Raw genomic sequence first — 72,089 nt, 5'->3', positions numbered from 1 at the left:
AAAGAAGGAATGAGGGTGTTTGTGGGAAATGTGACCAAAGGCAAGGTAGGGTGGGAACTATTACTAAGCTCCTCGATATGCATTGTGGTACATGTGAAATTTTCTACTTTATACTAATAAAAATAATAAAGATAAAATAAATTTTCGTTACACACACACACACACACACGCACATTCAAAGTAAAGCAATCTGATTCTCTCCTCCAATAGGTGTTGGTGTTGATTGTGACAAATATTGATAATAGGAATAGATGGATGTGGCTTATTGCTGTGAATTGCACAGCATCACCAGGGCTGAAGAGGGAGTGGTGTGCAATTAAGGAAACATAAAAACCTGAGAGATTTAAAGGCGGGAGAGGGGGCAGAGAAGGAGAGAATTCTCCCAGGCTGAGGTTCTTGGCTCTGCCCAGGAGTTGGTAATCTCAGGGAAAGCATCGTCAACACTAACGCTCAAGTGTCTTCGGTCCAACATCGAGCAGGAGAGAAACAGGATGTGTCCCTTACTAGGAAAGCTCTTTGAACCTGTGTGCCTCCTGATGGCCTGACTTTGTCAGCTATGAACTTTAGCTAACTTAATCATGTGGCCTGGCCTTGGACTTGGCTTTGCTAATGGCAGACTTTGTCAGGCAGCATCACCCTGGGAAGTTTCCATTCCAAGATTCCCAGGTCAGCCCTTCTCATTGCACTAAGTTTTTTTCTTTTCTGATGGCCTCCAGCAGATTACACAGGAATTCCTTTTGCTATTATTTCATAATGATTTATATCTTACAACTATTATGAAATAAAAAGCTTAGGAAACATGTGATAAAATGGCCAATGTAAATGGAAAAAGATATTCAATATTACCAATAACCAAGAAACTACACAATGAAGCCACAATGATGTATCTTCTCACATGGTTTAAAATGGTCATTAGCAAAAGAGTCCAGATGACAAGTCCTGGGAAGATGTGGTGAGAAGGAATCCCCGTGCATGTTGGCGGGCACTGAAGTTGGTGGTTGATACAACCAGTATGGCAAACAATATGGAAGTTTTTCAAAAGAAAGAAAATAAGGAGCTAGCATGTCAATAAGCAATGGTTATTCTAGATAATTATCCAAAGAAAGTAAAACTGGGATCTCAAATCTGCCTTCCAATATTCAACTTGTAAGTATTCACAATATCTAATAAAGGGGAACTGAGGGATACCTGTTGAATGCATGGTAAAGAAAATGAAGTGTTATTTAGCCCCCAAAAGAAAAGAAAATCGGTCATTTGTGATCATATGTGCACCTGGCTGACATCATGTTAAGTGAGATAAGCCAAAGAAGTTATGCTTTATCTTACTTATATGAGAGATTTTCACAAAGTTCAGGAAGACCTATGCTATGAAAAAAAATCACGCATGAATGTCAAGATTCTTTAGCACCAATATAATTTATTTTTCTAAGCTCATTTTCAATGGGCTTTTTTTGCTCCTGCATGTGGGCTTTAGTAGCAACACTCAGAGAAACAACAGCAGAATAAAAGCTGTCATGGAATAAAGGGTAAATAAAAACAGATGTTGGCAAAGGGACAAGGCTTCAATGATGCAATTCAGGGAGTTTCTAGAGTCCAATGTATAGCATGGTGGTTACAGTGAGCAGTGTGGTAGAAAGGACTGAGTAGAAGTATGCTCACCACATGATCAAAGGCAGAAAGATGTTATAACTGCGTGACATGATGGATGTGGTAATTAAGTTAATTGTGGTAATCATCTCACAATCTATATAAAGTTGTATACTTTTAAGTATTTGGGATGTCACAGACCCAGCAAGATGGTCTGGTGGCTAAATTCTCGCCTTGCAAATGTCAGTATTCCATCTGGTGGCTAGTTCATGTTCCAGCTACTTCATTTCCTATCCAGTTCCCTGCCTGTGGCCTGGGAAAGCAGTCTAGGACGGCCCAAAGCCTTGGGACCCTGCTTCCATGTGGGAGACCTGGAAGAGGCTCCTAGCTCCTGGCTTCAGATCGGCGCAGCTCCAGCTGTTGTGGCCACTTGTGGAGTGAATCAGCAGACACACCTTTCTCTTTGTCTCTCCTCCTCTCTGTAAATCTGACTTTTTACAGAGTACAAATAAATAAATCTTTTAAAAAGAATTACACATATGGGATTCTTAATTATCAATTATGCATCAATTAAGCCAAGATAAAAAATGATACTAGTGGCTCCACAAAACATGCTTACCCGGTGCATTTCAGTATTTCTTTCCTGTAATTGTTACCCCCCCCCCCATTAAAATATATTCCAGTAGATCATTATGCCACAGAGTTACTTGGTTTCTTACATTGTTATTCATCAAGAAATAATAAGTTTTATCTGTTTGTTTTTGAGTTCGATTAGTTTCAGATATTCATTCTGTAGTATTGAACTATTCAGAAAGGTATAGCAATGTGGCCCGTATAGTGTTAAACTACTGTTCTGTGATCATGGGCAGACATACACAGCAGCTCCATGTTTATGCTACCAATTTGCCTGTTTGAAACTGATTTTCTGAGTGTGAGTTCAGATGCTGTCTGGAAAGGCATAGATTAAGCTCTCATATTCATTACGTGTGCCTGTTTTACAAGTCATGATGTTAATAAGCACATATTTCATTTCTGCCCAGGCTAGCGTCTTCTTTTCAGTTATTTGACCTCAAGTTGCTCTTCTATGCTTTAAGCCCCAGAGGACATGGTTCTATAAATCTTATTCTATACAGTTTGTGTCCTGCGGCATCTATGGAGGTGCAGTGTCTATCCTCAGATCTATTTCCAGGATAATTATTAAGGCCCCAGTGAATTCAATTAGTGAAGATTCACCCTCAGGGGTGTGCCAGTTGAATGACTCACCAATAGATGCTGTAATTCAAATGTAGGCGAAGTGACCACAGGCACCTCAGAGAACACGGACCTCTATCAGTATTCACAGCTCATCTTTTGTAGGGATGAGAATGATGGAGCTGCAACATGATGAATTAGGGAGTAAAATTATTCTCCACTCTTCAGGGGATGTGAAGATCGGCTAGGTGGGATGAAGAGAGGCTGATGGAGCTGAGACCTAAAATTTTGTAGAGGCTGTTTCATTATTTCACCTCAGTGGTATGTAGCACAAATTGCAAATGTTTGAGCTGATATTTTGTTGAAAGTAAAACCAACATCTTTACAATGACTACAAAATTTGATGATTTAAAAAAATCTTAAGATGTCAATTTCACTCCTATATATTACTTTTTTGTACACTATATATTAGCTGCAAATCAAAGAAAATATGACATTTGTCATTTTTGAATCTGCCTAATTTCAGAATTCTGCGTTTCACAAAGTTCACTTCTTTAAGCCTCAAAAACGTTTAACCCTTTATTTGTTACTCAGGCAAATTTTTACGAACAATCAAGTTTTGCGTACTTCTATTCAATGTCATGATTGAGACTTCTTTTAGGTAAAGGACACTTTTGATATGAATTTTTTTAATTCCAGAAATTTAAATTTAAAAAATTATTTTTTTTTCTGAAAGATTGAGACAAATCTGACTCCTTGCAAGCTCACATCGAGTTAGTCAGAAGGAAATATGTCAAGCTCTAATGTCACTGTGTGTGCTATTTAGTGCACAGACATAGTATCAGTGGAAAAGGCTGTTACGTTCTGGGCAATACAGAAGTCAAATTCAGAACCTGAACTGAATGACTGCCTCCTTGGGCAGGCAAACCAGGAAACATATTTATCTGTAAGATTCTGCCCTAGGTTTTCCATTATGCCACAGTACTTGGCGATATGACAACTTAGATATTCTAAAGTTTTTATGTGATTCTAATGATAAATTATACTGAGGATTCTTTGTGATTGCTGAAATATATGTGAATTTACCCCATTATGTAATATTTTCTGGATAGCTTCATGCTGTAAAAAGCTAACAATAGATTTGCCTCCCTAACCTCACTGCTTAGTAACTTAGTAAATCCAAGGTAAATTATTTTTGGAAAATTTTCAAAGAAAGTTATTTGAAAATCCAATGATTCGTTTCATGTTAGAAATTATAAGATGATATAATATCTGTAGCAGTTAGGTGAGTAACTCTCAGGAACCAAAGGCATCATTAGAACACGCAAGATATTTTCACCCACAGCAATGAGAGGTCATGTGAATAAAGGACTCTGTACTGGAGTCAGAAAAAGAACTGAGTTCACGTATTTGCTTGAAGATACGGTGAAGCAATGAGGTAGATTTGCATTGGAGCATACATATTAAAACTACATTTAACTATAAGCATATATGTTGACATAAATATACTGATGATGGAGACGTCTAGGCAGAAAAATTGGTAAGATAGTGAATGAAGACAAAATTTCAGGTTCATTGTTCTTTCGAGGGATAAAATTTTATTTTTTAATCTAGTGCCTGAGGGGAAGGTGGGGGGGTCCATAGTTAAGAACACAAGCAATAGATGTAACAGGAAGCGCAGCATATTTAAGGTTGGAGTGCACTGAATATTGTGAGATAAAGAGTAAAAGGATGTCCTTACTGGGATTACCTTAAAAAGCAGACCATTGGATGAGTGCTGATGTTATGCTATGGGGTGTGTGTGTGTGTGTGTGTGTGTCTTCCTTCCTTTCTGTCTTCTTTCCATTTTCTGTCATGGCTTGAATTCTTCTCTCCCTTTCACTTGCTTTTCCCCCAAATCACAATCACAAATGTTTGCCAAAACAAAACAAGTATCTATCGGTGTTAGTCTTCCATGTTGTGTTGTGCTTATAGTTCTAAGTGAGAACATGTGTTCTATGCTAATATCACTGTGCTTATTTCACTATTATGCAATTAGACTTGCAGAAATTTCTCTAAGAGTACTGGTAAAACTTAGAATGAATTGTTTTAAAATTTCCATGTCATATTTACTTACATTTAATATATTTTTATTTTATTCTTTATTTATTGAGTAGCATTCACTTTAACATTTTAATTGTTTATTCCTTTTTTATTCCTTTATAGATAATGGCACAAATGATGTCATAAGTATAGCCTTATGAACTAAGGCTTTTTAATTCTGTAGGAGAAATTCTAAAATGTACTTTGTGGCTTAAAAATGTATAACCATATATAGATGTCTGACAAAGATTACTGAATTGCTTTCCAAAAAATTATTAACATTCACAATTTTAATAACACTTCAAGAAAGTAGCCTCCTTTATTTTTCATGGTCGTGAATATTGTTACTTTTGAAACTTGTCATTCTGTTTGATCTAGAGTAGTACCACTTTTCTCGTTTTGTGATTTCTGAAGAGAGATGAATTTCAGCAGTCTGCCGTTTGTCTGTTGCCAGCTCAGTGTACTGCTGCTTTAATTGCCTTTCTACAAAATGTTTCCACTTTTATATTTTTATTAATTTTTAAACATTTAGTTATTAACGTGAGAGACAGAAAGAGAGAGACAGGGCTAGGCGGGTAGAGAGAAGAGAGATGATAGAAAACTACATGTACAGCTTTATCACTCTCTAAATATCTGCAACAACTAGCAATCTGAAGTTCAGAGCCACACCGGAATGCAGGCCTCCCAAGGGGCGGCAGCAAGTCAGCCGCTTGCACCGTCATTGCTGTCTTCGAGAATCTGCATTAGCAGAAGTCAGAATCAAGAGCTGGGGCTGTGAGTCCAACTCGAATATCTAAAGTGGGAATCCAGACTCTAACCATTGTCTTCAATGCAAGACCAAACGCTCACCTCTCTATTTTTAGATACCATCTGTGTGTACAGCCCCTACCACATAATTATTTTTACACTTTGGCTTTTTGATGTCCTTTCCTGAATTCTTAAGAAATTTCACGATTGTGAAATACATGTTTTTGTGATTTCGTTTAGAAAAGATTCTTCTAGCCTAGAATGCAGGCAGTGGTTTCTTTTGTTAATTTGAAGTTAAATATAAACTTTACATAATTTACAATAAACTGTTAATACGTTTTACCTTATTTCTGTTTACAGAAATAGTAATATGTGCAATTTGATTATCTTTCAGATGGAAATTGTTGCAGTCGATTCATTTAATTAATATTCCGTCCTTTCATCACATATTTCTTTAACTACTTCTCTGTACATTATTCTGATACATCACTAAAATAAGAGATCGTGCTTTTTAAAACCAAACTTTTCAATTTGAAGTGATTTTTAGATTCATCACAAGTTACAAGCATATTCTAGAGTTTCCATGCGTTCTCCAAGCTCTTTCCAAGGTACTTGGGTCATGTCAGATGTTGTCACTGGGTTGATGTTTTAATCAACCTTATCTTTTTATAATCTCTCAATAGTTATGGAACATAATACATTTCAGTAGCAATTTCTGGATGAATAATACATTCACCCCAAGATTTTTCAGTCACTAAAGCAACTATATTTGCAGGTAATTTGAAATAAGAATATGTAGATGGACACATGGAGCCAAGGAACAATGTCACTGAATTTGTCCTCTTGGGGCTCACCGAGAGCCCCCAGGGTCAGAAGATACTATTTGTGGTGTTCTTGCTCATCTACATAGTGACAATGGTAGGTAATCTACTCATTGTCGTAACTGTGGTCGTCAGCCCAACCTTGGATGCCCCCATGTACTTCTTTCTTGGCTACTTGTCATTTATGGATGCTGTCTATTCCACAACAGTCTCCCCAAACATGATTATAGACTTGTTGTATGAGAAAAAAACCATTTCCTTCCAAGCTTGCATGACCCAGCTTTTTATAGGGCACCTATTTGGTGGAGCTGAGATTTTGCTCCTGGTTGTCATGGCCTATGACCGCTATGTGGCCATCTGTAAACCCCTGCATTATTTGACGATCATGAGCCAACGGGTATGTGTTCTGCTGCTGCTGCTAGCCTGGGTGGGAGGCTTCGTGCATGCTGTTGTCCAGCTTCTCTTTGTTTACAACCTTCCCTTCTGTGGCCCCAATGTCATTGACCACTTCATCTGTGACATGTATCCCCTATTAAAACTGGCCTGCACCGATACCTACGTTATTGGCCTCACTGTGGTTGCCAATGATGGGGCCATCTGCGTGGTCATCTTTGTGCTCCTACTCATTTCCTACGTGGTCATTCTGCACTCCCTGAAGAACCTCAGTCAGGAAGGGAGACGCAAAGCCTTGTCCACCTGTGGCTCCCACATCACTGTGGTGGTACTCTACTTTGTTCCTTGCATTTTTATGTATGTGAGACCCCCTTCCACCTTGCCCATTGACAAATCCTTGACTGTGTTTTACACTGTGATCACCCCTATGCTGAATCCTTTAATTTATACTCTGAGAAATGCAGAGATGAAAAATGCCATGAAGAAGCTCTGGACCCGAAAAAGAAAGTGATGTGGCAGGGAAGTGTATCATCTATCTTCGATGGACTTTTGCTCCTTTGAGGAGAGACAAGTGTAATTTTGCCTTCAAGAAATGAGTCACCTTTATTTGTCTCTGCAGTAGAACCAATTGAGCCCCCAACTGTGAGGGCACTTTTATGGGCGATTCTTGATTTTTCAGTTGTAACATTTATTCCTTAGGTTTAGTTCTTTTGCACAATGTTAAAAAAAAGCCTGGTATCTGAATTCTAAAGTATTTTTTATGTAATATGTATTTTTAATATTTTTATAGCTTATTGGGAAAATATATTTTCTTATAATGTGATTTCTTTGAGATTAAAGATTTGTGTGCTGAAATTAATGCTGTAATTTGTCTCCCTTAATGGAAATTTTTCTTGTTTTGCCCTTAAAGTTAATGTAGTCTTAGAATTACTTGAATCTATTACATGTTTCTGAAAAATAAAATAGAAATAACATGCAAAAACTTGGTTCACACTTCTTGAAACATACATATATCATATTAATCTGATGTGTACATTTTATTTTAACATTTACAAGAAAATTGCATATTGCTCTGCATATTAAGGTTGAAGAGGGTTTTTTTTTAAAGATTTATTTATTCTTTTTTGCAAAGTCAGATATACAGAGAGGAGGAGAGACAGAGAGGGTTTTTTTTAAAGATTTATTTATTCTTTTTTGCAAAGTCAGATATACAGAGAGGAGGAGAGACAGAGAGGAAGATCTTCCATCTGATGATTCACTCTCCAAGTGACTGCAATGCCTGGAATTTCCTCTAGGTCTCCCACGTGGGTGCAGGGTCCCAAGGCTTTGGGCCATCCTTGACTGCTTTCCCAGGCCACAAGTAGGGAGCTGGATGGGAAGTGGAGCTGCCAGGATTAGAACCGGCGCCCATATGGGATCCGGGCGCGTTCAAGGCGAGGACTTTAGCCACTAGGCCACCGCGCTGGGCCCTGAAGAGGAATTTTAGTGTTTACCATAAAGGCATGCAGAAAGAACCCTAATGAATAAGTAGCATGGACAGAACAACTGAGCCTTATTTATTTTTCCAACTGAAAAGTCATAATCAGTTCCTCAAGTGGAGCAGTTATGTTTGGTGCCACAGTTTCATTAAAATGGCTCATTACCCTTCAAGAATAGCTTAGAATATCTGATCTTATCTTTGCTATTTTTTTTTTTAAAGATTTTATTATTATTGGAAAGCCGGATATACAGAGAGGAGAGACAGAGAGGAAGATCCTCCGTCCGGTGTTTCACTCCCCAAGTGAGCCGCAACGGGCCGGTGCGCGCCGATCCGATGCCGGGAACCAGGAACCTCTTCCGGGTCTCCCACGCGGCTGCAGGGTCCCAAAGCTTTGGGCCGTCCTGGACTGCTTTCCCAGGCCACAAGCAGGGAGCTGGATGGGAAGTGGAGCTGCCAGGATTAGAACCGGCACCCATATGGGATCCCGGGGCTTTCAAGGCGAGGACTTTAGCCGCTAGGCCATGCCGCCGGGCCCTATCTTTGCTATTTTTAAACATCCCAATCTCCTTATTATACTATGTGTGAACTTCTAAGTGTTCAGAAACCTGGAGCAGCAGGGGCTAAGCCAGGCGAAAGCCAGGAGCCCAGGGTTCAATCTGAGTCTTTCATGTGGATGGCAGGGACCCAGGAGTGCGCCATCACCTTTGGCCTCCCAGGGAGAGCATTATCAGGAAGCTGGAATCAGGAGCTCAGCTGGGACTTGAATATTAGCACCACAGTGGGATGCAGGCATCTTAGCTTCTTGACCGCTTTGCCAATTGCTTACTTCATGCTCTCTTCTCATGTTCAATATTTGCGAACATTGATAGCATTCTTTTTAGACATTTACTATAAATACTTATCTTATTATTTGTGTTATTATGTGTGTTTGTGTACAGATATTTTATTTTTATATCCTTTTTATTTTTAAATTTCTTCTATCAAATCACATTTGCAAAAGTATTCTCCTTCAGTGACTTAATACATTTTAGCATTTTTTAATAACTTCAAAGATTTTTTTCTTCTAACCCATTGCTGATTTATTTTGTTTGTGATAAAAATTTTTAGTATTTATTTGTATTTTGCAAAACAGTCTCTCTTGGGCCCAGCGTGATGGTTCAGTGGCTAAAGCCTTGCCTTGAATGCGCCGGCATTGTATACAGGTGCCAGTTCATGTTCTGGCTGCTCCACTTCCCATCCAGCTCCCTGCTGGTGGCCTGGGAAAGCAGTTGAAGAACTGGTACCCTGCATCCACGTGGGAGACATGGAAGAACCTCCTGGCTCCTGGCTTTGGTTTGGCTTAACCCCAGCCATTGTGGGGAGTGAACCAGCACATGGAAGATCTCTTTGTCTCTTCTTCTTTCTGTAAATCTGCCTTTCCAATAAGAAGTAAATAAATCTCTTTTAAAAACTCTCTTAATCTCTCTCTCTTTTTAAAGAAACTTGCAACTCTTAAATGTTATTCTTCCCAATTAAGCTTGGTGCTTAATTTTATAAAGCTTGAAAACTTTAGATAGTTATTTCATGACCTTATTAATTAATTTGAAGGGTATAGAATATTAATGCCTGAATTTCCTAATCTAGAAGGAGAACCTATTGCGAAGGCTTGATTGGTAAATTTAGATTAAGCTTATGGATTCTATACCTGTCTTATCTTGAGCTTTATTTTAAAAGGTGATTCTTTCTTATATTTAATTAACTTTTGTCAATAAACTAGCCATAAGGAGCTTAGGGTATTTTTTATTGTGAATTATATATTATAGTATACTTGTATAGTATATAAATATGTATATATATGATTTATACAGTATATGAATAGTATATAATTAATGGTGCACTATGCAAGATGAAGATACATATATACATATTTATATACTTATATATGCATTTATGTACACACATATATAGTATGATCTATACTATAAAGATACCATACTATATATATGTAGTGTAAACATTCATATTTATAGTATGGTATATAATATAAATATAGTATAAATTTATAGTATATGCTATAAACATGTATTTTAAGTATAGTATATAGATGTATATATTATGTAAGTCCTTATTAAAGGCTTTCATGACACTTATTATCTACTGTCTAATTTACTATGTGATGAAATAAAGATGCTCATTGCAGTCAATGACAACCCATGTCAGAATATCACTGGAAGCCTTTTGGCACTGTTCCATTGTTGGAAACACAACAATTGGTCTCTTGTATAAAAAAATTTTAGTTGGCATTGTATTGAAATTAAAGAATTGAATGAAAAGAATGAGGGATATTATGGTTATGTCTAATGCAGAGTCAAGCCTTGATCAAAGTCCTCCAGTCCAAATAGAATTTCACACATCTGATAAGCTCTCTTTTCACAATTAGAAGGTTAAGGCCACCAGCTTCTCCAGTTCCAGGCTCTCTGCTTCCGAGCCTCAGGGATTTCTGGACAGAGTAAAGGCCCTGTTTGTATGGAGATGGTTGAGTAAGGTAATCTTGCTCCTTTCTTCTGGCTGAAATCATATCTGGCTGCCCTAAGTATCTCATAATATGAAACTCATAATTTATTCTTTTACAGATTTTGCTTTTACAACATGAGGTTTTTGTGTTTCTTGGCACTCAGCAATTTTTTCTTGGTGTGACTCAAGTCTTCATCCTCTAGGGATCGTTCTAGGGAGGAAACTGCTCAGAAATTACTTCATTTGAATCCATTACAAACATTCTAGTAAACTCTTGTATAATGACCTTACACTGGGGATGCAAGGGGGCATAGGCAGTGTCTGCACATATAAAAGGAAGGATGATTTTCTGACAGAATGGCCCAGGAGATTTCTACAAGTTAAATTTACACCAAAGCTGAAGTATATTTCCAGTCGACACCTAGTATTCTAAGGAAGGTGTTCTGCTGCTATGTCTATTGTTGCTTTTAGACACTTTTAGGAAGTCTCAATTTCCTCTGAGATGGTTGGAAAGGTACAATGGCACGTTTTCCATGGGAAATGAGTGGTCATAGCAATACTCTACCTGAATGACTTGTGATATCTGCTGCTACATTTGCAAAAGCTCCATCTTTGGCTCTCCCATGGAGCTAAATACCACCCACGTCTGGTAAGGTGCAATTCTTAGCAGTTTGGCACACAAATGTCATCAGACATTTTCTAGGTCTTTTATGGTTACTTCATTATAACTCTTCTAGAGGAAAAAAATCCACATGGCTAATTTTAATGTTTTAATTTTTATTGATTTTTGCCATCAAGTATTGGACAAGGCTTGATTAATTTTTATTAATTGGGCCAAGCTTTTTTTTTCTGTGCAGCAAACTTCTCAGCAGGTAAGAGCATTCACCTGTTTCGATGGCATAATTTAATACTGACATTATATTTAAATGTCTTTGTATTCTATGGGCCCATTTTGGAGTTTCTACACTTATCAGAAAGACTGAGATAATGAGAAGTCTGTTTACAAAGAAACAATCTGTAGCAACTTTGTAATCTTTGTGGATGCTCTGGGTAGCCCTTACATCATGGTGTGCTCAATGATGACACATAGACATGAGAAGTATCCAAAGTCACTCTAGTTAAAGAAGGGCTAGAATAAAAATGTGAGTTCTTAAAATGGCTGACAAAGGACACTTTAAAATTCCTGTGATATTCTGAAACATAGGTGATATGTTACATGCCATTTAATTTAATTGGATACATGAGACTTGGAAAATTAAGCTGGCTATATGGAGAAACTAATTAGAACTCACAAAGCATGTGTTTTAAGATTTATTCATGCAAAGGCAAAGGCACAGAGGAGCTCTAACATGCGTTGGCTCACTTCTTGAGCAACCATGGCAGTCAACTGGACCAGGCTGAAGGAACTCTGTCTGTTCCAACATGTGACTGGTAGGGGAGCAAATACATGAATCATCTTTCAGGACTTCTCCATGTATGTTATTAGGAAGCTGGAGCAAAAGCAGAGTAGATGGGCCTGGCATCACAACCAATGGCTGGATCTGTTGTATTTGATGTAAGTATTATATATGAAAGGTATTTATTTTCCACTTGTCAAGAACCAAGTGAAATGTCAGATATTACATATGTGCTATATTACAGACATAATAGGTATATTACAGATAAAATAAACTGCTTTATATAATAAACTATAATATTAGTTTTGAGGATGCTGCATTTTACAAGACACAAAATGCTGAGGTATTATTACCCTTGGATCTATTTTGGGTAGGGAATTTAAACTAGTATATTATACCAAGGGCATGAGATTGTAAACAGACAAGCATCTATTATATTCTAGAAAACTGACATAGGTGCTTGTATGTGAATCTCAAAATTATCCCTAAAAACATGCTAGTTTATAAGAATAATGAGGCATATACTTAGGAAATTACCTTTTTCTGCTACTGTCCCTTAGGAAAATACATTAACATCATATTGTAAAGTAATACACAAGATATTTTGCTGTTATGTGGTTATTTATACAAAAAATTCAGTGTTCATTTTCATCATTTTATAAATCTTGGAAGATACTGTGATATTTCAAATTATTTTATGGTTTGTAACTATCAAGTCACAATAGTTAGCAATGCCAAGTCCTTATCGTTTCTTTAATAATGAATATTAATGAGCTCATCTTTCCTAGCTCATCAGAAAATTTGTAATACATAATTGTGAATCAATTGCCTTTCAAAACATCAGGCTTTAAAAAGGTGAATAAGTTATTTTTTAAAAACATGTGAATGGCCTATGTTTAAAACTAGTAATATGTTTGGTTTTCTTATGGTCAAGTTTCTCTGTATATGTAACTTACATAGCATACTATTAAGAATACTCAAAATGACCAAAGAATGGTTTATTCTGGTGAAATCCAACATTGATAATTAAGGAGACTGAAGGCAGAGCATCGTGGGAAGTGTGGTGTGAGCCTAAGAGACATCTGCTAATGCCTTTATGTTAATCAATAACTGTGTCTTTGTTGGTCCGAAGCTTCAGAGATGAGACTTCTGATTAAGCTGGAGGCAGTTCTGTGATTGTTACATGATGCAGTTCATCCAAGCTCGCTTCTAATAAGCAAAATCATTTCTGCACACATTCTTTGTACTTGCTTCCAGTCAAAATACACTCCAACACAAGTAACTATTACTAATAGTAGTATGTAAGATAGACCTTTCAACTTTATGTTAAAAAAATAACTCATGAATAGGGATATTCCTCTTTTTTTGGTCTGTGTCATATGTGTCTCACTTAGCTGATAAGAATCTAAAGATCTGTTCTGATCTAGTGTGTGAAACACTGAAGAGTAATAACACAAATATCACTTGTTATCATTTTACCTGGTGCCTAGAAGTGTTCCAGACACCTTGTATGCAATAAACAACAGCTCCAAGATGAACATATCATTGTGGTTCTTGTTTTAGAGATGATGGAACAGCAGGCATGGGGAGGTTTACTAGTTTGTACAAACTGCGTTGAAGCTTGGATCGCAGCACAGGTGGTGCTTCTCTGTTCTCATCCTTGTGTTGTGTTCTCTCCCAGAGTGTCCTCCCTTCTAATTAGATATGTATTTAAGGAGAACCATAGGAGTATGAGGTCACCAGAACTGCCGTATCTCAATCACTTTTAGTATAACAATGATGAACTTGCAAATTCCTATCTCTAATAAAACTAAGAAGAAAACAAAAGTGAACAGAACAGAATACAGCGGGGCTGCTATGATATTGCCATTGCTGGTTTGAAAGAATTCGGAAATCATCTAGTTCATTCCCTCACTTTCCAATGACTGAATTGAGACAGGCTTGTAAGTACATTCCAAAAGCTACTCAAATGCCTTGTTACACTGGTTTTACACTTTTCCCCCCACCATATTGCTTTTGTTTAACCCTGACACTGAAATTGTGTATTTGCGCTCTCTGTATTGCTAAGAAGAATTGTGGTTTATATAACCACGATACCTGTTTGCCTGTCTTTTTGTTTTGTTTTGTTTTTCATGATTTTTTTCTCTTACTACTTTCTTCAAAACTTTATTTGGTGATAAATATCATGTTTTCCTTGATTTTTGGAAGCTAAGTTACAGAACACACAAACATTGTAATGAATTTTAGCAAGATTGACATTTTGAAGTTTGATTAGTTTTTTTATAGCCCTTGTTTATACTTTTGAGGAACAATGGCTTTTCTACTTACGAATTCTGTGTTCAATGGAGGATTAAACCTGTGAGTAAAAATTGGGAAGCATGTCACTGTAAAAATTTAGTAAATAAGACAGAGAAAGGGAGAGGGCAGTGAGCGGGAGGGTCAGATAGGAGCTATTAGTTTTTAAAAACTTCATATGGTTTGGGGAGGGGTGGGGAGAACCCAAGTATCTATGTAACTGTGTCACATAATACAATGTAATTACTGAAGTGAAATAATAAATAATTTAAAAAAAAAACTTCATATATATGAAATACATGAGATTTGTTCCTTTTCTTTACATAAAAGTATAATTTTTGCTGAAAGTCATCATAATGTGTTTCAATGTGTTAAGAGTGATGTACAGGCAAGAATAAATAAACAGAATAATGGTTTCTAAATGAGCTGACAAAGTCATATGCGATTATTTCTTCAGGGAGCAATGTGCTAAACAATTTTGCAATCATGTGTTGTATTTCACAATTCAGTCTTCATTAAAGTTGTATGGAAGATTGATATACATATGCAGACAGCGCAGATTATATTATTGTGTCAATCTTATTAATATTCATTGTGATGTTTGTGTGTTCTGTAACTTAGCTGCCAAAAATCAAGGAAAATGTGAGATTTATCTTTGGGGTGGGGTGTTTTTATCTAAGCACAGTGGTTTTCAGTTACTTTTGTGTTCCAAAGATAGAATTTGAATCATTTTAGGGCTCTCCTCAAATACCACCAACATGAAGAATTGGTTCTACATTCATTTATTGATCATTTTTCTGCATATTTTAAAATTTACTTTAAGGTCAAGGTTTTTTTGGTCTACTATATAAAATTTTCAACAAATCAAAAAGAAAAATAGCGTAGTAGAACAGGAAAATAGACATAGTCACAAAAAACAGTCAGTTGGAAGGCCATGCAGCTTCACTAACGTAAGTTTTAACATAGTCACAAAACATTTAAACTATAGTCACATATAATTAACCATTTGCTTGACAACATTTGGAAGCAAAGTTTGCTGGAGGACATCAAGTACAATGAGATGCACACAGAAAGGCACATATCAGACGTTCTCCCTTTTATATGGGGACTAAAATTTTTGTTGCACATAGATTATTTTGTCTAAATATTTGTTAGAACTTATTACCATCATCTAAGATGTTGAAATCAACAAGTGTTTCTTTGCTGACATCTGTGCCGAGAAGTAACACATCCAAAGGAAGAAGTCTCTAAATAACTATCATGCTTTAGATTGCTCTTATAGCATATCAACCAGGACTCAGAGGTGGAACCATTTGATGTTGCCCTCTCTGGGAAACAGAATAGTCAAGTAAAAGCCTAATTCACACTCACACAGGAGCTGCACTGGGTTTTCCTGAATGCCCACGGTTTGTCAGCCAGTGTGGAAGATACAGAAAGCAATAGGTGCTCTGTAGTATAGTGGACTCACATTCGTATCCACAATTTTTTTACAGGTCCTGTTCTTCTGAGCTCCTACTTTGGAAACAAGCACTTAAGGAAGTGTCAATGGGACATGGGTAACAATGTCACGGAATTTGTCCTTCTGGGCTTCACTCAGAACCCTGAGGGACAAAAGGCACTATTTGTCATGTTTTTACTGGTCTATGTTGTGACCATGGTGGGCAACCTGCTCATTGTGATGACTGTTATTGCCAGCCCCTCTTTGGGCTCCCCAATGTACTTCTTCTTGGCTTATCTGTCACTCATGGATGCAGTTTATTCTACTGCTGTGTCTCCAAAGTTGATCTTAGACTTACTCCGTGATAAGAAGACTATTTCCTTCTCTGCTTGCATGGGCCAGCTCTTCATAGAACACTTATTTGGTGGTGCCGAGGTTTTCCTTCTGGTGGTGATGGCCTATGACCGTTACGTGGCCATCTGTAAGCCACTGCACTATTTGATCATCATGAATAGAAGGGTTTGCATCCTGCTGCTGGGGGTGGCCTGGTTTGGAGGTTTTATGCACTCTGTGGTTCAACTTGCGTTTGCGTACAGTCTGCCCTTCTGTGGTCCCAATGTCATTGACCACTTCATTTGTGACATGTACCCGCTATTGGAACTTGCGTGCACTGACACCTATTTTCTAGGCCTCACAGTGGTTGCCAACGGTGGAGCGATTTGCGTGGTCATCTTTACTCTTCTCCTAATATCTTACGGTGTCATCCTAAACTCTCTTAAAACTCACAGCCAGGAAGGAAGACGGAAGGCCTGGTCTACTTGCAGCTCCCACATCACAGTGGTTGTTCTGTTCTTTGTTCCATGTATTTTCATTTATGTAAGACCTGTTTCCAACTTTCCCATTGATAAGTCCATCAGTGTAGTTTTCACTATTGTGACTCCTATGTTGAATCCTTTGATATACACCTTGAGAAATTTGGAAATGAAAAATGCTATGGCTAATCTCTGGTGTAAAAAGTTAACTCTTGGTAGAATAAGAGCACGTCTCCTACCCTGAATTTGTTTGTTATTAATTCTAAAGCAACAAAGAGGTAGTAAATGAAAAAATGTGTAAAGTAATCAATTTAATGGGTACTGTATAAAAACTCTTGGTATAATCAATGAACTTTTGATAGGAGAATTAATGACCTGGGTAAATTCTAGAGACCAAATAAAAGACACAAGGTGCTTTTCCTGTTAGAAGCAGCTAACCATACATTATAACTCATTTTTTTTTTTTAATGTGTAGTGAAATGCAGTCTGGAAGTTTTGTTTTTTTCTGTAGTATCACCCAAATAAATTGAAAAAGGAATTTTACTGTTATAAAAAATTATTCTGGAGCCAAAATCATGATTTTAAAAGTATAGATTCATTAGTCTGTCATTGCAGTAACATTATGTAGATAATCTGTGCTTTTTGTTTAAGAATACTTCAATGCCTGGATATTCCAGTTCATGAATTTGGTAACAGATAAACCCATGGTTGGTAAGACACTCTTAGCGAATATTTGTATTTGATGGGATGTTGCTGATGATAGAGACAGGTTCAAGTTCCCGATCACAGAGTAAATTTATTTTATTATTCCATAGACTTCGGATTTTCCCTTCCTCCTTCCTAAAACCCTATTCCCCCACTGATTTTCCCCATATTATTACAATAGTATAATCCTTCCCACACAGTCAGAAGTAAATAATTTTGATACTTAAGTGTATAATGACGTTGTAGGCATGGACAATGGCAGAGTCCAGCATCCTATTGTCAAGATACAGTTAACAATTACCTTGGGATCCATCTTTGATTTGGAAGTAGAGACGTAAACTACATCGTATCTTCACAGCTGGATGTAATAGTCTCTATTACATAGTTACTAATAATCCGTTTAAATAAAAACCCATAAATAAAATCAACAATAGAGGAAAACCGAAACATTACAATACCATGAAGTTAGAGCACATGCTATTGATGTGTTGCTCAAAAAATGAAAAACAAAATCAAATGCCTTCCTGAAGTAAGTAATGCTATTGTGTGACCTATGAGTCAGTGAGGAAATAAGAAAAACAAAAACTTTTTTTGAATGAATGAAATTAAAGAACAAAAATATTAAGCAGCCTTAGAAGGAGCAAAATAGTATTGAAAGAATTGTTGATCGCATATTTTGCATGAAGTCTGCATTGTATCAGAGACAACATATACTGTTCGTCCTCTGGGGATTGCCTTGTTTCACTGACCAGAATAGTCTCTTTGGGACCATTTGTAGCATATGGTACAATGTCGCTCTTTTTAATGGCTGAGTTGTATTCCATGGAGCAGATGTACTGCTGTTTCTTTATCCAGTCCTCTTTTGATGTGCATCTGGCTTGTTTCCATGTCTTTGCTATTGTTGATTGTGCTGCTGTAAATATATGATTACAGATCACTTTCTAATATGCAGATTTCTTTTGATATATTCCCAGAAGTGTGGTGGTTACAACAGGTTTTTTTTGCACAGTATTTCCCAATATTATTAATTTCTTGAAATTGCATAGGAATCCTCTATGTAAACTCTTTATTGTTTGTGTGTATCACAAAGTCTTGTCCATTTGTGTCTTTTTCTCTATATTATAATTTAATGAGATTGATGGGAATTTTTATTAGCTTGCTTTTTAATGTGTTTTAAGCTTGCTTTTTAAAGTGACATAAATTTGTATATATTTACGAGGCTTTATTGCAACAGGTATATATATGATGTACTGCAAAAACTGAGTTAATTTACATGTGTTATTATTTCACATGATTATACTTTTCATTGATAACACTCATAAATCATACATTTTAACTACTAACTGAAATTCTACTTCCTTTGACTAACATCTCACCAGTACCTTTCTTCCAGCCCTTTGAGACTACCATCTTATTTTGTTTCTGTCTTCTGCATATCTTTGTTAAGGAAAAAGAAACCTCATACATAGTCTTCTACACTTGGCATGGCACAAAAGATTTAACAAATAGTAAAACAACATTTACCATTTTATTCACCATAAATGATAGGATTGCCAATAGTATTTATGTGACAGGAGAAATTGTCAGACTTTCTTGCAGTTTTTTTTCCAGAATCCACTTGACAAACTGACACTAAAGTAACAGAGATACATGAACAGCAAAACTGAGCCAGCTAAATTTGAACTCTTTACTGATCATTATTCAAACAGAACTTTCAAGTATGAAATATCTAAGAAATTCAAATCACAGGTTAATTAGCATATATCTTTTAAATTCTACTTTTGATTCTCTAGTGCTCCTTGCTATTAATTCTCCTAGGGAGACAATTCCTATCGCTTCTCCTGCTTTGGTGCAGTTCCCTTGGTCGTATTCACATAAGAAAGGGGCATTGCTCATCTGCCATATGTTCCCTTTTCCTCTCCCATGACAGATGGGAAAAGCACAGTCACCAGACACAACAGGAATTCAAAAGTCCAGAGAAGGGTGGACCAAGATGTTTTACCTCTCAACATTTCAAGGAGTCATCAGCATCTCTAGCAGATGGTGATGCAGCCACCTTAAAAGATCAAGTCATGTGATACAGAAACACCTGCAGCTGAGGGTCAGTTGATGCCCTGGTACCCACCAACCCTGAGTCCTGTTTGACTCTCTTCAGAGCAACTGGGATGAGTTGCCCAAAAGAAAGTTGTATTATACAGGAAATAGTTTCAATAACAAGTACCTATGAAATTGTGTTACATAATACAATGTAATTAATGAATTAAAAATAATAAATAAATAAATAAAAAGCCATGCTAATTTTTTTTCTGTTAATGTATCCTGCCTGCTACGTGCAGTTAGTATCACACAAAGTGCATGTCAAATAGCTTTGACCTATTTACTTTTAATGTTATTTTCTTAAATTAACTATTATTCCTACTCAGAACATGCCATGCATCTGTTCCATAATTTCCTCATGGCATTTATCACTTCCTTCAAAGTTGTCACTTGTAACATGCACTTGTAATAAGTTTATATCACTAATAATTTACTATCTTCATGTTCCTAAATATTCATCATGGCTTTATCTCCTTATAGGGATGCGAAAGTATGGCTACTTTACTCTCTTTCCACAGATGTTCTAAGGCTGTATTATTTGCACAATTGGGTACTTTATTAAATATAATTAATTCCATGAAGTTAAAAATCATCCAAGAACCATGGCAATGAACCACTTAGCCAGGCATTGTCAGGGACAGTACATACCTCCAGACATGAGAGCACCTACCAATCCCAGCATAAGGATATCATGTACAATCTTTTTCATTATTGTTTCTTTGCTTTGGCAAGGTTAACCAAACTGGAGAATTTGAAATCCTGTGGACAATCAGCATAGTGTTGAATCATCATCATCTCTCCTCTTTGCAATGTTAATTTCAATTACTTGCCAGCAGGAATTAAAGCAAATCAAGAAAATATCGAGAGCCCAAGCTTTTCCAATGTGACACTTCAATTTGTGTATTATGCAGATAAACAGAGGTTCAGTATAATGTAATATTGACTGTGTTTAAGTGACTCAATTTCTTTTTTATTTTAAGATTTATTTATCTTTATTGCAAAGTCAGACATACAGAGAGGAGGAGAGAGAAAGAGGAAGATCTTCTGTCTGATGATTCGTTTCCCAAGTGACAGCAACGTTTGGTGCTGTGCCAAACCAAAGCCAGAAGCCAGGAGCTCTTCCGGGTCTCCCACATGGGTGCAGGATCCCAAGGCTTTGGGCCATCCTTGACTGCTTTCCCAGGCCAAGCAGGGAGCTGGATGGGAAGCAGAACTGCCAGGATTAGAACCGGTGCCCATATGGGATACCAGCACGTTCAAGCAAGAACTTTAGCTGCTTGGCCATCGCGGAGGGCTCAGTGACTCAATGATTTCAACAACTTCAAAGTAACACCTCAAATAGGAGCATACATAATGCTTGAATAAAATTCTAAGGTCACTTCTAAAGCTTTGCCTGGTGTCATCTCTGTACCTCCAAGAACCGCATTACCTGTTGGTCAGAACAAGTGGAAGGTGGAGACTGTGTAAGTACATGTCGCAGATTCACATTTGTGAGGACAAAAATTTGCTCTCATTCATGATGCCCTCACATAAACTTTCTTCTTCAGAAGATTTGGAAATTATGATGTGTTAGTACTTCAAAATAAATCAGGATCTACACCAGACGCAAGTTATCCAGCCATTCAGTGGGGCATTGATTTGTCAGGACTAGAGTTCTTGTTAACTTGAAAGATTTAACACAGTGATTCTAAGTATCCAAAGACTTCACTAAGAAACAACCGCTGTGGCTGCAAGAAGAACTAAAATTTCATGTAAACAATGAAGTTGTCTCAAAAAAAGCATCCAACTAATTTCTTTAAAATGTCATTCGTTGTAAGCTTATAACATTCCCAAGTCCATATTTTGTAACAAATGTCATTGCCAGCATTCCTCTCCTTTGGGTAATGAGCTCAGGTGAAAAGAGGAGTAGCCCAGAATTTCACACTGTGCCGACTTGTATCATTCCAACTGCATCCCTGTGCAGCTGTGTCCCTACTGGCTGAGGTACCAATCACTGTACCAATGAACTCCGATCCACTCCCGTGGTGATCAAGTGTTTCCCAGGGGCAGAACTCCACTGGAGCCAGGCCAAGCAGAAGATCCAGGCAAGCAAAACCAGATCACTCACTCCATACTGGGTTCTGTCTGTTCATGGTCTTAGATTTTTTTAAGTTGATTTTTATCTCCTCCTGGGGATGCCAAGGGATGATGACTTTATTTTCTGTGTATAGTATTTCTGAAGCTATGCTGTGTACATGCCTAGCCACTGAATTAGATTTCAAAAACTCCGTGAAATCAAAATCATCCAAGAACTACTGCATTCAATCATGTGGATTCTAACTGTTAAAAACAACATAGCAACACAATGACCTATATTTCCGTTGAAACTGATGAAATTGTTAGGGCCCAAGTGTTCTGTCATTCACTCTGATCATCTCTTCATCTATCCATACTATTACTGAAACTGTGCCACACTGAGCTGCAACATACTTTTCATCACTAAGGATCTGAAAAATGCATCCTTCAACCATAAATAAATATTAAATTCTTCTTCATTCTGTAGTAATTTGTCTAGCAATAATAACACGCTTTCTACTTTAAAGGTGCTTAAAGCTATTATCTGGTTTCTTTTTCCACTGTTTGTATGTTATGATATTAGCATCCTTCATTAAGGTCCATCACACACTACACCTTGCTCATGAACATCATTGATTGCTTCCCTAGGAAGTGTCCCCGGGAGGAAGGGCCTCGGTTTTACCGAGTATGAACCTCACAGGTCATAGCTAACTGCATTTCCTGTGTCTGCACTAACACACCAAATTCATTCCAAGCCTTATCCAGTCACTTACACATGGGTTAGGGCAGTGGTCCGCAAATGATGTTTTGTCAATAATCATCTCTCTGTGGAGACTTTTCAGATGTTTTGGTTCCTAACAGACCTGTCTCTGAGTTTCTAATACCCCAAGTACAATCACTACCCACTTACACACTCATGCATATTTGAGCCTTAAAGAAAAGACAGTGACATAGACACAGGTTTGATTTTTCTTTTCATAATAGGGATTTCCCCGTCTGCCCTCCCCATGTTCCCTCCCCTCGCTGGTTTCTCTAATATTAAATAGTATAGTCCTTCAGCAACAGTCACAAATCCATCATTCATGGATTTGAGTGTATCATGACACAACTATAAATCATAGTAGAAAGTCCAGCATCCTATTGTCAAGATATACTTAATATTTCATTGGGAATCCATCTTTGATTTGGGAGTAGAGACACATAACACAATGTATCCTCACTTCTTGAAAGGAAATTTATTTCCTGATACAGCTCCTCTGGATGAACATGTGCTTAGACACGTTTACCTATACACTTATTGATCTTGTATTTTTTCCTGATAGTTGCCGTATATCAAAGAGCACATATGATATTTGTCCTTTTGAGATTAGCTTATTTCACTGAGTATAATGATCTCCAGTTGGGATTTTCTAATAAGCCATTTTTTAAAGGTTTATTTCTTTGGAAAGTAGAGTTACAGAATTAGGACCAGATGCTGGCTCACACCGTAAATGCACGCCATGGGCATGGCTGGGCCAAAGCCAGGAGATTCTTCCCATTCTCTTGCTTGGGACAGGAGCCCAAGCACTTGGATCTGTTCTTTGCAGCTCTTCCAGGCACCTTTTCAAGCAGTTGGAATAGAAGTAGGGCAGGCAGGACTGAAACTGCTCCCACTAGGTGATGTCAATCTTTCAGGTTGCAGCTTTGTTCACTACAACACATCACAGGTACCAATGAGGCTTTCTTACACACTTAGGAGGAAAGATATCACATCTACTATACTTGTATGAATTGAGTGGCACCTATTTTGAGAATAGGGAAAATAGAATGATCTTTTAGGCTGAGACCTAGGAGTGGAATTGTGGTGCAGCAATCTAAGCCACCATTTGCAATACTGCCATTCACACCACAGTCACACAAAAATCTTTGTAATGTGGTCCACAATCAGTCTGTGTTTGGTATTTGTTAATCATGGTAGCAAGGAATACTAGGAACTAGAGTAAAAGACGCAGACTCTAAAAGCAGCATTTTGCTTAACCGCATTGAGTCTAATCTCTACTTTAGTTGTGTAAAGCTGCGTACAGACCCTAGTGATATCGGTTATTGTATTGAGAGAGTAAAAGTCAGTAAAGAGCTTAATATACTGTGTCATCATTGGCCTTAAATGCAGTGTGCTCTCCTCTTATGGTCTCAATAAAACATGTTCCAAAATCATGCAGTCTAGATTCTCTGAGAATGTTTAATCTACACCAGCAACACAAAGCCTGATCATTGGTAATCAGTTTGTTTCTGATTTTAATCATCTTCATGGGACTAGGCTTTGGGGAATATTTTGTGTTTGTGAATTTGAGACATTCAGGAATAAACAGGGACACAGAGATACCCACCCACCCATCTCACCGAAAAAATTATAATCAGTCACAAATGGCCAATAAAGTTGAAGGAGACACTTCCAAGAAGTAAAATGAATTGGGGCATTATAGTCAAACAAGATTTAATCATCTCAGTGTTAAGTACTACTCTATGTCTAGGAGGTTTCCATGTGCTCAGAGAGTGCTGAAATACATGTGAGGAAGGGTGACAACAAACCCTACTCCCCTTTGGTGAAGAACAAAGTGGACTCACTGATACCAGCTGGACACTTCTCAGTGACAGGCGTATAGACACATCACCACAACGGCCTGTTAGAAGAAAGCAGAACTGAGGTTCAGAAGACCTGGGTTTGAATTTTGCACCTGGGACTTTTGGTTGTATTTCCTGAGACAAAGGGACTGATAATGCTCTCATAGGCTCAAGTTGATTCTTCATAAAATGTGAATTGTAACATTTAAATGATGAGTTAGGAACATAGATCCCATCACTTCAATGAATTGAATGGCTGATATATATGAACCGATTCAAAATGTCAACATGACACTTTCTGCAAACAATAGCTTTGGAAGGATATATTAGTTTTCATTTTTTCCTCCTGATAATTCTATTCCTTCAAGTGCCTCCCCAAAACTTAGGAAGAAAAAGAAAGAAAGCTGATATGTTTGTATTGAGAAAAATTGTGAGCCATGAGGCTATTTAAGCAAAGAAGAACAAACTAAGAAAGATCTTAACTTTTCTAGCTTATTTTGTGTGTCAAAAACATTTAGAAATAGGTAATAATTTGCCTCTTTCTTTATGAGCATCTCACAAAAAATAGAGTCTCAAAGGAAAAGAACACAGAACAGGTGTGGCAGGAGAGAAGAGGAGGAAGAAGAGAAGGGAGGGAGGAAGAATTAGGGAGAGGCAAGTCACAGCAGTGCGTTTCCATTTCAGCAGATCACTGTCCATGTGTGCATCTAAGAATTCTCTAACTTCTTATTGTAATACAAGCCTAGCAAAAATGCAAAAGAAATGTTTTTCAGAGATCAAGACTCTATGGAAAATCCAGATGTCTTCAAACTACAAAAGTGTAAAAAAATTAGTCCCATGTAGGCAACAGAATGGAGAAGAAATGCAGGAGTCATCAAACAGTGGATTCATAGCTGTTCTACTTCATATCCAGAATGTGTGCATAGGATCTTTAAAGCCACAGCTAAGTATATTAAAAGGCACCCAAAGCACATAGCCCACCTTCTACAAGTTTATTTGCAAGCTTGATTTTTGTCAGTCATCTGTAAAATGTAATCTCTTGCACATTTGACCACAGATATATTCCTCTCCGCTAATACCTGTCATCACTTTCTCGGCATTGTGAGTGGATTAAGTCCCTCTTCGCTTCACCAAATTCCTCATGGCATTCTTCACCTCTGTATTTCTTACTGTGTAAATGATAGGATTTAGCATCGGGGTGAGGATTGCGAAGAACACAGTGACCAACTTGTCCACAGGGTAGGTGGTCACGGGACGCATGTAGGTGAATATGCAAGGCACAAAAAAGAGCACGACGACGGTCACGTGCGAGCCACACGTGGAGAGGGCTTTGCGCAGTCCTTCGGACCCAAGGGACTTCAGAGAGTGCAGGATGACCACGTAAGAGAGGAGCAGCATGGACAGGATGAGCAGGCACATGGCTCCGCTATTGGTTGCCACCACCATCCCAAGCCTGTATGTGTCTCCACAGGCGAGCTTCAACAAAGGGAAGAGATCGCACATAAAGTGGTCGATGACATTGGGACCACAAAAGGGCAGGTTGACCATGAAAAAAATCTGCAGAGTGGCATGCAGGATGCCTCCAATCCAGGCTATGAGCACCAGGAGGCGGCAGAGCCCCTGCCGCATGATGGTCGTGTAGTGCAAGGGCTTGCAGATGGCCACATAGCGGTCATAGGCCATGACGATGAGAAGGATGATCTCGGAACCCCCTAGCAAGTGCTCCACAAACAGCTGAGTCAGGCAGCCCCCCAGAGAGATAGTTCTTCTCTGGTAGAGCAGGTCGATGATCATTTTGGGGGTGGTGACCGAGGTGTAGGAGGCATCGATGAAGGACAAGTAAGTGAGAAAAAAGTACATGGGAGCTGAAAGGGTGGGACTCAGGGCGATGGTGAGGACGATGAGCAGATTCGCCAGCAGGGTAAAGAGGAAAATGAACAGAAACACCAGGAAGAGGATCTTCTGCAAGCGTGGATTCTGTGTGAGCCCCAAGAGAATAAATTCGGTCACATTATGGGGAGCCGCCAGGTGATCCATTCACACAGTGACACCTCGCTAGGATCTAAATTACCTGCACAAAGAGAAAGACACCTAATTAATCATCCAGAAATGATGCTGTGCATTTCATACTACGGAGAGAGAGTAGTCCCTGTGTCTGTGGAGTATGTTCTTATCCCTATGTGCTTTACGTGAAGCAAACTTTTGAAACAATTATGCTTTCCAGTTTAATCATTGATTGTTTATTTCATTGAGTAGTATGAAAATAATACTCTCCTCTGTGGAACAGCATGTTATTAGACAAATTAACCTCAAGAAAAATGTAATGGCAGTTGTTTGTTGCTTATCCTTCAAATTTATGCTGCACATAACATGCACAAACTGTTTGTTTTCACCTAATACAATTAAAAATTCAATACACTGGAGTTAAAGAATTCTTGGGTAGTTTTTTTTTCAGTTTATGGAAACCTACCAAAACCTTTTACATGTACTTGCCTCCATGTGTTAAAATTTTGAAAATACATGTCTTGGTGAGCCGAGGTTGAGCTAAATCCATATCTCACCATAGATTGGATTCTCGGCTTTGGCTTTGGCTCCAGCTTTCATTAAGGCATCCTCTCACATGTAAGGGTTATGGCTTCAATAATGAGCTTTTGCCCCTGCATGTGGGAGACCTGAGTTGTGTTCTACGCTGTTGGCTGCAGTCCCCAGTCAATGGGCACATTCACAATATTTCAGGAGTGAACCAGTGGAAGGTTGTGATTTCCAGATAAGAAGCTTCTGGACAGCAAAGGAAACACTTAACAAAGCGCAAAGACATCCAGTAGAAGCGCAGAAAATATTTACAAATTCTGCAGATCATTACCCAGGATACATAAGAAGTTCAAGTTAGTCAACATCAAACAAACAATCCCGTTAGGAAACAGACAAAGGACATGAGCAGGTGTTTTTCAAAGGTTGAAATAGAAATGGACATGGACACATGGAAGAATGCTCAAGATCAAGAGCTTTGGGGAGATGCAAATTAAAACCCCAAGAAGATGTGACCTCACTCGTTAGAATGGTCATCATCAAACAATCAGAGCAGTACGAATTAAACAGAAATAAACAGCAAGCATGTAGGGGGAAGATACTCTGAAATGTTGTTGCTGGCAATGTAAACCAGCACAATCATATTAGAAGACAGTGTAGAATTTCCTCCAAAATTAGAAAATGAATATACCATAGGACCCAGTCACTGTATCTTCTTTAACTTTTATTTTCTCAAGAAGAAATGTTTACACACATGTGAAACAACAAGTGCAATTTACCTGTTCCTTATTCTGAGACTGTCTGTCAAAACGATCAGAGAAGAATGTGCTACCCATAGGTAAGACTGAGACCTGACTACAAAAGTAATTCAGATGTAGGAAGCAACAGCCATCACTAAATCTCCTTTCTCTCTGATGTCACACTAATCCTCCCTGAATAAACTGAATGGAAAACATTTTAACAAAAGGAAAATCAATGCATAGAACACATTCACTACAATCTCTAAAAGTGTAAAATTCTTTACATAACATGGAATGTCCAACCTGAGAGAACTGAGTAGGCTAAATACGGCACATTCCATGAGGCAATACATGCGTATTAACAGAGATATTTTCAAAAATTTGCATCATACCCCAAGAAACTTCTTATTTATACAGTTACTAAAAACTATTACTGCCATATATTCCTATTGGTATTAAAAGTATTCCAGAATGTTTTAAAAGTTTATTTTTTTCTTGATGTCTGATGTGCTGCAGAATATTTAAGCTTCCATTTGGGGAGAATTAGGGTGATTATACAATTATTTTAAGACTAACATGATTCTAAAGTTATTTTACTTCCTTAAGATCATCTCACCTATTCGTTTGTCTGACACAGTCATGCACCGGCCTTGAGGCAGCGGTTGTTTCACCAAGAAAGACAGGAAGCTGTAAGATCTGACATGTCAAAGGCTCAGCTGGAGTAACTGTTGACGTATAAATGCTGTCTTTGGGTAATGCCTTTCTCTTGAGCCTTTCAAAGGGATTCCACATACCCTGTTGGCAAGAACATTCTGTGAACTTTCTTAGCTAGAGCTAATTGGATCTCAAGGGTATTTCATTACTATTAGTGTATCTTGCCCAAGATCCAATTATCTCACCTTTCTGAACTGTGCATTGGAAGAAAACTTTCGCAGCCATTCCTCCTTATTTACTAAGATGTTTCTAAGTCCATATGATGACACACACTGATTCCGAGAAACAAACCATGACAGTTAACACAGTTCATCGCTAACGATTTTGTATATGGAATAACAAATGGACCTAGTATGGAGTCTGGATATTAGTCATTTTATAATTAAATACCTGATACTATCTGACATTTAAACTTTTCATTATGATATTTCCTTATTTTGAAGTTTATTCTTCATAACTATCATAATCTTCAAATAGTGTTTCCAGATTACTTGAAGTGAGGGTTGTGAGTTCATTATAATACCAGTACCTCACACCAGGATGCATTTAGTACTTAAAATAAGGAAGATTCAGTGCTTCTTTAAAGTGGTTGTTTATTATGCCAACATTGGAGTTAGAGTAATATGAGCATGCTGAAAGCAATTATATTCCTGATTGAGACCCAAAGCTATATAGTGTATTTATTCCAGTCATGTAAATTTACCATAACAATATCACTGTGAAAAGAGAGATGGGCATCATTATTACCATAACAAACTGAATCAACAAAGCACAATATTTTGTGTTAATACAAGAGAGGAACCCAAGCCCAAATCTTATATTATTATTATTCTCATGTCAGTTTATTTTATTTTATTTTTTATTTTACGATGCAATTTCATAGGCTTTGGGATTTCCCTTACTTTCTCCCCAAATTCCCTCCTAACCCCGACTGGTTTCCCCAACATTATTACAATACTCTAGTCTGTCATAAGCAGTCATTAAGTCATCATCCTGATAGTTAAGTGTATTCTGACATTGCAGATACAGTCAATGATATCCCAGCATTCTGTCTTAAAGCTATATTTACCAGTTTCATTGGGAATCCTTCTTTGATGTGGAAGTAGAGATGCATGCTGCATTGCATCTTCATAATCTGGATATGACAGTCTCCGTTACAGAGTTACTATACATGTCCCTAAAGGAAAAGGCATAGAACAAAATCAACAACAGGAATAGAGTTAAAAATTTTGCAGTATCATGGATTTAACTAGCATGCTACTGAATGACCAATGTATCAGTGAAAAAACGAATAAAAAATCTTCTTGAAAAATATGTTACTATATCACCTAAGTGTTGGTGAAAATAATAAGAAACTATTTTGAAGAAATGAAAATAAAAACAAGACTATCAAAATCTGTGTGTTGCAGCAAAAACGGCACTGAAAGGCCTATTTTGCATGAAGATTGCTTGGATCACAGAGAACATATGATATTGGTCTTTTGGGGGATTAACTTTCACTGAGCATAATAGTCTCTATTTGAGACCATTTGCTGCAAATGGTTAAATTCCGTTATTTTTAATGTCTGAGTAGTATTCCATGGGGCAGATGCTTCGCTAACCTTACATTCTTAGAGCAGTGTTTAATACTCTGTGTCACAACACTGTCTGCTCACACCAATCATGAGACATTCTGTGACTCTCTACTAAAAGCACTCAAAGAAGCCTGCATCAATGTCTGAAATTATTTTCAACTGACTGAAAAAAGTCAGAAAAATCTCTACATAGAACCATATGCACTAGTTCGCATGTGTTTTTAGATTAGAAATAGGTCCTAACTCTGAACTGACTTCAGAGGATATGATCACTCTAGCATGTGGAACAACAGTCTAAGAAAGCCGAGGTCATGGCACAGAGGTATGTTTTACGGCTCACATGAACATTGTGCTATCATGGTATCTGTGCTGGTAGGAGTGAAGGTTTAAATAAAACACTGAAACTGACCAAGAGCCAGATATGGGCATCGACTGTACTGAAGCACCATCTTTGGAAATGTCTTTAAATTGTCTTTCAACTCTGACCATCTGATACCAGAGTAGGAAATGAGAATGCCAAGCATGCTAATTAAAGTCCCTTCAGCGTGACCTGCTAACTAATCTTCAGCCACCACTTAAACAGCCAGAATGATAAAGAATGTTCTTTGGGAGTTCTCCACTTTCCTAGTTGAGCTGCCCAGATCCTAGAGTAACATAAAATGGACAAAGGACATGATTAGAGTTAGGTCGATGTCAGTGAGGGTTGTCCATGAATTCCTGGAGACAGAATAATGTCTGTCTCACAAAAAAAGAGCCAAACATTGAGTGGGAAAAGGCACAGAAACAACAGAACAACAAGCTTAGACTTCTAAATATTGGATCGTGTGTGTGTGTGTGTGTGTGTGTGTAGAGACTATGGGAAGGGTCATCCCTGTAAATCACAATCTACATTGTGCTACACTCTCGTTGGTCACACAGCTTTCTGAGCATCAGCTGCTCACAGGCACAGGCACATCACGCCATTCTACAATTAGAACGGAAGAGTACACAGTTGGTTATTTTGAGAGATCACTCTTGGATTGCTGCCTGCTTGGCCCATGTGGGATGTCATAGGACAAGGCACACCGTGTTCCCCAGGGAACCCCTGAAAATGGTGTTGGCTACCTGAGACCTCAACCTGGTTTGTTCCCTGGTCATACAGGTGAGACTGGTGCTTCTCTTCTCTGTCGTTGGATGACCTGTGCTGGGATTTCCTTGATAAGCAACTCTGAGAAGTCAAATGTGACGCATGGTTAACCTGCCACCTGGGGCATTCCTGCCAGTCATGTATGTTGTCCATGACCTACCACGTGATTCCAAGGTCCAGAGATACAGACATGCCTTCTAGCCAACCACAGAGCCACTGTTGGGTGGGAGGACTGTCAGGAGACGTCCTCTGCCTCCCCTTTCTCAGCATATGCTTGCTGTACAATAAAGGGCATGCTGCATCAGACTGTCTCTGGTGGTTCTTTCTGCTGGTGAACATAGCGCCCTAACCCCATCAGAGGTTTCAGGGCCCTTCTGGCAGGGAACTCCCCAGAGGTTAACAAACAAAAGGGAGTTTGAAATAAACGCTGCCTTAGTGTTTATACCTGTAGAAATATTAACAAGAACAGTGGATTTAGGTACAGATGAAGGCAACTTGGACTCTGACACTGGGGACAGTTATGTACCTTGCTTAAGCTTCATCCTCCTTCATCCACATAACGGGAATAATCATAACAGCTTCTTGCAGAAGTGCTGTGACAATCATGTGAGAGGTGCAGGGGAGGTCTGCAGTATTCCCCCTCTCACCCAAAAGCATTAATAAAGCAGTCCAGAAATAAGCAATTAATAAATTTTGAATTACATGCTTTTCTGAGGAATGTGCTAAGATCTCATGCTGTCCCACTCCATCCTGCCTGCGACATGAGGCATCCTTTTGTTGCTGGTGTCCACAGAGCACACACAGTCTGCCCTTTGCTCAGGAGTTGTGTATGGTATCCAATCAACTCACACAGTGTCTCCATTCTCACATTCATGTAACTCTTTAATCAAGACGCCAAAGCAGAAACTGTTTTCACTGTACACTGTTGTTATAGCTCTTTTATTGTTCATTGTTGTGCATCTACTATTTTAACTTATAAGTTTAATTTTATCCTACATATGAATTTATTAAGAAACAGTATGAGCAAATTTTAAATATGATGATAGGAATACCTCTTCCTTTAGATCATTTGTAATTGGAATTTGCATTCCTGTTTAATATCATCTTAATGGCATTTTTTACCTCTGCATTTCTTACTGTGTAGATGACAGGATTTAACATGGGAGTGATGAGTGTGTAAAATACTGCGATGGCTTTATCCATAGGAAAGGTGGCTACTGGTCGCAGATACATAAAAATGCAGGGCACAAAGAACAGGACGACGACTGTGATGTGGGAGCTGCAGGTGGAGAGGGCCTTCTTCCTGCCGGCCCTGCTGTGAGTCCTTAAGGAGCTCAGGATAACCACGTAGGATATCAGCAACATGGCAAAGGTGATCACGGGGATCACCCCACCGTTGGCAGCAACCAAGAGACCAAGGAGGAACGTGTCAGTGCAGGCAAGTTGTATCAAGGGGAAAATGTCACACATGAAGTGATCCATGATGTTGGGGCCACAGAATGGAAGCCAGAAGGTAACCAGAATTTGCCCAAAAGAATGGAGAAACCCCACTGCCCAGCAAAGAGCCACCAGGAGGCAGCACACACGCCGGTTCATCACAGTCACATAGTGCAGGGGTCTACAGATGGCCACATAGCGGTCATAGGCCATGACTACGAGGAGGACAATTTCTGAAGCACCTAAGAAATGTTCAAGAAAGAGCTGTACCATGCAGCCATTGAATGAGATTGTTTTTGTTTCTGAGAGAAGATGAGCCAACATTTTAGGGACTATGGTAGAAGAATAGCATGCATCTATCAAAGATAAGAAAGCCAGGAAGAAATACATTGGCGAGTCCAAAGTCTGGCTGCAGATTATGGTGACAACAATGAGCAGGTTTCCTGAGACAGTAACAAAATAGGTAATCAGTAACAGCACAAATAGAATTGTTTGCATCTGAGGATTCTGTGTCAGTCCCAGTAGGATGAATTCAGTCACATTCATCCTGTTCCCATTTATTATGATGTTGATGAGGGAAGTCCAAGGAAGAAGTGGTGAGTTAACCTGTAAAACACAGTGATGTAATAGCAAGGTGAGGAGCACTATGTATTAGGTAAATCAATAACATTTAAATAATTAAAACAATTTCCTCTTCATGATATACCAGAATAAATGAAACCTTTTTGTTTTTTTTAAGATTTATTTAATCTTTGTTTGATAGGGAGGGTTTCAGAGAGAAGTAGCAGCAGAGGAGAGTCGTCCACTTCTTGTTTCATTCTGCAAGTGACCACCACAGCTCATGCACTTGAACCATCATCTGTTCCTTTCCCAAGCATATTGACAAGCAGCTAGGTCAGACGTGGAGCTGCTTAGCCCCCAGTTGTCACTACAATAAGAGATGCTGCTGTTAAGCATAATTGATGATTAACTCCCTGCCCCAAGGAGCTCCTAAGGTGGGTTCTGATAACAATGTCAAAATGCCCTATAAAATAGCTGTGACAACTAGCAGTAGGTCCTTGCTGTAGACCATTATTCATAGGGTTCTCATCGTGGCATAAATTCTATTCCTTTGCAATTACTAATAAACCGATTCCTCTTTCTTAAATATAAAACTTTACAGCCATTAATTCTAGTTGTTTTCAGTAATAACACACAGATAAAGTCTTACTCACCTTGTCTTCTATGAAAAGCAAGGCTGTATCTCAGCTTATTCGTCTCTTTACCCACACCAAGTAATTCAATATTTGACTCATAAAAGTAAGTGTGAAATCCGTTGGCTTATTTTCTCTTGTTTCCAATTGACTCCACATAAATGTGCACAATCTTACATATTAAAAACCAGAATGAACCTTTGGGAAGTAAACTATATCTATTCGTTCACCCCTTCAGATCCACCTTCATTATTCTCCACCCTGGGTGGTGTCCTCCATGGTCTGACCAACAAGTAGCTCTGGGATTTTGCCACACCTTATTAGATTCCCAACAACTTAGCCATTCCTTGATTGGTGATGTTACGTTATTTGCATCTTTCAAGGTGACTTTGCAGGTTTATTTTGGATACAAGAATTACTGAAAGAGAAAAGGTTAAAGATTCATAAAATATGTACCTGTTAAAAAAAATACCCACTTTTTCTTACTATGTGTGTTATTTCATTATCAATCTTTTACCTATATAGTTTTTTTTAAACCAACCAACGTGAACAATTTTCTTCCTTTATCAAGTTGACTAAAAATCTACTTAATGTAACACACACACACACACACAAAATCTGCATCAGAATATTGGTTAATTTTGACACTATAAATTTCAGAACATGTTTGTCTCACGTGATAATTTTGCCATAAACATATGTACTTAGAATTGTTTCCTATATTACTCAGTGTATTAATACATTTGAAGAACTTGTTAATGCTGAAGAAATTCATTAACTTCTATGGGTTGCAATTCAGTTATATTTTTAAGCCTAATTATTTATCACTGCTCATGAAACTCTCTGCCATAAACACCATTCTCTATCTGTTCACTCTTTCTCTTCTAATGATCTAGTTTTTAAAATTATAAGTGCAACATAGACACTTGATGTAGGAAATAATTTTGAGGGACTGAGGCTCCAATTATTTCCTGCGATTCTCAAAGCATATCACAGCTTAACAAGGCATATATGAATATAAATGCCTTTATATATAATATCAGAACCCACATCATCAACTGAGAATCATGACATTATTAATCTGACATAATCATATTTGTGGGAAAGCCAAGACAATCTTACTGAGCACTGAATCCTCTAGTTCACAAAAAGCTACAATTTGCTAAAATGAAAGTTTCACCTCATATTTATTTAGCATAAAATTTATGTATAATCATTTTAATGTTTATGTAAGGTATTTCTTCTTGTCTTCAGATATTAATTGGACAATTCACCCAAGCTTACCAGCCTAATGTAGATACATCACTATATATTATTAATTTTGTTAAACATAACGTTGGTCTAGTTGCAGGAGCTTAGTGGCTAACGTCTTCACCTTGCAAGGGCCAGGATCCCATATGGGCACCATTCTTTCCATCCAGTCCCTGCTTGTGGTCTGGGAAAATCAGTTGAGGACAGCCCAAAGCCTTAGAACCCTGCATCCTTACGCGAAACCCAGAAGAAGCTCCTGGCTCCTGGTTTCGCATCTGTTCAGTTCCAGAATTTGTGGCCAGTTGGGAAGTGAATCATAGGATAGAAGATCTTTCCCTCTGTCTTCCCCCCTCTTTGTATGTCTCACTTTCCAATATAAAAATAACTAAATCTTGACATACATACATATATATATATATGCTATTATGTAAAATTTACACATAAAATGCAAACAGAAAAGCAGCATGGTTTGTGTTGATGCTTACCGTTGTGCTGAAACCCTCTCAGACAAGTCAGTAAGTCAAGTACATACTTGAAGGTATAATGTAGTCTAGCTGGCCTCGATTCTTGATCTTGACTGTGTTCTATCTTATATCACATCCTTGTAAATACTGCCCCAGATAGTTCGCACTATCCATTCTTCACATTATTTTCAATCAGGACTTCAAGATCATTTCACATTATAATTAATTGAGAGAAAAAAAACTAACTCAAAAGGGAAAAAATAACGCTTAGGTGTTTGGCGTATGACAACTTTTCTTATTCCCCTGAGAATTTCCCATTTATACTCTCAGGAGACTCAGCATTTCTAATTTACTTACTTATTTCACTAATTCAGTTTCCATGTTATTATGCCTGCACAACCATGTTTCTAACTTAACCCAAATTCACTACTAAAATGAAATATAAATTGACCATGCATTATACTAAACATCTTTCAAACTGACTACAAAAATAAATCTAAAGAATGAGTACCTTTTCCATAAATAGAAAATCTAAGTCTTAGAATGGCTTGTTTCACTCAACCAGGATCCATAACTAGTGAGTTAGCAGGGAGAGTTGCTTGAGACCAGCTCCAGCTGACTTGAGAGCCTGCAAAGGATGTGTGTGTTGGCGAGAAGACAAGAAGAGGAGGTATGGACCACTATGGCAAGATGCTCACAATGGACAACTCAAGAAAGCTGCCTTCTTTATGTATACACAAATCATCACAAGATTTGTATAACACCCAATTGCTTCACTTTTACTTCATTATTAAAGAATGATTACAAAAACAGTCCTAAATAAACATTATTATTATTTTACATCAAAGAAAATATTTTCAGCAAACCATTATTCATTCAGACCTGCAGTCACCAAGCTGAAGCCAGGAACTCACGGTTGGCAGCACATGTGGTTACATAGTGACAGGTGGTTTACTTACATCCAAAATCAATTTTCACCAAACCTAAACTAATATTACCTAAAATATCAAGAATACAAGATTAAAAGGAAATCCTATGAATGAGAAAAATTTATAAAGGCATATATATAGATTCTTTACTAAATCTTATAATCAATCATGCATTGATTACCATCACCTTTACCTAGTACTGATTGAGTTGTTTTTTGTTCTTTTGTTAAAGGGCAGTGAAAAGATCAGGGCAACTCAGCCTTTCTATGTACAGAGGGCCTTTACAAAAACCTTATTTTTATCTTTATAAGCTGTTATCTTTCCCTAAATATAAGTGCCAATATACGGTAGAAGTTTTAAGCCATTTTTCTTTGAGGGTTCACATTTGTCTCCCCTAGGTGGCACTTCAGCATGGTTCTCATTTGTATTATCCAGGGCACTTTTATGTCTTTTTACTGTTTCAATTTGCTCTTTTGAAAAATGTCTGTTATTTACTTTTCCCATTTATTCACATGATTGTTTGTTTAGCTGCTATTGAATTTCTGAGCTCTTTGCAAATCCTGGATATTAGTCCCCTACTGGTTGTGTAGTGTGCAAACATACTCTCCCATTCTGTTGGTTGCTTCTTCATTTTGTTGATCATCTCCTTTGCAGTACAGAAGCTTCTCCCCTTGACGTAGTCCCATTTGTCTATTTGGGCTTTGACTGCCTGTGCTTTTGGTACCTTTTCTAAGAAGTCTTCCACATTCCTATATCTTGGACAGTGCTACCTATGTTTTCTTTTGATAGTTTGATGCTTTCTGGGTGCAGACCTATAGGTTCTTGATCCATTTACAGCTGATTTTTCTATAAGGTGACAGGTGAGGTTCTAGCGTCTTACTTCTGCAAGCTGCTATCCCAGTGTCTAACAGCTTTTGTTGAAGAGACCTAGACTATTTTCAATTCTCTTCTCTAAGAATAATTGGCTGTATTTGTGTAGGATTCCTTTTGGAATTTCTAATCTGTTCCATTGATATTCTCTGTTTCTATACCAGTACAAGGCTGTTTTGATGAGCACTGCTCTGCAGTAGTGGAATTTGGGTTCCTCCAGCTTGATTTTCTTTCTTCAGGATAGCTTTGGCTATTCGTGGTCTCTTGTATTTCCAGATGAACTTTTGTATCTTCTGTTTTATCTTTGAGAAGAATGTTGTTGGGATTTTGATTGGGATTGCTTTGAATCTGTATATTATTTTTGGTAACATGAACATTTTGATGATATTGATCCTGCCAGGAACATGGTAGATTTCTACAACTTTTAATGACCTCTTTTCTTTTTTATGTTTTGTGATTTTCATTATAGACAGTTTCCACATCTTTGGCTAGGCTAATTCCAACATACTTGAGATTCCTCTTAGCTCTTTGAAGGGAGCTGAACTTATAATTTCTTTCTCAGCCATGGAGTTGTTTGTGCATATTAGTGCCATCAATTTATGTTCATTGCAACCTTGTTGAAGTCTCTAACAAGTTCCAGTAGTCTCTTGATGGACTGTTTTGTTGTCTTCTGTCAAGAATCATGTCCTTGCAGACAGGAATACTTTTAATTCTTCAGTTCCAATCAGAATTCCCTTAATTTCTTATTCTTGCCTAATAGTTCTGGCAAGCACTTCCAATGCCATAGTAAGTAGCACTGGTCCAAGTGGACATCCTTGTCTAGTTCCAGATCTTAGTGGAAAAGCTTCCAGTCTTTCCCAATTTAGAATGACACTGGCTATGGGTTTTACTTTACATATATATAGCTTTGATTGTGTTATGCGATGTTCCTTTGGAAAGACAGGCTAGGGCAAATATTGCTGTGAAATGATTCAGACCACGATGACTGTAGAGACCGGTGCCCCATGAGTCCCTCTATGCTTCTGGTGGAAGACTTGTGCTCCTCTTGTGTGTTTGCGGAGGCTCTCCACACACATCACTGTGCGATGACCTTGTTCACCGATTCAAGTCTCTTTTTGATTCCTGCGGACCTTTTCACGTGCTTATGAGCCTGAGATAATAGATAATCCCTTTTAAATTCTAAAAATAATTTGGCATCTCTGTTTTCTTTTAAATAAACATTTATTTATTTTTACTTGAAAGCCACATTTACGATGTGTGCAGGATCATGGCCCTTCAGTGTACACAGGAGTATGGACTTTCTGTGTGCCCAGAATCCTGGCCTTCCAGTGTACACTGGAGTGTGGGCTTTCAGTGTGCATAGGTGGAGGGTGGATGTCCTCCTTAGAGAGAGTATCCCAGCCAGGTAGGGACTTCCCTTTCTTAATCTTTATAAGCTTAAATTCCTCCGTAAAAACCTTCTTCAAATAATTCTATTGGAATTAAGGTTTGAACATATGAGCTGAGGAGAGTGCAATTCAGTTCATAACAGGTAACAGCATTGTCTGAACATAGAAGAACATCTTGGATCCAATGAAAAATTGTTAACACCAAAAGCCTTTTGGAGTTTGATTCTTATTCAAGTCTGTCAGTATCATTGTGACATGGTTATCTTATCTTCCATGCTTGAACTCTTAATTTTGTATGCCCTAAATGCTATCATCTCTAATAAAACCATGCAGGCATTTCAGTGGAAAACATCACACTTTTGTTTCTAGCTTATGAAAAAATAGCACTGACATAGTTTTCAATTGTACTGATATTCTGTTCACCAATGTATGCCTTAATTGTTGATGAAGGGAGCATACCTCCCTTGGATATTCAGAGCTATAATAATATGGAAATAAATGAGCAGGTTGCACATGAGAGCTTCTATATCCAAATTTCTGGTTTTTGCTTGTTTGTTTTATTATTTTTGTTTTTATTTGTTTTCTTTTACAATTTCTGAAAATTCCATTTCATTTAATATGGAGTATTATTTGTTTAAGGCTTCTGCCCAATCAACTAAATAAACAAAATGAGGTGTTGGCATGCTGGCTTAGGGATTGAGTCCTCTGCCTCTGGTACCAGCATACCTTATGAGTCCTGGTTCTACTCCTAGCTTCTCCACTTCCAATCCAGTCCCTTCTAATGGCCTGGGAAAGCAGTACAGAATTGCACGAGTCCTTGGGCTCCTGCACCCATGAAGGAGCCTTGAAGAAGCTCCTGGCTCCCAGCTTCAGATTGACTGAGTTCTGAGTGTGCCATCATACGGAGTAGAGCAATGGATGGAAGACCTCTGTCTCTTCTATCTCTATTAATTCTGCTTATAAAATCAAATAAAATAAATCTTCAAAAATTCCTTAGAAATTAATTTTCTATTTGTTAATCAATATTATATTTATAACGCAAATTACAGTACTACTCTTGGTTTACTATTACCCAATGTAGAGTGAGTAGGGACGGACAGGCCAAGGCCTTAGGCTCCTGTACTCAGGTGGAAGAACCAAAAGAAGCTCCTGGTTCTCACTTTAGATGATTCATCTCTGGCTATGACAGATTTTAGGGAGTGAGCCAAGAAATGCAATATTTCTCTCTATGTGTCTATTTTTCTCTCTGTAATTCTTTCAAATTAAAAAAAATAACAGGTCAGCATAGCGGCATAACAGGCTACGTCTTTGCCTACAGCAACAGCAGAATCTCATTTGTGCATTATTCAAGTCTCAGCTCCTCCACTTCCAATGTAGGCCATTGTTTATGGCCTGGGAAAGCAGTGAAACAGGCCCCAAACCAACATCCATATGGAATCCTGGCGCTTGGAGGTAGAGCAATATTCAATTGAGCCATTGACACCCATATTTTTTTCAGACCACTAATTGTTAGGATGACTTGTTTCAAATACCAAATGAACTTTGAGTGATTTAGACTATAAGGCTAATTAAACAAAATAGAAAAATTGAAAGTAGCATAATAGATGAACAGACTTTTCTTTAAAGCATGAATGTGATTTCTCGCAGCGAGGGGTTCAGTGGCTCTGTAATAAATGCACTAGGGGAGTATTGTTACTTTTATATAAGAAAGCAACAATGTACTTCCATCTCACATTATTCCTGAAAAGTCTAAGCCCAAATGAACTGAGAAGTTAATCATGGAGTCTGGCATTTTTGCAGATTAAGCTGTACCTCTGGTGTAGACATCCCACAGGAGCCCTCTTGGGAGTCTGGGTTTCTCTGCTTCCTATCTGGTTTCCCTGCTAATGTGCCAGGGAATGCAGTGGAAGATAGATCCGTGCCACTCGTGTGGGCATCCTGGAGACCCAGGATCCTGACTTTATCCTGGGTTTATTCTGTCTGTTTCAGTCACTTGGGATATTTTGGGAATGAAGCAGCTGATGGCAGCTCACTTTGTGTCCCACTGTGTACTTGTCTGTCTGTCTCTCTCTCTGTCTCAATCTCACTGCCTTCCCAATGAATATTTTAAAAAGTTAATGTAGAAAATAAAGTTACACACTAAACAGAAAGCCAACTTGACATGATTGAGTACACATGGAGGACTTTCCTTAGAGCCCAGCTCCCCCATCTGTGCAGCTTAGCTGGGGCAGGGAATTCCTATTCTTGCTGAGTTCCTTCCTGTCTCCTTCATTTCCAAGGAGGAATGAAATTTCCTCTGGATCTTGGTGTTAAACCTCTTTCTCATTCAAAGACATAAAGCAGTGCTTGTTTCATTCTTCAAAGAATGGCTGAAATCATAACTGGCTTCTTTCTATTCAATACACTTTGAATAACTAAACAAATTGATCATGCCAAAAACCATAAGTAAAATCCACTATTATAAATTCCCAGGGATCTTTTTCAACATAGGCTTGTGTGAAGCTCTCCTGTAATATAGTGGGTTATATGCATATTCCAAATATTGCAACAGGAAAGCTTACCCAGAAGTGTAGAATACAAACAATTTTTTTTTACCAAAAATGCTCAAATTATGCAGAATCATCTATATATTAATTGATAATCAAACACAAACATATAGCATTAAAAAAGATCCATTTTTAATAAAATAATCCACAGTTATGAATATATCTTAAGAATTTTAAATCATTTTATATGACTAAAACAGGACAAACTAGGAGAACATGATTCAAAACAGGCAGTGATTTTACATTCTTCCCAACCAACCGCACACAAAGACAGTTGGAGCCACTATTGTAGCACAACAGGCTAAGCCAACACCTGCAACACTGGCATCACATATTCAAGCATGGCTGGAGTCCTCACTGCTCCACTCTCCTCCACTACAGTTCCAAAATGATGAACCTGAAAAACCATTGGAAGATGGCCACACGTATGTTGGTCCCTGCAATTCAAATAGGAGACCAACATGGAGTTCTAGCGGTTGGCTGTTATGGGCATTTGGAAAATGAATCTGTGGATAAAAAAATACATTCTCTCTGTATATCAGATAAATAAAATAAAGTTTTTGGGAAAAAGTGAACAATTTACTGTGGATATGAATATAATAATTCATTCTTAAATTTGTATTAGTTTAAAAATATCACATTGTAGAACACATATATATAGAAGAATTCGTCAAACAAGATAAATTAGAACTTTTTAAAGAAAGAAATTTAAAAAGAATTAAAAAATGCTTTATCACCAATTAATTTCATATATTAAAATATAATATATAAAGTATTAATCACTCTCAGTTCTCAAAGCTCCTAAAAGATATAACCTGTTCCATTTAGGTAAATATGATTCTATGCAGCTGTTTCAGGATATTAGGATACATAACCAAAGCAAACAACAATAAAGCCATAATTGCTGAGAGTGAGGCTTTCTTATTTCTACCAAAGACTGCATGTCATGTTCTGTTAGTGAAATACAGAGCCCTTCCAAAGGTAGCTACTTTTGTGCTCCAAAGTTTCCTCATGGCATTTTTCATTTCTGCATTCCTCAGAGTATAGATGAGAGGGTTCAACATGGGAGTTATGAGCGTTAAAACCACAGTTATGCATTTGTCGATGGAGAAGTTGGACATGGGCCTGGCATACAGGAAGATACAGGGGACAAAGAACAGAACAACTACCGTGATGTGGGATGTGCAGGTGTAAAGAGCTTTGCGCCTGCCTTCCAATCCGTGACTCTTAAGAGAGTGCAGTATGACCCCATAGGAAACCAGGAGAATGAAGAAGGTGACAGTGCAAATCGCCCCTCCATTAGCAATCATGGAGAGTCCAATGAGATAGGTGTCAGCACAGGCAAGTTTCAGCAAAGGATACATATCACAGACGAAGTTGTCAATGACATCGGGGCCACAGAAAGGAAGCTGATAAATGAAGAGAAGTTGAACCAATGAGTGGAGAAAGCCTCCAATCCAGGCCACCAAGAGCAAGAGAACACACACACGTCGGTTCATGATGGTCAAATAGTGAAGAGGTTTGCAGATGGCCACGTATCTGTCATAGGCCATGGCCACCAAAAGAATGACTTCAGCACCCGCAAAAAAATGACCGAGAAATACTTGTGTCAGACATGCCTGAAAGGAGATAGTTCTTTTCTCATAGAGCATGTCCACAATCATTTTGGGAGCAATGGTAGTAGAGTAGACAGCATCAAAAAAGGATAAAAAGGCCAGAAAAAAGTACATGGGGGATCCCAGCAACTGGCTGGCCATGATTGTCACCAGAATGAGCAGATTGCCCATTATTGTCACAAGGTAGATGAGTAGGAACACAACAAACAGAACTTTCTGACCCTCTGGGCTCTGAGTGAGCCCCAGGAGGATAAACTCAGTCACATTGTTCCTGTTTCCCATGGATTCTTCAGCAGCGGATGGAGTCAGGGACCAAAGGCTGACAACAGAGTGAACAGCAGTGAGTGGCAGAAGAGCACAAACCCCATGTCACAACTGCGAGGTTCTACTCAGCAATGCTTCCAGTGCTGAACTCACAGAGTCCCACGCTGGAAAATCACTGGAGCCCCTTCCTTAGAACCATACTCATTTTCACAAATGCTTGTTCCCACAAACATGATGAGGCTCCACTCTTGTGGCTGGGAGGTAGCAGAGGCTGGCTAGGTCTGTGTAAGGATCTACAGACATTGATAAGGCTGCAGGCTGCAAATGTCAGGATTTCTAGCAATAATGGATCATTGCATTAAATGAAATAAACCAGACACAATATGACAAATATCACACATACTCCTATTCATATTAATGTTTGTAGGGAAAAAGCAGTAGCAGTTTTTAAATTATATTTGTGATTGTTAGAGAAGGGTCAGATACGGAGAATAAATGGGGAGCTTGAATATCAGGTAACAAAACACAGTCAGATAGAAGCAAGATCTGCTATTCCACAACACATTGGCATGACAAGTGTTACATTCCGTGCCAAATAGTAAAAGATAACTTTCTATTTTGAAGGACAGGAACTGCAAGGCAAAACAAAAACAAAAAAAAGGGCCATTCACTGATTGATCACATCACGTGTGTGTGTTTTATTAATATAAATATCATATATGTAGACAGAGAAACTCCACATCACAGTGTAAAAATATACAAGTGTTACATGATGATTGATTGCTTCAAAAATATACATTTTAAATGATGATAATCAATGTAATATTTCTTTAGTTCTTCTCTTAAGAACATATCCATATCAAATTAATGAATTCTGTTTTCCTGTGTTTGCCTCAGTGTCCTGAAAATCTCCTAGTATTCAGCTTTCTATCGTCACACAGCGTTTTGTTCCCTGAAGGTTTGACATTAAATAACTTAATGGCAGCCACTTTATTTATACAATCATAGAAATCATAGAAACTGATCACTGATATATGAAGCAAAACATTGTACAGATATTTAATTTTTGGGGCTGCTTCACTATAAGCTCCTGGAAAGAAATAGTCACAGCAGTTAAGGAAGCAGGCCAGTGAAGAATGGACGTTAAATGCTTATTAAATTTTATTACCCTCATTGAATTTCAAGCTCTTCAGAGAGCAGTTGAGCTAAGTTGAAAGCATTAAATTATCCCCAGTTATGACAAACAGTGAAAGGTGAAACACACACACACACACAAAACACAATACACAATGAGTTGTGAACTAAGTTGTTGGAAACACTGTATAGACGTTTGCTCTACATTTCACACTTTTTTTCACATTGAGTACGACTAACCACCGATCAACTGTCCATATCCAACATAAGGACTTGAAAGTCTGCTGGAGCAGAATCATCATGTCGTAGAAACAATTCTAGGCAAACATTCTGGAAACACTACTGAACTTGGGAAAATCATGTCCCACCTTATATTCCTTTTGAGAAATTCTGCTCTTTCCAGATCATGAGTTTCTGAATTATTATCGCTGAAACAAGTTAATCATAAACTCCATGACAATATTTTCTGCTGGTAAACAATTGTTGTATTGATGAAACTGACTTCGCATGTGCTAAAGTTTATTTAATTTGTAAAAAAATCTATATGTAAATCACTTTGCTGCTATTGTTAATCCTGAAATATCTGAGTTCATGCTGAGTACAAGACATTCATTCTCATTTCAGTGAAATAAATCACCTGTTGGACCTTTCTGATGCGACTGAGTGCCAGTTTTTGCCTTATTTTTAACCAGGATTTCTTTACTCAGTTGACCCATCATCATTGTCTCCTAGGATCTGCATTAGCAGACGGCTGGAGTCTGGATCCTGAGCTGGGAATCAAACCCAGACACTCAGATCTGGGATGCAGGCATCCTACCCCCTAGGCCATAGAGCCAGCTTTAGAGCCAGCTTGTGTGAACGCATGCAGCCTCCTACAGGCAAGATACGTGTTCTTAAGCTTATTTCAAGTTTTTATTAACATAATACTTGTTCATTTTACAGTGTATGTTACAATACCCCAAGAAAAACCCACAACATAATCCAATTCAGTGTGGCAGCAGCTCTTCTACCCATCTGTTGTTCTTCGTGTTAGTGACCTGCCAGCTTTTCCTTTCATTTCTTTTTTTTTGGCATTATGATGAACGTCACGAACCCACTGAGCTGTGGTACTAAAACGTATCACTTGCATTTAACACTGTTTACCCAATTTCCTCTATTACTCTTTCACTACCATTTTGAGCCTCTAGTCATCTATGCTATTATACTCAGTCAAACTACTTTGTGTAAACCTCCAAGGCGACAGAAAGCATGCTATCATGTTTTCTTGTGTCTGGATTACTTTTGCTAAAATCATGATATCCAGGTTGCTAGCAATGTCAGCAGTTCTTCCTTTGCATTTCTTTTCCATAAAAAATCTTTGAGAAAATGCAGATTAAAAATAAGCAAAGGCTATGTACAGTGAGTGGAATATACAAAATGAGTGAAGAGTTTGTGACAGGAGGATGAATCACGTAATAGCCAGAAAATGTCAGACAGTGTGAGAGCTTTCCTATTTCTTAGTATATTTATTTATACTTACCCTTGCACCCAGAAGCAATGGCTTAGTTGAATCTGGAAGAGAACTCAGCATTGCCACCACATTGCAAATTTCAGCATCAAAAATGTAAAATCAAATCATAAAACCTGCTTCTGGAAAAAGGTCATTGATCCTAGTTAAGCCTGTCTTGCCCTATTGTAACAGAACAGAGAAGGGTTTTTGCAAATGTTACCTGAAGTCTGTTTCCTCTTTTTCCATTCCAAGCTCATGCAGTCTTACCTTTGCTCCCAGAAGCAGTGGCTTAGTGTAATGAAGAGAATGCAGCATTGCCACCATGCAGGGACAGCAAAGGAAAGATGAGAGCCTAAGCAATCAGCGAGGACAGAACTGTTTGGTCACACAGGGATGTGTCTCTGCCAGGGCAGAGCAGGGATCCTATCACACTTCCACAGACAAAAACTCGGTTTGATTATGGACTTACCCATGGCTGGCTTCAAAAACAGTTAATGTGTCCTTTGAGTTATCAAATTTGAGGGCTGTGAGTGATACCAACAATAAATATTAAAACTTAAGCAGAAATGAATTTAGGCTATCATGGTTCATGAGTAAATTTACTGAATAGAAGCACTGCAGCCATGTGATGCATGGTACTGAATAATTTGTTGGGTGTTTTTCAAGAGAATTCGTGACTGCTTTAATATGCTTCATATTTAACCAAGTAATGGCTTTTGTTTTACATCGTGACAGTAGCATTAATACCCAACAGAGAATTCTTCTCCCAAATGAGGGAACCTATGAGTGGGCACTGAATCAACCACGAATGATAAAATGCTTCATGGAGTAGTTCAAATTGTCTGCTCCCGAGGCTGCAAATTAAATACACAGAGGAATCCTCCCTCCAGAGAATCTAGACTTTCTACATTATCCTTCTAGTACCTTTTACATTGCCAGAGCTTTGTCCTAGACAATGCCTTCAGGAGGAGCAAATGAAAAATAACAATCTAACAGCAGTGGTAGTTAAATGTTAAGAGTAAAGACATAGGTTCTAAGAGCAGAACTGCTCGTTTTGAAGGAATAAGTATGTATGTGAAAGAGCTCAGGCCACGCGCACTGTAGCACATTTAGTGAGAATGATGCAAAGTCAGTACTAATCAACTTAGTGGATGTTTCATTAGAAGCCATTTGGATAATATCCATAAATCATATTTCAGATATTTAATTTAGAAATATATCGGAAGAATTACAGAAGACAGCAACTGGGACACATAATTAAATTCTAATTAAATTCATAAATGCTTACCACTTGTAATTCAGATGGTTTTTATATAGCAAGGGTTAGTCTTTAATGTTAACTCTCTCTAAATGTCCTCTAAAGAGCTACATCATGCAACATTACAACAGCCTTTAAAACATTATGCATAGTTAACACATCCAGCAATACAAATGTACTAAGGAAATTGTGACCTTCAGATTACCTCTAAACAGATGAATAAACATCAAACCCCAACAACGGAGTCCAACATTGTGGCTCAGTAGGCTATGCTCCACATGCAGGTGTCAGTATGGCAGCCCACATGAGTGCTGATTCTCCTCCCTGTTGCTGCACTTCCCATGCAGCTCCCTGCTTGTGGCCTCTCAAAGCAGTGGAGGCTGGCCCTAGTACTTGGGACCCTTGCACCCAAGTGGGAGACTTGGATAAAGGCTCTGGCTTCAGATCAGCTCAGTGAACACTTAGATGGAAGACCCCATATCTCTCTAGATTTGCATTTCAAATAAAAATAAGTTAGTATTTCAAAAAAATGCCAACAGAGATATCACTACAGGATACAGTTCAAGTTGGAAAGGAGAGTGAAGCAATCCTGCAGAGACTTGAGAAGACAGGAGAAAGAAGCGGAGGTGGTCCATAGTCAGAATTGACCACGAAGAAATAACGTTAAAAGCATGAAAAATATCTGAAAAAATGAAAGCACTGAGCCAGGGAGAGAATGAAAACAGACAGCATTCTCAAAAACAGACCACATTTAGCAGTCGAAGAGGTAGAAATAAAGATGTTCTTAGCAGACTTGATGGGAAAGGTAAAGAAGTGAGAAGAATAGGTTAAAGATCATGGGGAAAAAAAGAATGACCAAGTCTAAAGATATTGTCATTTTTGTTTCTTCTCTTAAAAAGCCTTTATTGGGAGTGCATATTTAACCAAGGAGTTAATTCCCCCTCCTATGTCAAAATAATGGGATTTGGTTGCTAGTTTCAACTCCTAACTTCAAATTCTTGAAAATGAGCACTGGGAAGCAGCAAGACTGGCTCCGATAACTGGGTCCTTTCCATCCACATGGGAAACCAGGATCAGTTTGTTTCTTGTATCAGGCCATCAAGAACATCTGGAAAGTGATACAATAGATGGAAACTCCTCTCTCTCTTCCTTCTCCTCCTCTGCCTCCTCCTTTCCTTCTTCTTCCTCTTCTGAGTCTTCTTCATCTTGTCCTTCTTCTTTGTCTCCACCTCTAGTAAGAAATCAGAAAGATGCAGCACTTCAAGATCCTTTCCAAAAATATCAAGAAGATATGAACATTTTTATAAACAGTGGGTTTAGCTTCAGGAAAAATCATTTGTGACTCAACTCCATAAATCTGACCTGCCTTTCTAATAAAAATAAAATAATTAAAAAAAAATAAAATGGTAGTGTAACAGGGCAGCCATTGTAAAGCCAAAACCATGCACTGCCCAGTGGCTATAGGCCTCAGCAAGGGCCACAAGGTGACCAAGAACATGAGCAAGCCAAGGCACAGCCACCACCATAGGCACCTAACCAACCACACCAAAGTTTCACAAGACATGATCTGGCAGGTGTGTAACTTCACCTGGTATGAGTGCTGTGTCATGGAGCTACTCAGGGTCTCCAAGTTCATCAGGTTCATCAAGAAAAGAATAGGGACACATATCAAGGCCAAGAGGAAGCAAGAGGAGCTGAGCAGCATCTTGGCCACCGGGAGAAAAGGGGCCACCAAGAGGGACTATGCATCCCTCTCTACATAAGAAACCTCCCTGGGGCCACACAAAAAAAGTGTAATAAAAATTCAGTGTGGTCATGCAGCCCAGGTTAAAATGAACTATACAGACATAAGAACCATATTAAATGCATAATCCCGGATTTGATCCTGGGTCCCACTCTCTGAAAATCATAAACAGAACATAATTCCAATAGTTGGTGGTATTTGAATACAGACATAAATTTGGTAATACTGTAGGAATGTTCATTAACTGGTAATTCTCTGTGTTTGTGCAATGGACTGCTTTCATTCCTATAACATACAAAAAATGGAAAAATAAAGACTTAAGTAAGATTCATGAAATACTTTGCACTCAGAGTACCCATTAAAAATTTTTTTACACGATACTAACATAAAATTCAACCTATGAATCAGTGGGACAGAATTGGCTCTAAAAACAAACTCTTGCAATCACGATCAGTTCATTTTTGATAATAGTTTCACGACAAACTGGGACAGAGAGTAGAACAGTCTTCAAGATGATGCGAGAATAATTGGATATTCACAGGTGAGAGAGGAAGTAGATCTTTACCTCACACTATACACAAAAATAACTGTAAGGGACAAAGTCCTACATGGGAAAGCCAATTACCAACTAATTAGATAAAGTAGAATGAATCTTAATAACCTTAGGTTAGGCAGAGGTTTCTCAGACATGGTAAGAAAGGGTCATACTACAAAAACCATTATAAGATAAACAGAACATCAAAATTAAAAACCTGTATTTTTATTATTTTCTTTCAATTTTCCTTTTTTTTTTGGAAGCACAAGTCTATGTTTTGTGAACACAATCATGACATTAACAAATATTAGCTACTCTGAAGAAAAGCATTATTTCTGTAGAACAAAGAGAGCTCCATGTTTTACTGCCAATACACAGCCCAAAGCAGGAAAACAAAACATTTACAATGACGAATACTATTAAGAAAATGAAAATAGGCTATAGAGTACAAGGAGATATTTAGAAGCCACACATACAATAAGGAGGCTACACAACTCAAACACGCAAAGGTAAAACTCAAAAAGTAAACAAATGGCTTTAATAAATATTCCTCTAGAAAACAATATACAAATGACAAAGAAATGCATTAACACAGTACTTCAAATCATTATATATTAGAGAATTTCAGTTGAGGATCGTGTGGACTATCACTTCATATGCACTGGGATTACAAAATAAAAAAAAAAAAGCTCACAGTAGCAAATGTTGCTGTGGATATGGAGGGATCAGAACACTCAATAACTTGCAGCTAAGCGATGGAACATACTTAGGAGAGCCAACTGAGAGTCACACACAGATGCCTAACTCCAGAGAGATGGGTACCAAGTTCAAGAAACGCATTGTACGGTGATTTTCATTAATAACTGAATTATGTATCTGAAAAACTAGTAGAATATATTTTAAATTTAATAAAATATGTGAAAAAGGCCAGGTACAGAAAAAAACAAACAAAAAATGATCACCACATGATGCAACGGCGAAGTCCATGGGGCTGGAAGTTGATCTGAAACTTGTCTCAATCATTGTGTGAACTACAGCAGGCCATATGGCTGAGTCTGAGTGTGGAAAATGAATGTGTTTTCTCTGCTCCTTCCCTCGCTCCCACACTCAGTCTATCAGCATAATAAGGGATCCTTAATATCTTTTTCCTTCACATATACACCTTGAGGTTCTGATTGTTAAATACATCATTCATCCCTTAAACTAGCCAGAGGCATACGGGTGTGATATGCCTCAGTCAATTACATTACAACTGCAAATTCAAACATATTTTTCAGGCCCGCCGCAGTGGCCTAGAGGTTAAAGTCCTTGCCTTGAATGTGCTGGGATCCCATATGGGCATCCATTCTGATCCCGGTGGCCCCGCTTTCCATCCAGCTCCCTGCTTGTAGCCTGGGAAAGCAGTCCAGGACGGCCCAAAGCCTTGGGACCCTGCACCTACGTGGGAGACCTGGAAGAAGTTCCAAGCTTCTGGCTTTAGATGGGCACAGCTCTGGCCATTGTTGTTACTTGGGGAGTGAAACATTGGACAGAAGATCTTCCTCTCTGTCTTTCTCCTCCTCTCTCCATATCTGCCTTTCCAATCAAAATAAATAAAATCTTAAACACACACACATTTTTCTCTGAGCCGCATTGTGCCTTCTGATAATATTAAAGTTGAAAAAGAGCATAATATTCATCATGTATTAATAATACTGAAAGACTTCCCTCCCAATACCTCCTTTCCTAGCAGTTAAATTTTAAAAAATTGAAAAATTCTTCTAACAGCATTTTTGGCTTAAACTCTCTATTTTCTTGTATGCTAATTTTATCTAGATCTTGTGAAAACCATCACCACATCTTTAATTCTTAGCATTTAACATAGTTTGTGAGCTCCTTGTAATTTAAATCAGTATTCAAAATGGTTTGGGATAAGTATTGCTGATTTTAGTGTATTGGTGGTAGAAGATATCTCTGGATATCTGAAAACACACACACACACACATACAAAACCGATTTGAAACTAAAGAGAGAAATGATTCAGAAATACAAGCTGTGTTAAATTCTAAGTCAGATTGAATCAAAACTTTGCTCCAGCTCTTACTGAGACCTTCTCGCACCATTGCCGCCATCTTCGGCTCCACGTGGCTGTTTGCTCTGTGTACTAATTGATGTTGTTCTTTGTTTAATGCCTTCATTCCTCTTCCTTTGCTGACTTTTCCTCAAGAAACACATTGTGTTCTCTAGATTCTTGCTGTTCTCATTCTCTAGCTTTCTATCTGTTCCTTATTATTATTATTCAGATATGCATATAAAAAGCTGTTCCCTTTTACCTGTCCTGAAGGTTGCCTCCATTTGTTAGGTGTTTATCCTGCTCATGTGTCAGTGGTTTTATCGCTCTCCCATTGGCAGTGTCTTGCTTTATTCCAGCTCCCCTTCCATGGAAGGTTGTGCTTTTCATGGCAGTGTAGGGGTGAAGTGTTAGAGAGAAAATGTTATGGAGAGTGAAGATTTGTGTTTTTTCCTCAGTTTTCTCTTTGGTTGCCCTTCACTGTTTCCTAGCTTAACTGTAAGCACAAAATATGGACATGCCAATTTGCCTCCTATCAAAAATCAAATAAGGGAAAGGTGTTAGAGCCAAGATGCTCAAAGGATAAACTTATGGAATTCATGATTCAATACATACACACACACATGCCTATTTTTTTAAGATTTATTTATTTTATTACAAAGTCTGATATACAGAGAGGAAGAGAGACAGAGAGGAAGATCTTCTGTCCGATGATTCACTCCCCAAGTGAGCGCAATGGCCGGTGCTGCGCTGATCCGAAGCTGGGAACCAGGAACCTCTTCCAGGTCTCCCATGCAGGTGCAGGGTCCCAAAGCTTTGGGCCGTTCTTAACTGCTTTTCCAGGCCACGAACAGGGAGCTGGATGGGAAGTGAGGCTGCCGGGATTAGAACCGGCACCGATATGGGATCCCGGCGTGTTCAAGGCGAGGACGTTAGCCGCTAGGCCAGTGTGCTGGGCCCATACACATGCCTATTTTTACAGTGATGAGTCATTAGAAAGAAAACTGTTGAGGCAATCTAGAAAGGCGTTATGAAGGCGATGATAGGTCAGCCGACTGGTCCCTTGAGAATACTAATAGAAAGTTGTTTGGTGTGCTATATGAGTGTTTTCTCTAAAAATTATATTTAACTTAAAATTTTATAGACTTGAAATGATCAGCTTTTATGCAAATAATGTGCTGCTTCTGAGTTTCACGAAACTCAAATTTTTTCCTTAGTCAGTAGCTATTTTGGAGCATCACAAACAAGAAGCTGAACTTGCTTTCTTTGTGATATGGAGCATGATCTCTTCTTTGTAAGAATTTATTTTTTCTTAGTGAAAGAAACATTTTTTCTGCTGAGTAGGATGTATATATATTTAATTTTATAGATAATTACATTCCGTCCGTAAGGCTTCCAGTAGTGTGTCCATCATCCTCATCATTATCAAACCTAGTATTATGAGATTTTTGACATTTTGGGGAATAGAGTGGTGGTGAGTCCATTGTGATTTCAATTTGCAAATCTTAACTTCTACGGAATGTGAGTTTATTTTAATAAGCTTAATGGAAATTTGTTTGTAATATTCTTGGTAATGTATGTGCATGTTTTTACAACAGTTTTTATGCACAATATTTTCACATTATTATTAATTTCTTGAAATCCCTTATGAATTCTCTATGTTAACTATGGCTCATGTGTATTGCAAAGCCTTATCTATTTGTGTTTTGTTTTTCTCTATATTAACTTTTCATGAGATTGATAAGAACTTTATTATCTTGATACTAATGTGTCTTAAAACTTTTTTTAAGTGACATAAATTTGTATGTATTTATGATGCTTCGTTGCAATAGATATATGTGATGTACTGGGAAAAGTGAATTAATTTACAGGTGTTATTATTTCACATAATGATACTTTCTAGTGATAACACTTATAAATACTAAATTTTACTACCACTAGCTGACCAACATATCCTTTGACCAGCATATCACCAGACCTTCCTTCAAGCCCTTTGTGACTACTATTTTATTTTCTACTTTTCATTTTATTTTTTAGATTCCACATATACATGAAATCATGTAGAGAAGGCGCAGAAGGAGAAGAAGGTAAAAGAGGTGAAGGAAAAGAAGAAAATGAAGAAAGACAGAGGGAGAGAGAGAGAGAAATATGCTGCAAGTGTTCACTATGCATGATATGTTAAAGACTGTTGCCATGTTGTGTCATACAGCCCTTTGGAGGACACTGAGAGAGAGAACATTAAAGACTGGCCTTTGCTACATAAAACCATCTAAATTACAAGTGATAATCACTAATTATAGGTCCCAGGTACTTGCTTCTCTATTTCTTTTAATATTCTTCTAAATCAAATCCCTGAGTTAGATTTAATTTGTGGATATACTCATCTGACTTGAAATAAAACTTTCAGTAAGTTGATCAGCACTGACTTTGCATCATTCTCACTAAATGTATTTACAGCTCACAGAACCTGAAGCTCTTTCAAACGTATGCTTATTCATTCAAATCATTAAAAAATAGATTTCTGCTGTTACATCTTGTGTTTTTATTCTTAACATTTAACTACCACTGCTGTTAGATTCTTATTTTTCATTTGCTCCTCCTGAAGGCATTGTCCAAGAGAGGGTTCTAGAAACATAGAGGGTACTAGAAGGATAATGTAGAAAGTCTAGATTCTCTGGAGGGAGGATTCCTCTGTGTATTTAATTTGCAGCCTCGGGAGCAGACAATTTGAACTACTCCATGAAGCATTTTATCATTCGTGGTTGATTCAGTGCCCACTCATAGGTTCCCTCATTTGGGAGAAGAATTCTCTGTTGGGTGTTAATGCTACTGTCACGATGTAAAACAAAAGCCATTACTTGGTTAAATATGAAGCATATTAAAGCAGTCACGAATTCTCTTGAAAAACACCCAACAAATTATTCAGTACCATGCATCATGACTAAAAAGGCTTTTATTCAGTAAATTTACTCATGAACCATGATAGCCTAAATTCATTTCTGCTTAAGTTTTAATATTTATTATTGCTCACAGCCCTCAAATTTGGTAACTCAAAGGACACATTAACTGTTTTTGAAGCCAGCCATGGGTAAGTCCATAATCAAACCGAGTTTTTGTCTGTGGAAGTGTGATAGGATCCCTGCTCTGCCCTGGCAGAGACACATCCCTGTGTGACCAAACAGTTCTGTCCTCGCTGATTGCTTAGGCTCTCATCTTTCCTTTGCTGTCCCTGCATGGTAGCAATGCTGCATTCTCTTCATTACACTAAGCCACTGCTTCTGGGAGCAAAGGTAAGACTGCATGAGCTTGGAATGGAAAAAGAGGAAACAGACTTCAGGTAACATTTGCAAAAACCCTTCTCTGTTCTGTTACAACAGGGCAAGACAGGCTTAACTAGGATCAATGACCTTTTTCCAGAAGCAGGTTTTATGATTTGTTTTTACATTTTTGATGCTGAAATTTGCAATATTGAAGTAGTTACATGGAGTTTCTCCATTTACTGGATTATCATTAAATAAACATAGTAGTGACAGGCATGCATTATCTGTGAAAAAGGTCTGGATTTAAAAACAAAATTTCTGACTCTAATTTCCCATCATCTCTCAGTGTTTCCATGCATTTTTACCTTATTCACCAGAAACACTAAATTTTTTAGTTGCTCCCTTATGTGGCTGAATTTGGTATTGTGAATAACTAGTAAAATTACCTGATTTTATGATTTTTTTATTAAATAATATTCTGAGGATGTCTCAAAAATATTTCTTCTCATTAAATATGGAATGAAATTTGAAAGCTCTCACAAATGTCTGACATTTTATAGCTCTCATTCAGCTACCTGGCACAAATGCTTCGCGTGTTTTCAATGGTATTTCATTCAGTTTACGTAGTCTTTGCTTATTTGTAATCTGCATTCTGTCAAGGACTTTTTTATTAAAAAGAAATGTTAATCTCTTGGCTTTCACAAGTCACTATCAAACGTGAAGATACTGAAACAGGGGAAAAACCAGAATAAGTCATTGTTCCGTTTATCTGCTTTATATGTCATGCCAGTGTCACTTTTAGGTTGCAATGTGATTGAACCACAATTGAGGCAGAACTCTCAATGTTTGTATCAAACCGGATATCATTAATTTCTTAAAACTAATCCAGACACAACAAAACATGTATAGTATGTTAACTGCCACCATGGAAGTTTACATAAAGTAGTTGATCTGAGTATAATAGTATAGAGAATACTAGATCAAAATGGTCATGGAAGTGGAATAGAGCAAGTTGGGTAAATAATGTTGTGTATAAGTGAAATATTTAATGTACCACAGCTCCGTGAATAAGTACATATCAAAATTTAAATATGTGAAAGGAGAAGCTGGTAGGTTCCAGTTACAAAGAAAAACAGGTGGGTAGAAGAGCTTTTGTCACGTTTGATTTGAATACGTTGCAGGCTTATGTTGAGATATTGTACCGTACACTGTGAAAATGAACAGGTATTCCATGTTAATCAAAAATGTAAAACAAATTTGAGAAAATGTATCTTGCCTCCAAAGATTCATATGCATATAACAAATGTGATATTTGTCATATTGTGTCTGGTTTATTTCATTTAATACAATGATCCATTGTTGCTAGAAATCCTGACATCTGCAGCCTGCAGCCTTATCAATGTCTGTAGATCCTTACACAGACCTAGGCAGCCTCTGCTACCTCCCAGCCACAAGAGTGGAGCCTCATCATGTTCGTGGGAACGAGCATTTGTGAAAATGAGTATGGTTCTAAGGAAGGGGCTCCAGTGATTTTCCAGCGTGGGACTCTGTGAGTTCAGCACTGGAAGCATTGCTGAGTAGACCCTCGCAGTTGTGACATGGAGTTTGTGCTCTTCTGCCACTCACTGCTGTTCACTCTGTTGGCAGCCTTTGGTCCCTGACTCCATCCCCTGCTGAAGAATCCATGGGAAACAGGAACAATGTGACTGAGTTTATCCTCCTGGGGCTCACTCAGAGCCCAGAGGGTCAGAAAGTTCTGTTTGTTGTGTTCCTGCTCATCTACCTTGTGACAATAATGGGCAATCTGCTCATTCTGGTGACAATCATGGCCAGCCAGTTGCTGGGATCCCCCATGTACTTTTTTCTGGCCTTTTTATCCTTTTTTGATGCTGTCTACTCTACTACCATTGCTCCCAAAATGATTGTGGACATGCTCTATGAGAAAAGAACTATCTCCTTTCAGGCATGTCTGACACAAGTATTTCTCGATCATTTTTTTGCGGGTGCTGAAGTCATTCTTTTGGTGGCCATGGCCTATGACAGATACGTAGCCATCTGCAAACCTCTTCACTATCTGATCATCATGAATCGACGTGTGTGTGTTCTCCTGCTCTTGGTGGCCTGGATTGGAGGCTTTCTCCACTCGTTGGTTCAACTTCTCTTCATTTATCAGCTTCCTTTCTGTGGCCCCAATGTCATTGACAACTTCGTCTGTGATATGTATCCTTTGCTGAAACTTGCCTGTGCTGACACCTATCTCATTGGACTCTCCATGATTGCTAATGGAGGGGCGATTTGCACTGTCACCTTCTTCATTCTCCTGGTTTCCTATGGGGTCATACTGCACTCTCTTAAGAGTCATGGATTGGAAGGCAGGCGCAAAGCTCTTTACACCTGCACATCCCACATCACGGTAGTTGTTCTGTTCTTTGTCCCCTGTATCTTCCTGTATGCCAGGCCCACGTCCAACTTCTCCATCGACAAATGCATAACTGTGGTTTTAACGCTCATAACTCCCATGTTGAACCCTCTCATCTATACTCTGAGGAATGCAGAAATGAAAAATGCCATGAGGAAACTTTGGAGCACAAAAGTGGCTGCAATTGGAAGGGCTCTGTATTTCACTAACAGAACATGACATGCAGTCTTTGGTAGAAATAAGAAAGCCTCACTCTCAGCAATTATGGCTTTATTGTTGTTTGCTTTGGTTATGTATCCTAATATCCTGAAATAACTACATAGAATCATATTTATCTAAATGGAACAGGTTATAGCCTTTAGGGACTTTGAGAACTGATAGAAATGAAGAATTCACATATTTTATTTTAATATGTAATAATAATTGTTGATAAAGCTTTGTTTTTTAAATTATTTTTATAGTTCTTTCTTTTAATAATTTTAGTCTTTTGACCAATAATTCTTGTATATATTATGTGGTACAATGTGATAAATTGATAAAAATTTCAAATTTAGTAAATTTCAAGTAAATGAATTATTATATTCATATCTCAGCAATTTGTTCACTTTTTCCAAAATGCTTTATTTTATTTATCTGAAATACACAGAGAAAGATTTTTTTATCCACTGATTTATTTTCCAAATGCTCAGAACAGCCAGGGGCTGGAACTCCATGTTGGTCTCCTATGTGAGTTGCAGGGACGAACATACTTGGGGTCATCTTCCAATGGTTTTTCAGGTTCATTACTGGGGAGGTGAAGTGGAGGGTAGCAGTGAGGACTCCAACCGGGCCTGCTCCTCAAAGGCTTATTTCCACACAGTAGTAGTTTGATCTGTTTTTAAAGATTTATTTTTTTGAAATCATTTTACAGAGAGTACGGAAAACAGCAAGTTAGACAAAGAAGGTCTTTGTTCTCTTGGTTAGGATTCACTGCTCAAATGACCACAGTAGCTATCCCTGAGTGAATCCAAAGCTGGGAGGCAGGAGCTTCTTCTGTTTCTCCCACATGGGTGCTTGGATTCAAGGATTTGGGCCATCCTTTGCTGCATTCCCAAGTTGTATGCAGAAAGTTGGATGGGAAGTAGAGCAGCAGGGATACAAACTGTGCCCATTTGTTATACTGCTGCCATAGGGCAGAGGATTAGCCTGATGTGCCGGCCTGACAAATCCTATCCCCAGAATAATATTTTTTTTACCAGAAAGTCATATAATGACATTCTGCCATGCAGAACCCTGATATTTCTTCTTAGTTAGAATGAAGTCATACCATTGAAGTGATCTTTAAGACTGTAGGATCTGCCATCAAATGAGCTGCCGTGGCCTCCTAGAGGGTTGACACTAACCCTGCTCCCTGCTCAGGGATTGTTCACTTGCTGATGTCTCTACCTGGTGCAATCTTTCCTTAGACTTATTTTGCCACCTTCCTCATTTCATTTCTGTTTCACTCTGTACTTCCCAATCTCCACGAAGCCTCCCCTGGCTACCTGAGGAGTGGGATCCTTTCACGTAGCTTCCATGCATCATCGGCTCTGATTTCTCTTTCTGATAGCACAGTTAGAGACCAAGAATTTCATGTTTTTACTTGGTATATTTTGTCTGTACTCCCATGGACATGAGAGTCAAGTTAGGTAAATAAAAATTCATTTAATAACACAAGGCACTTCCATATAATTCTATTTAATTTTAAGTTGAAATTTGAAATCTAGTGAAACACAAAGACTGATGATGAAAGAACAAACATGGTAAGAACAAGTGGGTATTTTTTAACAAGTAGATATTTTATGAATTTTTTACCTTTTCTCTTTCAGTAATTCTGATACCCAAAATCAACCTTCAAACTCACAAGGAAAGACTGAAATTGGGTAGCCTTATCTATCAAGCAATGGCTAAATTGTAGGGAATTTAATAAGGAGTGGAAAAACACCCAGGGCTACTTGTTGACCAGACCATGGAGGACACCACCCAGGGTGGAGAAGAGTGAAGGTGGATCTGAAGGGGTGGACGAATAGATACAGTTTACTTCCCAACGGTTCATTCTGGCTTTTAATATGTAGGATTGTGAACATTTCTCTGTAGAGTGTGTTGGAAACAAACAAAAGAGGATAAGCCAAAGGATTTCACACTTTCATGAGCCAAACACTGCATTACTTGTTGTAGGTGAAGAGATGAACAAGCTGAGATAGAGCCTTGCTCCTTTGCTGGTTATTTAAGAGATTTGCATAGAAGACTGGGGAGTCAGACTTTATGTGTGGATTAGCATTGAACAGAACTAGATTCAATAGTCATGAGTTTTATATTTAAGGAAGAGGGATCTAATGTTTATTAGTAAGTGCGAATGAATCAATTGAGTGACATGATAGCTTCTTGCATAATTGTCTCCAGCAGTCAGATATACATATATAGAGAGGAGGAGAGGCAGAGAGGAAGATCTTCCTTCCAATGATTCACTCCCCAAGTGAACACAACGGTTGAAGCAAGGAGCCATGAAAGTCCTGTGAGTATCCCATGTGGGTGCAGGATCCCAAGGCTTTGGGCCATGCTCAACTGATTTCCCAGGCCACTAGCAGGGAGCTTGATGGCAAGCGGGGCTGCCGGCATTAGAACTGAGACCCTGGAGTGTTCAAGGTGAGGACTTTTAACTGCTGCGCTATCGCATCTGTCCCCACAAGTTAAGGGCATTTTGGCATTGTTATCAAAACCTACCTTAGGAGCTAGTTGGTGCAGGGAGTTAGTCATCAACTATGCTTAATAGCATATCTCTTACTGTAGTGACAACTGACGACTAAGCAGCTCCGCTTCTGACCCAGCTCCTTGTCAACATGTATGGGGAAGGAATAGATGATGGTTTCCCAGAGACCAGCTCCAGCCAAGTTCTGAGCTTGGGAAGAGTGTGTGACTAGGTGGGAAGGAAGAAGAGATATGCACCACTCTAGTGTGATGCTCATAACGAACAACTCAAAAAAGCTGCCTTCTTTATTTGTACACGATTTTTTGCCCAATATCCAATTGCTTCATTTTTACTTCATTATTAAAGAATGATTACAAAAACAGTGCTAAAAATCATTATTATTATTTAACTTCAGAGGAAATATTTTCAGCAAGCCATTATTCATTCAGACCTGCAGTCACCAAGCTGAAGCCGGGAACTCACGGTTGGCAGCACATGCGGTTCAATAGTGACAGGTGGTTTACTTACATCCAAAATCAATTTTCACCAAGCCTAAATTAGTATTACTTAAAATATCAAGAATACAAGATTAAAAGGAAATCCTATGTATGAGAGAAATTTATAAAGGCATATATCATAGATTCTTTACTAAATCTTGCAATTAATCATGCATTAATTGCCATCACCTTCACCTAGTATTGATTCAATCATTTTTTGCTTAAAGCACAGTGGAAACGATCAGGGCAACACAGCCTTTGTGCAAACAGAGGACCTTTGCAAGAAACTTATTTTTATCTTTATGAACTGTTTTCTTTTGCTAAATATAGGTGCCAAAGGTAGAAATTTCAAGCCATTTTCTTGTAACATTTGTCTCACTTTAGAAGATGCACCAATATACTTTCTACACTATGTGGTGGAAAGCAAAAATGCTTCATTTCATGTAGTGCAGCAGTTTGAGGCTGCTTGGCAAATAAACTGTACCTCTACCATTGCCATCTGTTTCCAAGACATTACCAAGCCATTTCTTAAGAAAACATTACTTATATCAGGGCAAGCTCCAGGAGAAAGTTGGAAACATAACAGGCTGTTTGGATATGATGTGAGCTCAATTGTACTATTGTATGCTTTTATTTTTTAAGTTGTTTTTTAATAATCTTACTTAGTTGATTAGGGTACAAAGGGTCAAGGGCTACAGGGTGAAAGTGGGTAATACCATTGTTTCCACGCTAATATTATCATTTTTCCCTGTATCTGGGGTCAAGGGAGAAACAAAGGGAAAAGCCCCACCCAGCCTCCCACCCCTCCCGGATCCCAAACGGGAGGCGCACTCCGAGGATCCTGCTCAAAGAGTTTTGATAGTTCAGCAGTTCTGGATTGCTGCCAATCTCACAGTTCCAATCGCAATGAAACCTATTCAGAGTCCACTGGCTGACAGTCTCTTCATGGTTGGGGTTCTGAGATCAGCAGTTCAGTTGGAGGGATCTCCAAAGAAACTTCATCTGAGATGATCTCAGACCTGATTCTTGCATGAGTTTGCTAGTACAGAGTCTGTCACCGTCCGTCAGCCCAATCAGCTTATGCACATGCTGGTCATCACTATTGCTGGGTCAGTTCTGTTTCCAGCCTTGTCTTCCTCGTGAACCAATGGGTGTTGTAGTCCAGCTCGATCCTACCCGCTTCATACTCGGTCCTCACGTAAACCAGTGCAAGTTGCAGCCTAGTTGGGGCGACTCCCCAAAACCCCCACCAGTTCTGCCCCCTACTCTGGTTCCCATGCTTGCCAGTATGTACCGCAGGCTTGTCCAGTCTGTCCCACATCCCATTCGGCTCTCGTACATGTCAATGGGCATTGAAGCCTAGTTCAACCCAAACAACCTACTATCCAGCCCACACACATACTGGCAGGTGCCTGTCTATCTAGCCACCCTTGCCCCTGTCCTGGTTTTTGTGCTGTCCAGTGAGAGTGGTAACCCCAAGAGAGGTGCCCCCTATCTCCCTACTAGGCCACTCCCACTCCCAGATTATGCACTCTCCAGGTGGTTCTGGCATTTGACTTGACAGAATTAGCCTTCAGTGCCAGCCTCTGCCAGCTAATGCTGAAGCTAAGCCCAACCAACCCTAACCCACTCTAATTTGTGCTTGCACCAGTCGGAACAGTCAGCCCACCGTGGCCCTTCCCTTATCTAGCTCACATAAGGCTCACGGGTGTTAGAGCCCTGCTTAGTCTGATCTGCCCCCTTCTCGAATCCCACTTTCCAATGGGAGTAGTTGTCCAGCAGGGGAGCCCACCTTCCTCTGTTGGCTTTGCCTCCTCCCCCTGATTTTCACACGTGCTGTTTGGGTACTGCAACCACATCTGGTACGGCTCATCTCGCCTTGGCATTCCTTAATGTGTACTGGTATGTGTTGGAACCAAACTTGGTTCGACCCACACTCTGTTCTGGTGCTCGGATTCGCCAGCAGGTGATGTGAACAGGTTCAGCCTGGTCTGCCCCCGACCCATGCCGAGTGTATGCCAGTGGGATAATTTCCATTGCCTGTTCTGGGCTTTTTCCTATTGTGCTTCTTGCGCTTACCTGCAGGGACTGTGTCCTGCCAGAGAAGTTGTCCAGGTTCCTCCATCAGAAACTCCCAGTGCCAGATTTCGTGCATACCAGTGGGTCCATGAGCCAGCCCTACTTAGTTCACCTCCTGTCCTAGCAAGAACAGTGGCTTCTCCTGATTGACCTTCAACCCAATCTGGTTCTTACTGTTGGATGTTTCAACCCAGCCACTGCTCTTCCATACCCACATACAGCTCACACATGGTTCCGCAAGGGCTGAGACCCAGCCCAGTCTCTCGCACATCTACCCTGGTCCTCCAGAGCACAAGATGGTGCTGGAGTCTAGGTCGGTTTGGTGCGTTCAGTCCCAGTCCACACTTGTGCTGAGATTACAACTGTATCCTGATCAGAATTCAGCCCCCATTCCAGCCCATACGCTCCTTGGTGGGAAACTCAACCCAGCTAGGGTGTCCCCTTAGCTCCCCAACTGGGCCTATTCCCAGCCTTAGACCACGTGCAGGCCAGTGGTTGCTCTGACTCATCTTGGCAGAGCCCCTCAATTGTCCTGGTTCCTGCCTTAGATGCTGTGGCTTAGCGTCCCTGGCTCACGCAGATCAGTAGGTACAAGGGCCTACTTGGTATGACCTGTGCTCCAATCTGATTTTTGTTGTTTCTTGTGAGTTAAGGTTTGTTTGGCTCTGCCCATTCTGCCCCCTTCCAGGGGCAGCCTGGCCCATCCCATATCCTGTTTTAGGATGCACATTCAGGTGCTGCTGCCTTGACTGTGGGAGTTCCTTTACTCGTGAGTGATGGCAGGTGGCATGGTCACACCTAGCTTAGTCCATCACAACCCCAGCTTGCGAGCTAACCAGGGGAACTTGATTTCCACAGGTTGGGCCTACACAACCCCACAGAGTCTACCCTCAGAACAAGTTCTCTTGCATACTGGATAGTGTCTTGACCCTGCCAAATGTGACCACTCCACCAGTCCACCACCACCCAGTCGGGTAATGGTACCCAACCCTGCCAAAGAGGCACCCATCCATAGCTTTGATACGGACTGGTGTGTGGCGATCAGTGATGTTCTTTGCTGACAGTCAATCTCTGGATTCCTAATTGGGCTGGTGAATCTGTCTAACCCAAATTATCTTCTGAATCCTTCCCTCCAATCCACCAGGTCTCAGTCCCCATGCATGCCTGAAACTTTTATGACCCTGTCACAGGGAATCACCCAAAATTCACTTCTCACCTACACTAAAATTGGCCTTAGTCATGGATGTCCCCAGGCAGCAACTAAATATTTTAACAACCCCAGAGTTCGCCACAGGGTGGCCAGCAGGCAGAGCCTGGCACCACTTGGTGCACTGGCAGCCCAAGGCCAAGGACTCATTTACTGACTTCCGGTAGTGTCTTTGGCGTGAGTCCCCAGCATTGGGTCCAACCCAGCAGGGGCACCCCCCACAGCCACCACACTGCAGGGAGCTGCAGTTGCCCCCCACCCCAAGGCCCAAACCCCTTCCAAACTTACCCAGCTGCAAGATCTTAGTGGCAGGGCAGAGCTAGGATTTTAACCCAGTTCCCAAGTTCCCTCATGGCAGACTTACCCTGAGGGAAGAGCTTTCTTGGATCCTGGGGGAAGCTGAAGACTTGTTCACTGCCTTCTGGCAGTTTCTTTGGTGTAAGTCCCCAGCATTGGGTCCGACCCGGCAGGGGCACCCCACACATCCGCCACACTGCAGGGAGCTGCAGTTGCCCCCCACCCCAATGCCCGAACCCCTCCCAAACTCACCCAGTGGCAGGGCGGCAGCTATTGTATGCTTTTAGCTGTGTGTCATATTCTTAAGTTGCTAAAGACTCTTTTACCATAACATGATTGATCAGCTTGAGGTGCTATACCAGTTACAAGAATCATTTCACATTTGCAGAAAAGCAACACCCTCAGGAAAATTTACTGAAATATCAGAGAGGTGACTGAGTGTCCTTACAATGGGTTGAGGCAGCAATGAGGTAGTTAGAGACATTCATCTGAGCGTTGCCACACAGCCAGAAACTCCTTGTAACCTTGAACTGAAGAGCTGTGCTAGACACCCCCTTGCTCCATCTGTTTCAACTGCATGAATTCGCGCAAGTGCATAGGCTATTGCAATCATTAGGGGAGTGGAACAAGAAGTGGATGACTCTCCTATGTTGCTGCTTTTCTCTGTAACTATGGCTTTACAAACAAAAATTAAATAAATCTGAAAAAAAAACATGTTTCATTTCTTGTGGTATATCATGTAAAGAGAATTGTTTTCATTATTTAAATCTCTTTGGTTTATCTGAAAACCTGTAATACATAGTGCTCCTCACCTTGCTATTATTGCATTACTGTTTTTTTTTTAACAGGTTAACTCACCACTTCTTCCTTGGAGTTCCCTCATCAACATCATAATAAATGGGAACAGGATGAATGTGACTGAATTCATCCTACTGGGACTGACACAGAATCCTCAGATGCAAACAATTCTATTTTTGTTGTTACTGATTATCTATTTTGTTACTGTCTCAGGAAACCTGCTCATTGTTATCACCATAATCTGCAGCCAGACTTTGGTCTCGCCAATGTATTTCTTCCTGGCTTTCTTATCTTTGATAGATGCCTGCTATTCCTCTACCATAGTCCCTAAAATGTTGGCTCATCTTCTCTCAGAAGCAAAAATTATCTCATTCAATGGCTGCATGGTACAGCTCTTTCTTGAACATTTCTTAGGTGCTTCAGAAATTGTGCCAGTGGGTGCTACCACCGGAATAGCCCTTGCTCTCAAGCTCACCACTGGGAGTTGCAGTCCATCATAGTGGTGCCCACAGTTTCAAAAACTGGGTCCTTTCCTAGTCCCAGCTCTTGCACTCAATGGATATTTCTGCAGTCTAGCTTGGCAGGATTTGTCCCCATTCCTAGTACTTTCCAGTCAATGTTGCAGCAAAGCTCACCAGCCTGCATTTACTCTGCCTAAACATGCATCAGTGGAGACAGTCTATTAGCCCAGGCTGGCTCTATCCCGATCTAGTTCACATGCAGGCCAACAGGTGTTTTAACCCTGCCCAGGCTGGCCTGTCTCTAGTCCCAGTTCTCATGCTCACCAGTGGGAACAGTGGCCCAGCAGGGGAGCTCATGTTGTCCCTCTACTAGGCATGCACCCCCAACTGTGGGTCTCACATGTACTGATGGGTGCTATAGCCCAGTGTGGCATGGTGTGCCTCACCTCAGCATTTGGCGCTGGGTGCTGTAACCTGGGCCAGCCTGGTCTGCATTCAATTCCAGCTTATGCTGGTGGGTGATGTAGCTTAGCTTGGTTTAGTAGGCCTCCTAGTCTTAGTCCTAATGTGAACTCACTGTTGAGCTGGTCTTGAGCTCTCCAGTGGGAAATAGAATCCAGCCAGTGCATCCCTTAGCTTTCCAACCAGGCCTGTTTGCAGTCACAGATCTTGCACATGCAAGTGGTTGCTCTGAGCTAGCTCAGCATAGCCTATCTCCTGCCTTGGCCTTTGCCATTAGATGTTGCAGCCTGGCTTGTCCTGGCTTGCTCCTAGTACCAACTCTCAGTTGTGGGTGCTGCAGCTTAGCTCTGCTTAGTCCCTGTTTGGCCTTTCACTGATGGGGATGTGATCTAGTCCTGCCAGGTTGGCTCCCAGCCCTGGCTTCATTGTGCCTTGGTGAGCTGAATTCAGTGGTGATCCATGCTAATTAGCCCATCTCCAGTCTCTCATGTAGGCTGGTGCATCGATCTGACCCTTAAGTTCTTCCTGTTTCCCCTTCCAAACTGCTTGCTTATGTGCAAGTACAATGGACATTGCTCACTTGCAACATACTCCCTAAGCGGTCCTCACTCCCAAACATTTCCCCACCCATTTCCTTGGGCATTCTGTCTGTTTTCTGCTATTGATACTGATGTCCTCTGCAACACCAATGTCTTGCCATATCTTCTATGTGCATCTGGATATGCAATCCCCAGCTCTGTCTAAGCCTCTGAGGGAGCCCCAATCTCCAGGAACAGTACCCTTGTCGATTCAAATCACTCAGAGGTCATTTATCATCTGGAAATAAGCCCCCACGTGCTCGCATGCCCCCACCTGTGCCATTCCCCAGGTCTCTTATAAGTCCACACCCTCAAGTCACCATGAACATGCCACCAGGTGGACTATAGGCTTTACCTAGTGCCATTGGTGCCCCAGCTGCTTGACCTGCTCCCTGAGGAACCTCTCCATGGTTTACTGGCCTAGTTTCCACCATACACGCAGACCAAAAGGCCTAGGTAAGACAACCCAGTTCAAATCAGACTTTCCTTCACTGTTGTGTGCTGGCTTAGTCCTCACTGCACATGCAGGCCAAAGGACCCAATTCAGGTGATCTAGTCCCTGCTGGGCTCCCTCCGTGGCTTACCACGGTGCTCACAGGCCAAAAGACCCTTGTCAGGGGACCCAGTCCCTGAAGGACCCCGTCCTGGGCCTTCTGCCCCAGCTACCACTGTGCACATGGGTCAGAGGGCCCACCTCAAGCGATCCTGTCCCTACTAGGCCTCCTCCTGGGCTTGCTGGTCTGATTGCCACCAGGCATGGCAATGAAAGTTCTTAGGTCAGGTGCTGTCAGTTATCCTGGGGATTACCGGACTGGCCCTATTGTACATGCAGGGAATGTCACAGGTCAGGTCACCTGGTCCCTTTCTGGCCACCTCTGGGGCTTACACCTGGCTGCTACCATGCACTTGGGTAAAGGACCCAGGTCAGGTGATCTGGTTATACATGATAGCTTAAAGATTAGTAATGTTGTGCTATATGGATCTTTGGAGGATGATTCGAGAGATTTAAACTTAAAGTTTGGCACTCGTTATGTAAATCACTTGAGTTACAGGTGATAAAAACTTTTGAATTTAATTATAGGTGTGAGTTACTTGCTTCTGTATTTCTTTTTTTTTTAAACTTATTTTATTATTATCATTTTATAATACAGTTCCATAGATCATGGGATTTCCCTTATCCCTTCCTCAATTCCCTCCCCCCTCACTGCGTTTCACTATATCATTACTATAGTAGAGTTCTTCAAACACAGTCATATGTCCGTCGTTACAGGCATGGTCAATGACAGAGTGCAGCATCCTATCGTTAAGACACAGTAAATGGTGTCACTGGAGTCCGTCTTTGTCTGGAAGTAGAGATGCATACTGCATTGTATCCTCACATCTGGATATGTTAGTCTTCATTACACAGCTACTATACATCCTGTTAAATGAAAAGCTACAATACAAAATTTACAACAGGAAGAAAAATGCTATAAAGTTAAATAACATGCTACTAGATACGATAGTCTCCATTGCACAGTTACTTTACATCCTCTTAAATGAAAAGCCAAAAACAAAATCAAAAACAAAGGCAAAAAAAAAGAAATTGACATTATGAAGTTAAATAACATGCTACTGAATGACTAAAGTGTCACTGAAAAAATGAAAAAGAAAATCAAGAACCTTCTTGAAGAAAATGATACTACTGGATGATCTATGAGTCATTGAAGAATTTGATCAGAAGAAAGTGTTTTGAAGAGATGAAACTAAAAAGTATATATCAAAATCCATGAGATATAGTTTCCGCTGATCTTTGTTGGTGAAATGTGTCTCCTGTAGGCAACACATAGATGGGTTTTGTTTTTAATCTCATCTGCTAATCTGTGATGTTGGGATGATGAGTTTAAGCCATTTACATTCAGGGTTAATATGGGCGGGTGATAATTCAGGCCTGTCATTTTAGCAATGGGTTGTTCATTGATTAGTCTTCTGTTGTTAATTTACTGGGATGTAAATGTTTTTCCCAATTGCCTTTGATTTTGGTGGTCACTATTCCTTTTCTCTTTCAAGCGAACATCTTCAAGGATCCTTTGTTGGGAAGGTTTGGAAGAGTCATATTCTAACTTTTCTTACCTGTGGAAGAATTTTATTTCATTTTCAATGACAAAGGAAAGTTTTGCTGGGTATGTTATCATGGACCTACAATTTTTCACTTTTAGAATCTCTTCTTGACTGTAGAGTTTCCTGTGAGAGATCTCCTGTGAGTTTAATTGGCATTCCTTTATATGTCAATTGATTTTTTTCACGTGCACATATAAGGATCTTTTCCTTATTTTCAATTAAAGAGAGTTTGATGATCATGTGTCTTGGTGAAGATCACTTTTGGTCAATCCTTTTGGGAGTTCTGTGTCCCTCCTGGATGTTGTTTCCCAGTTCTTTCTCTAGATTAGGGAAAATTTCCCTTATTATTTCATGAAATACATTTGTAAACCCAGCTTCTCTTTCTGCACCTTCTGGGACTCCCATAACTCTCATATTTGGCCTCTTAATAGAGTCTTCCAATTCTTGAATACTTTTTTTAGCCTGATCCAGCTTTGCTTCCGGTTTTTTGTTTGTTTCCCTCTTGTGACAAGAAATATCTTTCAATTCTGAGATTCTTTCTTTTGCCTCCTTCATTCTATTTTGGAGATTATCCACTGTACTTTTAGTTTGCTCCATTGTATTCTTCGTTTCTGATATATCAGCTTTCGTTTAATTCATTCCTGGTGTGACCTATTCCTTAAATTCCTTGAATGCCTGCCTTACATGCTTCTCATTGTTTTAAGACATTTTAGAACTAGTGTTTTGAATTCTGTATCTCTTATTTTATCAATGTCTTCTTTAGTTAACTCTGAGGTTTGCAAAGGCTTTTGCTCATTTTCAGGGGTGTCTTCAGTAATATTCATTGTGTCTTTGTCTCTTCTTTTGCTCTTGGTCATTGTACTTCTGGTTAGCAGAGTCTTCTCCTTGGGGCAGGTTTCTAAGCTGTGTCACCCACAGGTCTCAGTTCAATTTTACTTATTGCAGTTGACACATGTCTCTTTGTTTCCAGTCAGTTGTGCCACTCCCTCCAGTGAGTTCCAGTTCTGGGATCTTATGTTAGATTCCACCATGATGGGTCTCTAGCCCCAGCTCCTGGCTCACAACTCTCTACCTCCTGTGATGCCATGCTGAGGCTACACTGTTGTCTGTACAACTTTTCTCCCACTTTTGGTTGGAGTCAATTTAATGTCACAGGATTAGAGAGACAGGAGGTGTCCTATATAGCTAGATTGTTGGTGGTGCTGATCTTGCTGGAACCTGTTGTTCATTAGGTCTAAGGGACACATGGATCTATTTTGGCCTGTACAATGTCAAAGTCAGAATTATTTTCCCTGTGGTACCAGTGCAATGCACTGAACTCGGCGAAAACTCACTGAACTCAGTGCATGCGCAGCTCACTGTTGTCCCTGCAGTCTTAAATTTTTTGCCACACTATAAGAAATGGCACCTGATGTGCCACTACTAGAGTTCTTGATCTGCCTGTGGTCAGGTCTGAGAGCTAGCTGGACCTGTCTTGGGTGAACCTGTAGGATGCCACATTGTTGCAGTTAACTGTGCCAGAAATGAGTTCACTGCCAGCTCCGTGCAAGTACAGTCCTGGCCCATAGTCCTTGCCTCCTTGAACAAAATGGTGCCTTATTTGGCTCTAGGGGCAGACTGGGCTGTGAAATCTACCCTGTTCCCGTACTGATTGTTTGGGAACTGCCACTCTGTCTCTGCTCATGGTCAAACCAAACACCAGCAGGATGGGCAATTCCTTGTCTGGGTTCACTGCCTGAGCTCCAGGTAGACACCCCTTCCCTGACTGCATTCCAGGTCACAAGCAGGGAGCTGTGATGGGAGTGGGGCTGCCAGTATTAGAAATGGTGCCCATTTGGAATCCAGGCACATTCTAGACAAGGACATTAGCCACTAGGCCACCACTGGGTCACATTCTTAACATTTAACTACCACTGCTATTAGGCTGTTATTTTTAATTTGCTCCACCTGAAGGCATTGTCTAGCACAAAGCTCTGGCAATGTAAAAGGTACTAGAAGGATAATGCAGAAACTCTTCATTCTCTGGAGGGAGGATTCCTCTGTGTATTTAACTTGCAGCCTTGGGAGAAAACAGTTTGAACTACTCTAAGAAACATTTTATCATTCGTGGTTGGTTGAGTGCCCACTCATAGGTTCCCTCATTTGGGAGAAGAATTCTCTGTTGGGTGTTAATGCTACTGTCACGATGTAAAACAAAAGCCATTACTTGGTTAAATATGAAGCATATTAAAGCAGTCACGAATTCTCTTGAAAAACACCCAACAAATTATTCAATACCATGCATCACATGGCTGCAGTGCTTCTATTCAGTAAATTTTCTCATGAACCATGATAGCCAAATTCAAAATAGCTTGATTTTTGATATTTATCATCACTCACAGCCCTCAAATTTGATAACTCAAAGGACACATTAACTGCTTTTGAAGCCAGCCATGGGTAAGTCCATAATCAAACCGAGTTTTTGTCTGTGGAAGTGTGATAGGATCCCTGCTCTGCCCTGGCAGAGACACATCCCTGTGTGACCAAACAGTTCTGTCCTCACTGATTGCTTAGGCTCTCATCTTTCCTTTGCTGTCCCTGCATGGTAGCAATGCTGCATTCTCTTCATTACACTAAGCCACTGCTTCTGGGAGCAAAGGTAAGACTGCATGAGCTTGGAATGGAAAAAGAGGAAACAGAAACTTCAGGTAACATTTGTAAAAACCTTTCTCTGCTCTATTACAACAGGGCAAGACAGGCTTAACTGGGATCAATGACCTTTTTCCAGAAGCAGGTTTTATGATTTGATATTACATTTTTGATGCTGAAATTTGCAATGTGGTGGCAATGCTGAGTTCTCTTCCAGATTCAACTAAGCCATTGCTTCTGGGTGCAAGGGTAAGTATAAATAAATATACTAAGAAATAGGAAAGCTCTCACACTGTCTGACATTTTCTGGCTATTATGTGATTCATCCTCCTGTCACAAACACTTCACTCATTTTGTATATTCCACTCACTGTACATAGCCTTTGCTTATTTTTAATCTGCATTTTCTCAAAGATTTTTATGGAAAAGAAATGCAAAGGAAGAACTGCTGACATTGCTAGCAACCTGGATATCATGATTTTAGCAAAAGTAATCCAGACACAAGAAAACATGATAGCATGCTTTCTGTCGCCTTGGAGGTTTACACAAAGTAGTTGAACTGAGTATAATAGCATAGATAACTAGAGGCTCAAAATGGTAGTGAAAGAGTAATAGAGGAAATTGGGTAAACGGTGTTAAATGGAAGTGATACGTTTTAGTACCACAGCTCAGTGGGTTCGTGATGTTCATCATAATGCCAAAAAAAAAAGAAATGAAAGGAAAAGCTGGCAGGTCACTAACACGAAGAACAACAGATGGGTAGAAGAGCTGCTGCCACACTGAATTGGATTATGTTGTGGGTTTTTCTTGGGGTATTGTAACATACACTGTAAAATGAACAAGTATTATGTTAATAAAAACTTGAAATAAGCTTAAGAACACGTATCTTGCCTGTAGGAGGCTGCATGAGTTCACACAAGCTGGCTCTAAAGCTGGCTCTATGGCCTAGAGGGTAGGATGCCTGCATCCCAGATCTGAGTGTCTGGGTTTGATTCCCAGCTCAGGATCCAGACTCCAGCCGTCTGCTAATGCAGATCCTAGGAGACAATGATGATGGGTCAACTGAGTAAATAAATCCTGGTTAAAAATAAGACAAAAACTGGCACTCAGTCGCATCGGAAAGGTCCAACAGGTGATTTATTTCACTGAAATGAGAATGAATGTCTTGTACTCGGCATGAACTCAGATATTTCAGGATTAACAATAGGAGCAAAGTGATTTACATATAGATTTCTTTACAAATTAAATAACTTTTAGCACATACGAAGTCAGTTTCATCAATACAACAATTGCTTACCAGCAGAAAATATTGTCATGGAGTTTATGATTAACTTGTTTCAGCGATAATAATTCAGAAACTCATGATCTGGAAAGAGCAGAATTTCTCAAAAGGAATATAAGGTGGGACATGATTTTCCCAAGTTCAGTAGTGTTTCCAGAATGTTTGCCTAGAATTGTTTCTACAACATGATGATTCTGCTCCAGCAGACTTTCAAGTCCTTGTTTTGGGTATGGACAGTTGATCGGTGGTTAGTCGTACTCAATGTGAAAA

At 39.3% G+C, this 72,089-nt stretch overlaps 8 protein-coding genes across 8 annotated transcripts in view; 5 read left to right on the top strand and 3 right to left on the bottom strand.

Annotated features, from left to right (window-relative positions):
• Positions 1 to 6,414: 6,414 nt before the first annotated feature.
• LOC101520419 (olfactory receptor 4A47-like) lies at positions 6,415 to 7,332 on the top strand. The gene has a single exon (XM_004585560.2). The coding sequence runs from the start codon at positions 6,415 to 6,417 to the stop codon at positions 7,330 to 7,332; it is 918 nt and encodes a 305-aa protein (XP_004585617.2).
• Positions 7,333 to 16,038: 8,706 nt separating this feature from the next.
• Positions 16,039 to 16,980, top strand: LOC101520173 (olfactory receptor 4A16-like). Its single transcript, XM_004585559.2, has one exon. It carries the CDS (start codon positions 16,039 to 16,041, stop codon positions 16,978 to 16,980), a length of 942 nt encoding a protein of 313 aa, XP_004585616.2.
• Positions 16,981 to 25,304: 8,324 nt separating this feature from the next.
• Positions 25,305 to 26,231, bottom strand: LOC131480062 (olfactory receptor 4C3D-like). Its single transcript, XM_058662452.1, has one exon. It carries the CDS (start codon positions 26,229 to 26,231, stop codon positions 25,305 to 25,307), a length of 927 nt encoding a protein of 308 aa, XP_058518435.1.
• A 5,711-nt stretch (positions 26,232 to 31,942) lies between these two features.
• On the bottom strand, positions 31,943 to 32,860 carry LOC131480168 (olfactory receptor 4C46-like). The gene has a single exon (XM_058663024.1). It carries the CDS (start codon positions 32,858 to 32,860, stop codon positions 31,943 to 31,945), a length of 918 nt encoding a protein of 305 aa, XP_058519007.1.
• A 9,039-nt stretch (positions 32,861 to 41,899) lies between these two features.
• Positions 41,900 to 42,874, bottom strand: LOC131479979 (olfactory receptor 4A15-like). The gene has a single exon (XM_058662265.1). The coding sequence runs from the start codon at positions 42,851 to 42,853 to the stop codon at positions 41,900 to 41,902; it is 954 nt and encodes a 317-aa protein (XP_058518248.1). The 5' UTR covers positions 42,854 to 42,874.
• Positions 42,875 to 46,040: 3,166 nt separating this feature from the next.
• Positions 46,041 to 56,943, top strand: LOC101519682 (olfactory receptor 4A15). The gene is made up of 2 exons (XM_004585557.3): positions 46,041 to 46,051; positions 56,001 to 56,943. The coding sequence occupies exons 1-2, from the start codon at positions 46,041 to 46,043 to the stop codon at positions 56,941 to 56,943; spliced, it is 954 nt and encodes a 317-aa protein (XP_004585614.3).
• On the top strand, positions 48,159 to 48,479 carry LOC101519926 (large ribosomal subunit protein eL36-like). Its single transcript, XM_036495708.2, has one exon. The coding sequence runs from the start codon at positions 48,159 to 48,161 to the stop codon at positions 48,477 to 48,479; it is 321 nt and encodes a 106-aa protein (XP_036351601.2).
• Positions 56,944 to 71,371: 14,428 nt separating the features above from the next.
• Positions 71,372 to 72,089, top strand: part of LOC101519433 (olfactory receptor 4A15-like) — a 3,081-nt gene continuing 2,363 nt past the window's right edge. Inside the window, exon 1 of the mRNA XM_058662264.1 lies at positions 71,372 to 71,402. Within this exon, the coding sequence (XP_058518247.1) occupies positions 71,372 to 71,402 (31 nt within the window). The remainder of the gene's footprint in view (positions 71,403 to 72,089) is intronic.

This window comes from Ochotona princeps, chromosome 4 (assembly GCF_030435755.1).
Source record: "Ochotona princeps isolate mOchPri1 chromosome 4, mOchPri1.hap1, whole genome shotgun sequence".
Taxonomy (NCBI): Eukaryota; Metazoa; Chordata; class Mammalia; order Lagomorpha; family Ochotonidae; genus Ochotona; species Ochotona princeps.
The sequence above is the reverse complement of the archived record's forward strand: the minus strand, read 5'-3'. Positions and strand labels throughout refer to the sequence as shown.

Excerpts from the sequence above, each read along its gene's own strand:
- LOC101520419 (XM_004585560.2), top strand. The coding sequence starts at position 6,415 with ATGGAGCCAAGGAACAATGTCACTGAATTTGTCCTCTTGGGGCTCACC.
- LOC101520173 (XM_004585559.2), top strand. The coding sequence starts at position 16,039 with ATGGGTAACAATGTCACGGAATTTGTCCTTCTGGGCTTCACTCAGAAC.
- LOC131480062 (XM_058662452.1), bottom strand. The coding sequence starts at position 26,231 with ATGGATCACCTGGCGGCTCCCCATAATGTGACCGAATTTATTCTCTTG.
- LOC131480168 (XM_058663024.1), bottom strand. The coding sequence starts at position 32,860 with ATGAATGTGACTGAATTCATCCTACTGGGACTGACACAGAATCCTCAG.
- LOC131479979 (XM_058662265.1), bottom strand. The coding sequence starts at position 42,853 with ATGGGAAACAGGAACAATGTGACTGAGTTTATCCTCCTGGGGCTCACT.
- LOC101519926 (XM_036495708.2), top strand. The coding sequence starts at position 48,159 with ATGCACTGCCCAGTGGCTATAGGCCTCAGCAAGGGCCACAAGGTGACC.